General features: G+C 48.5%; 1 long non-coding RNA gene and 1 pseudogene across 1 annotated transcript; one reads left to right on the top strand and one right to left on the bottom strand.

Moving 5' to 3' along the window:
- The first annotated feature begins 14,666 nt into the window (after positions 1 to 14,666).
- On the top strand, positions 14,667 to 48,356 carry LOC129025299 (uncharacterized). The gene is made up of 3 exons (XR_008497203.2): positions 14,667 to 14,882; positions 47,929 to 48,158; positions 48,261 to 48,356. It is a non-coding gene; the product is annotated as an uncharacterized LOC129025299 (long non-coding RNA).
- Positions 27,048 to 28,262, bottom strand: LOC129025298 (glyceraldehyde-3-phosphate dehydrogenase-like; annotated as a pseudogene).
- Positions 48,357 to 71,912: the final 23,556 nt, after the last annotated feature.

Consider the following 71,912-nt stretch of genomic DNA (forward strand, 5'->3'; position numbering starts at 1 on the left):
GCCCAGGACCACTCCCAATGCCCTGAAAGCTGACTGTGTTCAGTAGGGGAGAGGGGCCCCTTCTCTAAATATTTTCTCTCCAGGTTTGGCTGGAGACAGTCACAGCCAGTCAGGGGGCTCAAAGAGGCGCCAGGCCTGCCAAGAACCACCTGAGGACAGCGTTTGTGAGGAAAACCCAGGGAGCAGGGCTGGCCCACTCCCAGGCAGCAAAAGGACGGGGCCACCCTCCCCTTCCTGGGTTGGAGCCAGGGCACCCACTGTGGCTGGAAGGGAGAAAGGGAGTTGTGGGCCCAGGCAGACCCCAGAAAACAGCCCGCAGCCCTCCAGTCAGCTGCCGCGTGTTTGTTTTCACAGCTGCTCCTCCAGCTCGGCTGTTCCAGTGAGCAAAGGAATCTGTTTGTCTGAGAAAAAGAATGTGGCAGAGAGGCGGGAGGCAGCCCCAGGCAGCCCCGGCAGCCTCCTCAGCTTCAGAGCTCACCAAAACCAGCCAGCCACCTCGGGGAGTCACCCAAGAGCCTAGATGGTAAGGTCACGGACTCAGAGACACCTTCACCTCCCCCAGCACCCTCCAGACGGCCCCGCTCCTCTGTGGACCAGGGCTTTGCCCAGAGACCTCGGGCAGGTGCCAGGCTGGCAGCCTGGGCACACAGGACAGAGACCCACCCGCCTGAGGTATTTTATTTACTTCTTTCTCATTCACAGACAACCCCCCACCACCCACACCACACCACACACACACACACACACACACACACACACACACACTCTGAGAAGAAAATCAGTCAGCTGTGTGTATGAGGAAAAAGCTCACAGGACTGAAAGCAAACAAGTCTGCAGCCAGGCCTGCCGTGAGCGCGAAGACAAGCAAGCAGAGGAGGGGCTTTCTGCCTCTCTGCAAGGACACCCTAGGCCCCCTACCCTCGCCCCAGCCCCCAGGCCAGCTTAGTCCCATCCTAGCCAGAAGAGGCAGAGCTGGGTCCAGGTAGGGTGAAGGCATTTGCCAAACCAGAGGACCAGCCACAGCCCCCTCAGGCCTGTCATCTTAGTTCTGGAGCATTCTGGGCTGTCAAGCAGGAGCCTAGGCAGAGCCAGTCCAAAGGGCATTCTCCTTTGGGCGGTTTTGCCCATGGGGAGACCTGGGATCCTAAAAGAAGGACTCTGCACTCTTTTGGCTGGAATGCAGTGGTGCGATCTCGGCTCACTGCAACCTCTGCCTCCTGGGCTCAAGCAATTTTCCCACCTCAACCTTCCGAGTAGCTGGGACCACAGGCGCATACCCATGCCCAACTAATTTTTGGGTGTTTTTTGGTTTTGTTTTTTTTGTTTTGTTTTGTTTGTAGAGACAGGGTTTCGCCCTGTTGCCCAGGCTAATCTCAAACTCTTGGGCTCAAGTGATCCGCTCTCCTTGGCCTCCCAAAGTGCTGGGATTACAGTTGTGAGCCATTACACTCGGCCACACCAGGCACTCTTGATACCTACTTCCACCCATACCCCTCACCAACCCCCTGCGCTGACCAAGAAGTTGCCCTGTGGGCTGGAACAGGGTTGGAAGGGAGGTGAAGCTTCTGCTGAAATTTTCTAGATTACATCAGGCTGCCACCCCTAAGTGGTCAGATTTGGTTTGGAAAGTTCCCCACTGCAATTGCAATCTGGCATGTGTTGAATCCCTCAGGTGTGTGGGAGTGGAATATATAATAACTAGTCCTCCCTCAATCTTTCTTAGTCAGATTACTCATCGAGATGCTGTTCAGCACCTCCCCTGGGTCAGCCTCTTCACATACAACACCCCTGAAAGGCTCTGGGAGGTTCAAGAACTTGCCCGAGGTCAGAAAGCAAAAGTGACCAAGAGAAGGTGTCTTCAGCTGGGCTCTCCCAGAAGCAGCCCCTGAAGCAAGGATTTGGGGCCAAGGGATTTATCTGAGGGCCGGGAAGTGGGCAGGGAAGGGAAGCAACTAGGAGAGGAGGTCACCAGACCAGAGCAAGTCACCAGAGTGAGACACTGGAGGCCAACCCCACTGAGCTTCTCAGAGAGACTCCATAAAAGATACCTCAATGTTACCCCACTTGGGGAGTGAGGGAGCTGGGGTATTTATCCTCTAGTTCCCATATATCATTGCCTGGGACATGTTCCCAAGGGCATTGCTGCTAAGCCCTCAGGTGGGGTTCTCATACCCTCAGAGAATGTTCTGGACTGTTGAGTGTCAAAGGAATTGGGGCAGGCCACCAAGAACATCTGCTGCAGAAACTGACCACCATTTGATGTGAAACCAGAGTCTTGCTGGGTTCCCTGCACCAGGCTGCCTTTTACCTGGTACCTGAGACTGGGATGTCCAAAGCCCTCCACCTAGTCTGTGGAGTCAGCCTGCCAGTAGCTGCGGTAGTAGGTGTGGGGAAAGCTGATAAGAGTGGGAGGAGGCAGAGGTACAAACAGCCTCCCCGTAGGAACCAGTGTGTACCACTTGAATGGGGTTGGGCTTTGGTGTTGGCCTCCCAGTGGGGATTCCCTTGAGACCTGTGCACTGCAACCCTATAGGTAGGTGGGACTCTCTCAGAAGGGCCCCACATCTTGGGAGTGAAGACCTGAATCCAATTCCCAAATTTATCACTGTGCAACATTGGTCAAGGGACAGGTTGTGGATTGCCCCAGTGTCAGTAAAATGAGGTTAGTACTATCTCAATCCTCTAAGATTTGTTCTAAGAGTTAGAAGTCATCCTTCCGACCATAGTATCTGGTCCAGGGCGGGAGTAGTTGGCCATATTTTTTTTTATTGAGGTAAAATTTACATATTATAAAATTCACCATTGTAAATACTTTAAAGTATACAACTCGGTGGCATTAAGTACATTTACAATATTGTGCAACCATCACCACTCTCTAATTCCAGAACATTTTTTCATCCAAAAAGAAACCCTATATCCCTTAAGCAACCACTCTCTACTCTCCCTTCCCCCAGCCCCTGGCAACCACCAGTCTACTTTCTGTCTCTGTGGATTTTCCCATTCTGGACATTTCATATCAATGGACTCATGACTCATACAATATGTGGCCTTTTGTGTCTGACTTCTTTCACTCAGCATGATGTTTTCCAGTTCATCTGCATGGTAGCATGTGTCAGTACCTCATTCCCTCTTATGGCTGAATCATATTCCATTGTATGGATAGGCCACATTTTGCTTAGCCATTGATGGACATTAGTTTCCACGTTTTGGCTATTATGAATAGTGCTGCTATGTGTGTTTGTATAAAGTTTTGTTTGGACGTATGTTTTCTTTTCTTTTCTTTTTTTTTTTTTTTCTGAGACAGGGCCTCACTCTGCCGCCCAGGCAGGAATGCAGTGGCATGGTCATGGCTCATTGCAGCCTCAACATCCTGGGCTCAAGTGATCCTCCCACCTCAGCCTCCCAAGTAGCTGTGACTACAGGTGTGTGCCACCACGCCTGGCTATATATATATAACATATATTAAAAATATACATAAATATATATTAATATCTAATATAATATGTAATATACAACATACATAAATAAATATATAATATGTAAATCTATAATATACATAGATATATAAATATATAACATAATATGCGATATATAACATACATACATAAATATAACATATAAATACATAATATACATAAATAAAACATACATAAATATTGTATATAATATACAGAAATATATATATACACATATATTTTTTTTTTGAGATGGAGTTTTGCTCTTGTTGCCCAGGTTGGAATGCAATGGCACAATCTCAGTTCACTGCAACCTCTACCTCCCGGGTTCAAGCGATTCTCTTGCCTCAGCCTCCCAAGTACCTGGGATTACAGGCATGTGCCACCACGCCCGGCTAATTTTTTATATTTAGTAGAGACGGGTTTCACCATGTTGGTCAGGCTGGTCTTGAATTCCTGACCTCAGGTGATCCACTTGCCTCGGCCTCCCAAAGTGCTGGGATTACAGGTGTCAACCACTGCACCCAGCCCAATGTACATAAATATGTATTTTATAATATATATACGTATATATACATATACGTATATATATATATTTTAGACAGGGTCTCACTCTGTTGCCCAGGCTGGAGTGCAGTGGCATGATCTCGGCTCACTGCAGCCTCAGCCTCCTGGGCTCAAGTGATGCTCCCTCCTCAGCCTCCTGAGTAGCTGGAACTACAGGCATGCACCACCATGCCTGACTAATTTTTGTATTTTTAATAGAGACGGGGTTTCCCATGTTGTCCAGGCTGGTCTCGAACTCCAGGCCTCAGGCAACCTGCCTGCCTCAGCCTCCCAAAGTGCTGGGATTACAGTTGTGAGCCACCGCGCCTGGCCCCCAACCATACTGTTGTCCTCAGTCTGGTTCTCTTTATAATTTGGTTGGAGTGTGGTTCGATTTTTTTTCCTCTGTATTAGGCATTTTTTATTATCTGTACGGTTAACCTTTATTTTCTATTTTCTGATTCCTTTCATCACGACCAAACTTTACAAGTCCTTCCCTGGGGGCAGAACATGGATTTAAGATGCAATTCTTCAGAGGAAAATATTCCAGCTCCTAAGAAATCACAGAATCCCTCTGATGGGTTAGGAGAGAGGTCATTTAGTGTCACTGTTAAGAACATGGGCTCTGGAGCCAGACTCCTAGGTTTCTATCCCAGCTCTGTCACATGGGCAAGTCATTTAATTCTCTGTCTCAACTTCCTCACCTGTAAAATGGAGATAATAATAGTCCCCACTTGGTCGGGTTGTTGAGAAGGTTAAATGGTCGCCTAAGTATATCTGAGTTTATCTAAGCTCTTATAGTGAAGCAGGAAGATGAGATGGGTATCTCTCTGCTCTTGCCCAAAGCGGGCTACAAACGGGTTGGTTCCTGGTTCTGCTCTAAGGACTGGCCTGCTGGACTCACTGGGTTTCTCTGCCAGCTGTTCCCTCTTCCGCCTTCTGTTTGCTTTGATCTGAGGTTGACAGACCACCTGGCCTGCTAAACTGGGAAGGTAAGCTCATCCCATCTGCCTGCTCACCTGCCAAGAGTCCATCATCGTGGTCTTTGTGTTTATACGCCGAAGGGGGCAGCTGGGGGTGAAAACAGCCCGGCTTGTTTTGTCACTTGGTCTCCCCTGCCATGACTGCTGCCCTGTAATCCCCCTCCCCCAGGGCAGCTCAGACCCAGGAATTTTAATCAACCTGGAATTAGAAACTTTGTTAACACCAGTGGCTGGAGAAAGGCCTGGGGGGGATTCAAAAGCCTGTGACTTTCAGGTGGGGGAGTCAAGCCCTCAGGAAGCCAGTCTGTGGGGGGTGATGACATCATCTCAGCCACGCAAGCCCTGCAGAGAGACGAGGGAGTCTCCCAGCTGTGGAGACCAGAAAACAATGATCTCCACACGCCCCCCGGCCAGAGTGGAGTTCAAGTCCCTCAGCTTAAAATCAAATCTCCCCTTTGTTCCTAACTCTCCCCCACCACCCACAAATGTCCTGCAACTGCCATGGAGTGGCTACTACTAATAATCACTGGCCTTGTGTTGGGCTTCGCAAACTGTTCTCACATTCACTGCTCCAGTGAATCAAGCAATCCTCTGTGAGGCCAGGGAGACAGGCATTATCGCTCCCATTTTACAGAGGAAGTGACTGAGGCTGCAAAAGGTGAACATATGGGTACAGGCGTGGTAAAGTTGGGTCTCAAGCCAAGGGTTCTATGTCTTAGCCTAAAGTGGTGGTTCTCGAGCTTTAGCACACTGGAATCCCCTGGAGGGCTTGGTTAAAAGAATTTGCTTTTCTAACAAATGTCCAAGTGATGCTGATGCTGTGGGGTGGGGGTCCACGCTCTGAGAATCTGTGGCCTAAAACTTTTGCCACTACATCGTACCTCCTCATTGTGTTAATAAAGAAGCGTTTCCAGCAGCTATGGATGGACAGATTTGGGTCTTTTCCAAAGAATCTGTTAATAGCAGCATATATCTGAAACATAAGGCAGGAGCAGCAGCCTCCAGCTGCTGGGTATTTCCCACAGAAGGGAAGGAAGCCTGGACGAGAGAGGCTGGGGTAACCCAGGGTTTTAGCTTGAGCGCATGGGGTTAATTCTGAATCCCTTCCTGGCAGCCCATGTGACTGGGAAGGAGGAAGGTGGAATGATTGCTTATATACAGAATCATCAAGGTCTTGACTGTGTTAAAACCCAATCATTACTTCCAGGTAGTGATGCATTTTAGGCAATGTCTTCTGCTTATGCTCAGCAATGCATGAGTCTCAGAGCGGTGGCCAGAGAAATGGCGAATCGTCATATATTGAGCGAGTGATAATGGAATCCAGGAGGTGGAAATTACAAGTTGAAAAGTAAAATCGATGCCCTGACTGTGAAATGACTGAATGCCTGGTGAGGAGCTGTGTCGAGGTGCACCCCCACTCCCCTCACTCCGCACCGACCTTTAAGACGCTCACCAGTTCAGAAGTTCCTTGAGGGCAGGGAGCATATTTTAATCACGGGTAATCATATCATGTCAGGGCTGAAATGGGCCTTAGAGAGCTTCCAGCCCTGGAATGGCAAATCGGTTTCATTTTGGTGCCAGCTACAATCGTTTAGTGGTGGCTGCCTGAAGCGCTGGGCTGAGAAGTGTTCTGCGGGTCTCTGGGCTCCTTGAGGAGCCGGCCGTGATCAATTAGTGATGTTTACCATGGCCAGGGGAGTGGCAAGGAGGCAGCACTTTGCTCAGATTAGCCAACCCCGATCTAGTCCAACCTGTCCCGCTGACAGATGAGGAAAGAACTGCTAAGCAGCTCTGTGTCCCCACCCACACCCCAGCACATTCTTGTCCCCTAGCAGCCATCCCCTTCCAGGGGTCTGTGCATAGTATTCAAGGGTCTATGAACTTGGATGGGAGAAACATTTACATCTTGGTTTCACTAAACTCTGAGATCAAGCACTTCCTTCCATGATGAATGTAGGCAACAAACTGTGGTAGCAACAGCAGCACCTGTGACTGTCACCAATAGAAACCACAGCTATCTTCCTAGCACATCAGAGCTGCTGCTGCTGTCTCTAAAGATCACTTACACTCCTCGCTAGTCATTGTGGTCTTTGTGTGAAAGGATCGTAGTTATTAGACCCAACACTAAATCTTGTTACTTAATGCATTAGTAAAGAAACACACATATTACTGCATCCCAAAGTTGCTTCTTAATATTTGCATAACTGCATTTCAATAGAGAATTGGTTTCCTCTGTCATACTATTTTATGCAATTAAATTCATCATCCTGAGAAGGGGTCCATAGGCTTCACCAGATGCCAGAGAGGTGCACAGCCCAGAAATGGTTAAAAACCCCTGCTAAAGTTTGCTGATAGCAGTGCGGTGTGCCAGGGCCCCTCCTGGCCTTGGCTTCAGTCAGAGAAGCAGGAGTAGGCAATATGGGCGGTCTTTGGTACCTTGTATTCTTTGCTGTGATTTGGCAGCAGCTGGCAGCTGAGGCAGTAAGAATTGGCTGCTCTCCACTCTGGGGAGACAGCTGACCTCGGGGGCTCCCTGGGCTCAGATGCCCAGACGGTGACAGCTCTGACCCTGCACCAGGCCTCCCCGGTTTGGCTTTCCACAGCGATGGTCAGTCCAGGTCACAGACACAGCAGCTCCATGCTTGGCTCTCGCCTTCCCTCTCCTATGGCAATCCTTCCCTTCCAGTGTGCTGGGCGTCCCCCAGGAACCTGCAAGACAGACTTGACGGATACTTGCTGCTGTGTCTGGGTGGCTGCTTTCAGCTCTGGAGGGTGGGGGCGGGATGGGGAGGAGAAGAGAGACAACCCAGAGATTTCAGTCCCGGAGCACAGGCCACATGAGCTCCATTTCCACTTCATTTTAAAAATGCATCTACCCTCCTCCTTTCAGGCATGCAGATACTGAATTATAGGCTATTAGCCCTGGAAGGCACCTTAAAAATGATCTGTTCCACACATTTCCCCTTGCCCCCCTGCACACACACACACACCCACCACACCACGGTGTTCACTTTATAAACCAAGGAACAGGCTGAGAGAGAGAACAGGACCTGCCCATGTGGCACAGACCTGGAACTAGAATTCAGGGCTCTAAACCACCAGGCCAGTCCTTTCTCCGACATTGCACAGCCTCATAAATAATGTAAGATTTTGGCATCGTAACCATCTGTCTCAGGGTAAGGACCGGTGAAAAATAAAATTGCAAATTCTTTTCTATTCCAAACCATCACTTGATTAAGTGAGGGGATTGAGGCCACCGCAGCTGCCCACTTCCAGGAGGCTTGGTTCACACTGGATTCCCTGGAACTGGCACAACCTGACGATCTGTGGCAGAATTCTTGTTTGTTTTTGTTTTCAAAGACTCCTTGAGAAATCCTAGAAGTAGTGTGGGGTAAAGAGTGGAAGCCTCCCATTTTCCATCAGCATCACAGACAATTCCTCAAAGATGCTTCCTGGATGGAGGCTGCTCCTTTGCCCAAGGAATCTCTCCCGCTGCTTTTCACGACAACAAACTGTGCTTGAGATACAAGGTCCTTCAGTTACTCGGGGCAGGCAAGGAGCTGGAAAAAACATCCCTTACATCTCCATGGCTTAATGGAATGCGCAAAAGGCTTATTTCTTGCTCACTTCACATCCCAACCAGGCATTCCAGCAACAACCTTCCATGGGGTGATTCAGGGACCCAGGCTTCAGGCTTCCTCCATCCCGTGGCAAAGAGCGCTACTAACTTCAATATGTGGCTTCCAAAGTCAAAGTAGAACAGAAACAGAAAATGGAGGATCCTGAGTGGAAGATTTTTGGTTCAGGCACATCACTTCTACCTACTTTCCATAAGCTAGAACTCAGTCACATGGCCCTCACCTAACTTCAAGGAAGGTTGGGAAATGCAGTCTAGCAGGGAACCTAGGAAGCTGGAAAAATAGATGTGGCAGGAACAGAGTAACCCTACCAGTCTTCAGTGTCTTACTATTGTCTTATTAAAAGTTCTTTTGGGCCAGGCAGGGTGGCTCACACCTGTAATCCCAGCACTTTGGGAGGCCGAGGCAGGTGGATCACAAGGTCAGTAGTTCGAGACCAGCCTGGCCAACATGGTGAAACCCCATCTCTACTAAAAATACAAAGAAAAAAAAAAAAAATTAGCCGGGCATGATGGTGAATGTCTGTAATCCCAGCTACTTGGGAGGCTGAGGCAGGAGAATTGCTTGAACCCGGGAGGCAGAGGTTACAGTAAGCCAAGATGACGCCACTGCACTCCAGCCTGGGCAACAGAGCGAGACTCTGTCTCAAAAAAAGTAAATAAATAAATAAAAATAAGTTATTTTGGTTGCATGGGACAAACTAGCTTATGTGGGGCAGGAAAATATTGGATGGAGATGACCAAAAAATGCTGGATACATCATAGAATCCAAAGGAAAGCTGACCAAGCAGATTTAGGAGGGCCGCATGAGGGAGTGGAGACCATCAATCACTTCTCATTCTATAGGACCCCATGGTTTTTTACTGTTTTCCTTTGCCTTCTTCATTCATTCAACAAATATTATTGAGCGCCTACCATATGCTAGGCCTGGCTTCACAGCAGCGAACCAAATAGACCAACTCCCAGTGCTCCTGGAGCTGACATTACGCTCAATTCTCTCTCTGCAAACTGTTTTATTTCTTCTTTGTGCCCATGGTCCTGAGGATCGCTTTGTCCTTGTGCTGGATGTAATGGTGCTGGCACTGCCAGTCCTCCTCTTGCAGGGCTGTGGAGGGGCCATGTTGTCCTGTGGCTTCTCCAGTTGCTATTTCTGCCCCTCTCCCCAGCTAGTGACCCCATCTTCTATCTACAGGATGCCTGGACAACTGGTTTATGCAGTCACTTGTGAGAGAGGGGATTCCTGTCCGTCATTCAGACCAAGTGCCTTACTTTGGGTTCCCCTAAAAGCAGACCTAGAGACAGGATTTGGGTGTCAGCGGTTTATTTGGAAGTGAGCCCAGGAAGCACCAGTAAGGAAATGAGAAAGTGAGATGGGGAGAGGACAAAGGCCAATAAAGGGTGAGTGTTTGAGCTGGTTACTACTGTGGGCAACTGGAGCACAATGCTACCGCACACTTCTGAGAGACAGCATGGAACAAATTTCTGAATTGTCCTACCAAGGGCAAAGAAGCTCACTATTTCTCCATCAACTCTTTGATGGTCATTGCTTGAGGGAGGTTAACTCCCCTACAGCTCCAGGCCTGCCCCACAGGCAGCCAATCACAGAATGCCCTCGAGCAGAAAGACTTAGGAAGCTAAGAGTGGGGAAACTAACAGTTACTGATACCCAGAGTCCAAAGCTCAGTTCCTCCAAGTGTGGTCCAGGACCCTCCACTCAGAAATCACTGGTGCATAATGCATGCATAAAGTGCATAATGCAACTCATTATGTACTTCCCCAGCTCCACAGACCTTCGGGTTCAGAGTATCTGAGGAGGGACTGTAACAGACACTTATTACACACTTTCTATGTGAGTGATGCCCATCAAAGATTGTGACTCAAGAAAAACATCCAGGCTGGGCGCAGTGGTTCATGCCTGTAATCATAGCAGTTTAGGAAGCTGAGGCAGGTGGATCGATCGCTTGAGCCTAGGAGTTCGAGACCAACCTGGGCAACATGGTGAAACCCAACCTCTACAAAAAATACAAAAATTAGCCGGGCGCGGTGGTGTGTGCCTGTAGTCCCAGCTACTTGGGAATCAGAGGCAAGAGAATCACGTGAGCCCGGGAAGCGGAGGTTGCAGTGAGCCGAGATCACGCCATTGGGCTCCAGTCTGGGGGACAGGAGTGAAACCCTGTTTCAAACAAAAACAAAAACATCCAAATTCCCCACCATGGCCCACAAGACCTTCCTGACCCGGCCCTGCCTATCAATTAGACCCTGTATCCACCTCTTCCTCTCTCCATATTTGGCACCCTTTGATCCAGCCACATTGGCCTTTTTGCTGAGCCCTCCAAGCATGGTCCAGCCTCAAGGCCCTGGCATTTGCTTTTCCCACCATCCTATGCGCCTCTCTCTTCCCCATCTGCCTCACCTTGTCTGGTTCTCTACTCAAAAGCCCTTCCCTGACTACCTTGTCTTAAATGGCCTCCCACACACTCTCCTTGTTCAATTTGACATCTCTTTATGCAAGTTATAGGAGATATTCATTCACTTATTTGTTTGTTGCCTGGCTTCCCCACTAGAGTGGAAGCATCCTGAGGACAGGGACCTTTGCTGGTTTATTCACCACTCAATCCTCTTGCCCAGAACTGAGCTTGGTACATTGTAAGATGCCCAGGAAATATCGGGGGAACAAACAGATTTCTATTAATTCTATGTGGGTGGAATACCTGAGTACCCCCACCAGCTTCACGATTTAACTTTAGGAGTAGTCACCTCCTCATACATGAGGAGGAAATTGGACACAAGGGGCAGGGGTGGTTTTTCCAAGGCAGCAGGCTCAGACTCTAAAAAAGAAAGCCTTTAAAACTACTTCCAACCTCACCTCACACACCCCATCAGCCCCCCAAGAACCCACACCTAACTATCCACTGACCTCTGGGACTCTCAGGTCAGGCCCACGAAGAGAGACAACGTGAAAACCAGGAACCTAGGATCTTGAGCTGGGAAATTGGGCGTGGCGGGGGAGAAGGGGTGGAAGAAGCACACTGATTTAACTCTGTATCCCCAGTCCAAAGCACCCACAATCAGGAGTCCATAAATTAGAATGAACCCATTCTAACCCCAGCTCAGCCTCTGTTTCCTCATCTGTAAAATGGGTACAGTACTTACCTGTGAACGTTGTTGCAAGAAGTAAGGGAGTTCGTTAAATTCACATGGAAATACTTAGCATAGTACTTGATGCATGGTAAGTGCTCAATAAATGCTATCTTAGGATTCTTTTTCCTCTTACTAGAATGCACATGGCACAGAGGAGGCCCCGGAAAAGGAAAGGTGGTTTTGACCTGGTCCCTGGGGTCTCTCAGGTTTGGAAGAACGCAACAGTGAAGTGGTAGTTACCACCTAAGATGAGCACAGCGAGAGGGGTGGGGAGACCCTGCCCCAGAACTCCAAGGAAAGAATCAGTGCTAACTTTACTGCTCGGGCCTTTGGGAGGATGAATGCAAGTTGGCCAAGCCACTATTCTGGCATGCTCGCACTGCAGTTCCCAAGGAGAAGGCTTGGAAAGGCTCTTACACAATTGCCATCACCCAGCAGGGCGATTTCTTACATGTACTTCACCAAGTCCGCACTTAGAAACTCTATGAAAAAGGAAGACAATTCTCACAACCTCCATCATTTCCATCTGCAACCTTAGAACCTCATACTCACTCATTTTTATGAACATTGCTCTTTGACCCAGACCCCTCGATGGGAAATTTGGGGCCAAGACATGGCCCAACTTTGTCTTTTATTTTCCCCTTTTCTGGGACCTGCCACTTTGTCGTGGTGGTCAGCTAAAAGTGGGATTTGGCAAGATCTCACAGGGGAAAGATTATAAGATTTCAGTTGCTTCTTGTGTTTCAACCTCCTTTCTGATCTGGGAGGGGGAGAAAAAGCCAGCCCACGTGGGCGACTCAGAAAACAAGCCGAGATAAGAGCTTATTGACAGGCTGGGCTAGCAGGCCCTTCATTCACACCGCTTCAAAGACAAACACTTTCCGTTTGTCGATTTGTTTTAGGCCTTGCAGAATCTGCAACTCTGTGGCCTTGACTCTAAAAATAAATCTCCTGCTATAATGACGAGGCTGTTGCAAAGAGGAAGGCATGCAGAGAAAGGAAGACGGAGGGAGGCAAAGCTGAGAGCAGGCGGGAGAGAAACCGAATACCCAAACAGGAAGAAGGGACATAGGGAAATGGCCCTGGCTGCTTCCTCCCAACCAACAGCCGGCCCCGTTGCAAAAGCCAGCAGCACAGGGAGGATGCAGCCACCAGGGCCTGGGGTTTATTAGAACCCAACCCTGCAGGAGGACTGCAGGCCTATCTAGCCATTTTGCCCTCTGTGACCCTGCTACTAACTGTGGTCTGTAGACTGGGCTGATCAGCTGCCTCAGTGTTGCCTGGGGGCTTGTTAGAAATGCAAATTCTCCAGCCCCACCCTCGACCTGCGGAACCCGAATCTGCATCTTAACAAGATCCCTGGGTGATTCGTATGCGCATTAGTTCGAGAAGCCGGGGCTGGATCCCTGGTGTTTCACCGAATGCAGCATAGATGAGTCAAACAGCCTCTTAATACTTCTCTCTGCAAACAAGAGGTGAGCTCCTCCCCCACTGAGGGCCTTACTTCGAGAACTTTGGATAGAGGAAGCTAGAGGCATCAGTTAGGTCTCTTGTGGAGCGCAGTTCATTTTGTGAGAATATTGCATTCCCCACCCACCCCCAGGATCATTAGGAACTTCTGACCCATCTTCTGATCATCCAACATTCACACGGATGCGGGGTGCAAACTCATTAAAGGACTTGTTACTCCAAGGGGTCTCTCTGGGAATTGTCCTTTGGGTTCTTCCCTCCCACCCTCATTGCTTTGTTTCTCCTTTGCGGTCTGAAATGTCTCCCATCTCCTCATCTTTATGAAACTCGATTTCATGGCCCTGATGCTGAGATTTTGATACATGCTGACACCCCCTCCCTCTTCATTCTCCCCTGCCTTTACATCTCACTGACATATTTCAACTCCCTCCTACTGTTCTCATCAGTTCTCTGAAGAGACCATCTTTTCCTCCTCTCTGCCTTGGTGGTCATAAACTCGGTTATTTAGTGTGGATTCTGGTTCCCCTCGCTCCTGCCGAGGCCAGGCAGGTGAACAATCAGGCCATTGTTTAGATGCGGAGCAGGTGACAAATAGTTATGGTTGCTCTTTGCTGGAATTCTAAATAGTGGCTGTCACTCTTCATTGACTATAAAATGTACAAATGTGAATGATAAGAAAGAACATAACTGTGCCCCATCTTATCAAATTTATTTTAGCTGTGCTTTAAAATCAATTTAATTTGTAAATTATTCATGGCATGTAGCAACTATTACAGACTTGCACTACCAAAACCTATGCTTTAAAGATTGTACTAACTTTTTCAAGGCATTCTATAAATGCTTTTTATTACTTTTTATTATGGAAGTAATGCGTATCTATTTCAGAAAATGTGGATACTACAGATAAGCAAAAATAATTATTTTATTATTGTCACCTTTAATCCTATGACCAAGAAAATCACTGTTAACATTTTAGTATATATCATTTCAGTCTTTTTTCACTCTATACATATACACACTTACATGGACAGCTCTCTCTCTTTTTTGGTGTCGTCGTATGTGCCAGGTTGTCACCCAAAGTGGCCGCCATCAGTTCCTTCCCCCATTGTACTGGAGGCCTTCCCACCCACCGCGTTCTGGAGCAGCATCGGGTCTGCCCTCCAGAGCCAACTGTATGCATTCTTTCCAACTCTGCATTTGGTGACATCCTGTTGGTAGCTTGAGATCAGCCATGCTAGAAAATGCTACCAATCAGGGTTTTGTTTTTGCTTCGTTTTTTTTTCCAAGTCATGCGGTTGTTAAACATTTACCAGCATACTGCTTTGTCAATAGATGCCCAAGGCCACCTTCGTGGGCACACGATCCGAGCAGTCACACAGGACCCTGTGATCAGAATGGCCTCACTTGGGTTTAATGCTCTGCTGTCTTCATCTTAAAATTCTTAATAATTTAATGTTTGAGCCCGTGCTTTGTAAGTGAAGTCTGATGGAACAACGGAGCATGCACATGAGTAGAGGAGATACAGACGATACGTGTGTCTGAGTTGTTTGTGGCTCCATTAGCGTATGGTGTTGATGATGCCCCCTGAGCACAGAATTCTGGTGAACCCACAATGCATGGGAGTTCAGCGAGATTCAATGCCAGTACAAGGTAAGCATTTTATATCTATGGAGGAAGTGGGGAGCTGACAGCCCTGAGAGGCCACACTTTCCATTTGAAACAGTACTTGATTCAGATGCAAAAAAAACAGAAGGCGATGGTGGCATTTGAAAAAAACACAAATGACCGAGGCACCCTCTCATATTTTTTCTTGTGTTACTTCCATGTCTTAGCCAACCACTTACACTAAAAACAGTGACATGGAAGGAAAGGGAAAGATAAAGTAGCCCATAATCTCTTTTCCTTCCAGTCCTTTCTGACTCATCGGTAAGCTGAAGGCACAGTCTTGGTAGAATGCAAGCATAGCAAGAAGTCAAATAAAACAGTTTCCACTGTTCGGGTAAGAACAAAATACATATGCATATATGAGCTCCGAAACACAAATTGTGTAATTTCAGTGATTCTGCATACTAGTTAAATGCTCTTATATTTGCATTTAAAACTGACATTGCACAATATATAGATAAATGGTACATTCATGTTAATAATTTACAATTTTAATTTTTCTTTACTTAGAAGCACATTAAATAGCAAATAAACACCATAAGTCAAGAGAGAGCACATGGGAGAAAGGAAAAAGCTTTATATTCCAGTGCCTGCTGTGGTTCGAATGTTTTTGTCTCCTCCAAAATTCATGTTGAAACTTAACCCCCAATGCAACATTATTGGGGGGTGGGGCCTTTGGGAGGTGATTGAGTCATGAGGGCTCTGCCCTCATGAATGGGATCAAGTGCCCTTATAAAAGGGCTTGCGGATCACATGAGGCCAGGAGTTTGAGACCAGCCTGGCCAACCTGGTGAAACCCTGTCTCTACTAAAAAATAGCCAGGTGTGTGCCTGTAATCCCAGCTACTCGGGAGGCTGAGGCATGAGAATCCCCTGTACCCAGGAGGCAGAGGTTGCAGTGAGCGGAGATCCCGCCACTGCATTTTTTGAGACTCCATCTTAAAAAAAAGCCGGGGGGGGCGGGGGTGGGCCTTGATGGAGGGAGTTTGTCCATTTTCACCCCTTCTGTCCCTTCTACCATGTGAGGACACAGCATGAGGATGCAGCAATAAGGCATCATTTTGGAAGAAGAGACAGGGCTATCACCAGACATCAAACTTGCCAGCACCTTGATCTTTAACTTCTCAGCCTCCAGAACTGTGAGAAATAAATTTCTGTTCTTTTTTTTTTTCTTTTTTTTTGAGGCGGAGTCTTGCTCTGTCACCCAGGCTGGAGTGCAGTGGTGTGATCTCAGATCTCGGCTCACTGCAACCTCCGTCTCCCGGGTTCAAGTGACCCTCATGCCTCAGCCTCCCGAGTAGCTGGGACTACAGGCGTACACCACCACATCTGGCTAATTTTTGTATTTTTAATAGAGATGTTGGCCAGGCTGGTCTCGAACTCCAGACTTAAGGTGATCCACCCACCTCGGCCTCCCAAAGTGCTGGGATTACAGGCATAAGCCACTGCACCTGGCCAAATTTCTATTCTTTAAAAATGACCCAGTCTCAGATATTTTGTTATAGCAGCAAAAACGAAGATGGTACCTTGAATGGCATTTATTCCTGTTTGGTTTTGGTTTTGTTTTTATCATGGGACCCTTCATTTTTATTTCGCAGTGGGCCTCTCAAATTGTGAAGCCAGCTGTGACCATGCCACTTCCCCTACTGAGGGATGGAGTCTATTCCTCTGCCTCTTGAATCTAGTCTGGCCTATGACTACTTTAACCAGTAGAATTCCATAGAAAAGGGCTATGTCAGTTGCACACCTCACCTTGAAGAGGACTGGAGGTTTTCACTTCCTGCCTCTTGGAGCCCTGAGCCAGCATGAATAAAGTCTAGGCTACTCTGCTGGAGAGAGGGACATAAGGGTGTCAGACGTGTGAGGGAAGTAGCCACCTCACACACCTCAGCCCTAGCTGCCTTCTAACTGCAACCACCTGAGAGACCCCAGGCAAAAACCACCCAGCCAAGCTCTGTTGACCAACAGAATCATGAGAGATAATAAGAAATAACAATTATGTAATGCCACTAAGCTTCAAGATGACTTGTTCAGCAGTAAGAGATAACTAGAACAGTGTCCCTCACCTTTTATAACCTGTGTTTTTAGATTTCAAAAAGGAAATTCTAGATTTATTTCTTCCAGGAAATCATAATGCTAAGTAGCAAATATTATGACATAGTAAGAGTAGATCTCAAAGTGTAGTGTGCCTGAGATTTATTGGGCTGGGGCGGGGGGATGGGGGGGATGCATTAAAAGTGCAGCTCCAGCCAGGCTAAGTGGTTCATGCCTATAATCCCAGCATTTTGGGAGGCCAAGGCGGGCAGATCATTTGAGGTTAGGAGTTCAAGACCAGCCTGGCCAACATGGTGAAACCCCATCTCTACTCATAATACAAAAATTAGCCGGGCGTGGTGGTGGGCACCTGTAGTCCCAGCTACTCAGGAGGCTGAGGCAGGAGAATCGCTTGAACCCAGGAGGCGGAGGTTGCAGTGAGCCGAGATCACACCACTGCACTCCAGCCTGGATGACAGAGAGAGATCCCGTCTCAAAAAAAAAAACAAAACAAAATGCACCTCCTCTGACTTCAGACCCCCAGATTCAGAGTCAGTAAATCTAGGGGTATGGCCAAGGAATCTGTATGTTTACAAGCCCCCACATGATCCTAAGGCAGGCCTTTGGTGAACCACAGTTTTCAGAACACTGTTTCAGGGAGTACTAGTCCATGGTGGCAATGGGATATTGTTTTCAGTGTCAGAAGATTCCTATAGCTGCCCCACATCGAATTTTAGTATTTGATGATGGCCCGGGTGGGTTAACTGAAATAAAGGTGGCCTGCCCATCACAGAACTTTCCTCATCAGACATTTGAAAAACAACAGAGAAAGCAAAAGACAGACTATTGTTCTCACATGTTGAACAGAAACTTATTCGGTCAGAGTAAGTGTACTACTCATAGAAGCATACATGGGAGTTGAGAGAAAGAGAGACTACCCATTTTCCGCCTGCACCAGTCTCTTCCTTTCTGTCATCATTGCCAAAAGAGACATGGGTGGCCCCAAAATGTCACTGGGTTTCAGTTCTTCAGAGGGAAATGCTTCTGCTAGCAATGACAGAAGTGCAAAAGGGCAAGCCCAACCACGCAACCACATTTCAAGCTAGAAGGACAAAAGGAGGAGATGGCAGAAATACAACCCAGAAGCTGAGGCCACCTGGCAAAAGCTGGCACCACAGAAGAGCCCCAGCTGCTGCACGGATGCCACTCAGTGCAGAGAATGGGGAAGAGTTACCCTGGCGTCCTCCTGCATCTGGCCCCTGATTTCCATCAGTGTCTCCCATTGGCCAGGCATACCAGGAAAGCAGAGGACATGGGTGCTGGGGAAATGGAGTTCTCTGTCGAGACAAAGCAGGGTGCGAAAGGGCAGGCATGGATCTGGGAGCAAACAGGTGACCGCAACAGCATTCACTTGGCCCACACCTGTCTGCATATCCAGGCAAGGCACTGCCCAAGCACTTTAGCGGTCACTGTCAGTGCCCCACCCCTATCCCCTTGGCACTGACTGAGCCCAGGAAGAAGCATCTTACTGGAGACGCTTGCAGCTCTGCCTGAGGGTGTTTCCTGGCCACAGAAGCCTGCTCGGGCTGCACTGGGCAGGCCGAAGGCCTGGGGAGTTGGCGTTCTGGGAGTAACCCTTCATCAACAGTGTACGGGAGTTGGTGGCTACTTACTGCAGCTTTCTCACCCCTCCAGGTCCTCAGTGAGACTAGGTCCCAGCTGCTCACAGTTCTATCTGCTCATTAGTCAACATCTGCGTTGACTTCCTCTCCTTCCTTTTCATACCCACTCCCATTCCAAATAAACTCCTTGCATGGGTTTGTCCAGGACCTAACCCTAAGAGAAGCCAGTCTAAGACAAACACCCCAACTCAACTCACAGCCAGCATTTGTGCCTTGTTGCCAGCATGCCCCGCAGCAGCCCAGAACCAGAGTGGTGGCAGTAAACCAGCCCCCAAGGCCAGAGAAGGCAGGCCAGGGCTGGGCCTCCCTGTATCCCTCCCTGGGATTTACAACCCTCCAGCCCTATTTGGCTCCTCCCACCCACCACAGAACATCTTCCCTTTCTTTCCTTCCAAGAGAGGAAGAGCAGGATGAGAGAAGCTCAGGGACCCCCAACAGTAGAAGTCAAGGGCAGACTTGGGCATGGAACATTCTCCCACAATCTCTATCCCATTCCCACTACCACACCCCATGATCTGCCCCCAGCACCCCACAAGAAGCCGCTCCTCCTCAGAGGGGAGTGAGTTAAGTGTCGCGTTACCAAGGAACTGCCACAGTAGCCACCAAAGTGACTGCTCGTTATTTGAACACTTTCTTCTATTTGACTGAATACAGGAAAAATGTCACAAATAGAATATTCATCATCCCCCTCGAGCGCCTTTTCTTCCCTGCTTATCTCCCTGCTGTCATGTATGAATCCCAGCTTCAGGTTCATTTGGTATGTTGAGTGCGTGCCCGGGGAGAGGATGCACTGAAAGGCTTGCCCACATGCTCCGTGCCGCGCGACAGCCCTCCCTCCCCACTGGTGACACCCACCAGACAAACGCCACTCACAGTGACCCTCAAGGGTAGGACACCGTCTGCCTAAGTGGAGGGGCCTTCTGCTCCATGCAGAGGGAACATAAAGGACCTGAGGAGCCTTCACAGCCATTTAGTGATTCTCGGCATGTCACTTTTACAGACACCTCAGCTTCCAGAGCTTTTATCCTCAGGTGCGTCTTAGAAGATGCAGGATGGCATCCCCACCCCACTTCAAACACCGTCTGTTTCAAGATCCTCAGAGGGGCTAACGCCGCCTGCCAATTTCTCAGCTAGAGTCATCAGCGTGCAGCATCTCTCTGCCTCCTTTCCATCAGTGCCAGAGACTTCCCCAGCCCGCTCCTCCTCCAGCCAGGCCCCATCCTGCACATTGCCATGTCAGGCTGCAGGGAACACGTTTCTAGGACTGGAAAATCAAAGTACTTATTGCCCTGACAATTAGATATTATGTTCAACTGCAGTAACACAAACCTGAAAACCAATGGCTTAAACAAGGGAGGGTTTTTTTTTTCTTTTTCTCCAGTAATATCATTCCAGAAGTGGGCCAGCAAGGGCTGATATGGCCAATCTATGAGGCCACCAAAGACCCAGCCTTTTTCTCCTTCATTCTTGGATATGACCATCACCCCATGCTCTTATTAATAAGATGGCCACTGAAACTCCAGCTATCACATCCGAATTCCTCACAGGATAAAAAAAGAAGGGCAGAATGGAGGTCCCAAGCTGAATGAGCCTCTCTTATAAAGAGCTTTCCCAGAAATCCCACCCAAGAACTCCAGCCATACCTTGTTGGCAGGTCTGTGTCACATGACCATCCCTAGCTGCAAGGGAGGCTAGGAAATCTAAGCTTTTAGCTGAGCACACTGTCATCATGCATGCAATTTCAGTTCTGCTGGTGTTATGGGCTAAGTTGCATTCCCTCCAAATTCATACGTTAAACTCTTAACCACCCATACCTCAAAATGTGACTGTATTTGGAGATAGGGCCTTTACAGAGGTGATTAAGGTAAAATGAGGTCATTAGGTTGGGCCCGAATTCACTATGAGTGGTGTCGTTATGAAAAGAGGAAATTAGGACACAGACACGTGCATACAGGAAATACCATGTGAAGACACAGCGAGAAGACGGCCATGTGCAAGTCAAGGAGAGAGGCCTCAGAAGGAATCAACCCTGCCGAGACCTTGATCTCAGATTTCCAGCCTCCAGACTGTGAGAAAATCCATCTCTGTTGTTTAAGCCCCCCGGTGTGTGGTCCTTTGTTATGGCAGCCAGAGCAGACTAATCCAGATAGTAAGGAAGGAGAGAAGACCGGCTGTGGGTGGGCAATTAGCAAGACCTGGCGCATTTGGGGAGGCCAGGTCTTTATTACCTGGCCTTTTAAAGATATCTTTAAAGAACCTCAGCATACTTTTTCAAAGATCCCTTTTAAGATATTGTTTATCAGGTGGTGTCCTGAGGGCCTGCACCATCCCCACCCTTCCCGGCTCTCCCCAGCCTGCATTTCTCTCTTCCCTAGAAACGCTTGTGTAAAAATTGCGGCCTCTCTGGAATGATTTGAGAAGTACTGAAATAGCCCTCCCTCCCTTCCACTGGCCATAAATAGCCTGAAAGTCTAAAGTTGGTGCTTCATTCCTTTGGTTAATCCATTATCCGTATGAAAGTGCAAATTAACTGGCAAATGATCTAGGTCTCATGAGCCCAGAGCAGGTTTGGATGGAGGGAGAGAGCACGGGACAGGGTCAGGGGTGGGAAGGGAGAACCAAAAAGTCAGAGGCCAGGAGGGCACAGAAGGCCCAGGTGGGGCTGCTACCAGCAGAGGAGTCTCTCAAACACTGTGGGCCTGTCCTACTTTGCTAAAAGGGAGCATGGGAAGGTGCTGGGGTCAGGATCCAAATTTTCCCAGGGAAGACCCTGTACCTCTGCCCCATCCTAATGAAACTACATTTAGACACCACCTTTCTACACCTTCACTCCCCTGCGTTCCCTCACTTGCCCTCCAAGCTTCTCCACAGGAAATCCCTAGAGAGTTGGATTGGGATATCCTGCCTCCCCTTGGGTGCCCGTGACACTGGTTCCCTCATGTGGGATGTCACAGACATGAGCCTCTGTCTTTGCTGAGTATGACAGAATATATTGAAGAATTCTTTCAGAAAAATGTTAAACTTCCCAAGTCTTTTTTTTTTTTTTTTTAATATAGAGACGGGGTCTCACTATGTTGCCCAGGCTGGTCTCTAACTCCTGGGCTCAAGTGATCCTCTGGGATTGCAGGCCACCACACCCGGCCCCAAGTCTTTTATTTACTCATTTATTTATTTTCTTTTTTGAAACAGGCTCTGTCACCCAGGCTGGAGTGCAGTGGCACTATCACTTCTCACTTGCAGCATCGACCTCCCATGCTCAGGTGATCCTCCCACCTCAGCTCCCACCTCACCTCCCACCTCAGCTCCCACCTCACCTTCCACCTCCCACATGAGTAGCTGGGACTACAAATACACACCACCACGCCCGGCTAATTTTCGTATTTTTTTGTAGAGACAGGGTCTCTCTGTGTTGCCCAGGCTGCTCTTGAACTCCTGGCCTCAAGGGATCCATCTGCCTCGGCTTCCCAAAGTGCTGGGATTACAGGTGTGAGCCACTGTGCCTGGCTCCAAGTCTTGTCTTTTCTTTTTTTTTTTTTTTGATGGAGTCTTGCTCTGTCGCCCAGGCTGGAGTGCAATGGCATGATCTCGGCTCACCGCAACCCCTGCATCCTGGGTGCAAGCGATTCTCCTGCCTCAGCCTCCTGTGTAGCTGGGATTACAGGTGCGCACCACCAAGCCCAGCTAATTTTTTTTTTTTTTTTTTTTTTTTTTGTATTTTTAGTAGAGACGGGGTTTTGCCATGTTGTCCAGGCTGGTCTCATACTCCCGACCTTCTTGGCCTCCCAAAGTGCTGAGATTACAGGCATGTGCCACCACGCCTGGCCCCAAGTCTTTTCATGTCCAAAAATATATTTAATTTGCCCTCCCACTTGAATATTAATTGGCCAGTGTGTTGGCATTTAGTCGTTATCACTCCACACTATACCTGCCCTTTTAAACTCAGCTCCATAGCGCTGGGGCTAGGAGCCTGCTAACTACATTTCCTAGCTGCCTTCCTGTTAGAGTCAGCCAAGAGGGGGCACTGGGAGGAGATGGAAAAGCAGGAGGAATGGAAAAGCTTCCAGCTTCTGGTTCCAACAGGGTGTCGTTGCTCAAATCTCAAGACGATTGTCCTCAAAAGTTTGAAGACCTCACTCCATTGTCTTCTAGCATTCCCGCTGAGGTCTTTAACACCCAGTTACTACATTTCATCTTTCTGGAGGATTTAGACTTTTTTTTTTCCATTACCCTTGGAGTTCAGAAATCTTGATGCCTTTAGGGATGGGCCTTTTATAATTCTTCTTGTTTGGCATTTTGTCTGTTCTTTAAATCTAAAGATGGAAGTTTTTCCCCAGCTCAGGGAAATTGTTTGTTCTGTCACTACTTAGATTATCTCCTCTCATACAGACTCTCTGTTCTTGGCTTCTGAGAATTACTATTAGATAGACAGTTAAATTTCAGGTCCTGCCCCATGTCTCTTAATTTTTCTCTTACACTTAAAAAAAATCTTTTTATCTGTTTTGCATTCTTTGAGAGAATCTCTCAGCCCTGTCATCTATTCAGTCTTCAGCCATGGTCACTTGGCTACTCAGTCTTTCCAATGAGCTTATTATGTTAGCAATTGCACTTTTTGTAATTTCAAGAACTCTGACATATTCTTTTGACAGCAGTCAGCTCTCTATTTATGGATAGTACTTTTATTTCATTTAAATATCTCTCTAGATCCTGGGAGAATTCTGTAGGGATTAGTTCTTTTGTTTGTTTAGTTTGGTACCTCTCTCACGATGTTGGTTTTCCTCAAATATGTTTGATAACTCTTTACTCTCTGTTCCTGTTATAGATGAAGGTCCAGGCTTATCTATAGTGGAGGCTGCTGTGTATCTTCTACACTCCAGTGAAAAATGCCTGTTCTCATGACAGCAAAAGCAAGCGATGGTTATGAAAGCCCAAACTCATTGCTGTTTTGGTGAAGAAGGGCTTGGATCAAGCCACTTTTCCTTTTAAAATGTTTAGGTACTGTCTTATTTTGAGCTGCTATGACAAAATACTATAGACTAGATGGCTTATTAAATAATAGCAGATTTCTTAAATAATTGATTAAATAATAAAAAATAAATTATAAATAAAAAATAAGGCCAAGCGTGGTGGCTCATGCCTGTAATCCCAGTGCTTTAGGAGGCTAAGAGGGGAGGATCACTTAAGATTAAGAGTTCCAGACCAGCCTGGACAACACAGCGAGACCCTGTCTCTACAAAAAACTTAAAAATTTGCTGGGTGTAGGGGTAGACACCCTATGGTCTCAGCTACTCAGGAGGCTGAGGTGGGAGGATCACCTGAGCTCAGGAGGTCGAGGCTGTAGTGAGCTGTGACTATGCCATTGTACTCCAGCCTGGGCAAAAGAGCGAGACCCTGTCTCTAAAAAGAAAAGAAAAGAAAGTGGATAAACTGTGGTACATTCACACAACAGAATACTACTTAGCAAATAAACTAAATGAACTACTGGCTGCACACACAACCTAAATGAATCTCACCAATACAGTGTTGCACATGAGAAGCCAGATTTGAGAGTCCGTACTGTATGATTCCATTTAGAGAAAGGTCAAAAACAGGCAAAATTCATCTGTGATGTTAGAAGTCTGTGTAGTGGTCAACCTTGGGGGAGGGGGAGAATAGTAACTGGGAAGGGGCATGAGGTGGAGTTCTGGGGACCTGATTATATTCAATTCCTTGTCCTGAGTGCTGGTTAAACAGGTGTGCCCAATGTGTAAAAATATACTCACTGTCTGCTTATATGTATGCATTTATGTATGTATATTTTGCTTTGATTTAAAAATTAAGCTGGGTGCAGTGGCTCACACCTGTAATCCCAGCACTTTGGGAGCCTGGGAGTTTAAGACCAATCTGGGCAATATAGTGAGACCTTGTCTCTACAATTTTCTTTTTTTTTTAAGTTAGCCGGGTGTGGTGGTGCGTGCCTGTAGTCACAGCTACTCGAGAGGGTGAAGTGGGACCATCACTTGAGCCCAGGAGGCAGAGGTTGCAGTGAGCCCTGATCATGCCACTGCACTTCAGCCTGGGTGACAGAGCGATACATTGTCACACACACAAAAAAAATGACAATATATAGGCAAGATTGGCTGTGGGTTCATGGTTACTAGGGCTGGATGAAGGGTACATGGGGGCTTATTACAGTGTTTAGTCTACTTTCAGGTGTTTTAAAAATTCTCCATAATAAAAGAAATTTTCTTAGGTGACCTTATTTTAAAAATACATATTTTCCCCATGGAGGTGGGGGAGGATTGTGATTATTGTTTTTAGTTGGAAGATGGGGGGATAATATCCAAATGCATTGCCCTATACTTTTTTCTATACTAGCAAGGGTAGATTCCCCAGCTAGGCCCACTTCTCCATTTAAAGACCCTTCAATCTTTCTGTCACCTCTCTCCTCAGTTACCCTCCACATCCCCAGGAAACTGGCCTATACATTCAGGGACAATTATTTTCACAAGAAGAAAGCTGTCCAGAGCTTCCATTAGCTCCTATGCATTTTTATTGATTTATACCTGCCTTGTTCCAAAGATGTATTTAAGGTTTACAAAGATGCATACAATAAAACAGCATAAAATAAATTAGCAGTAAATAAGAACAAATGACGTAAAGGGAAAACAAGGAGAGGAAAATAAGATGGAGCCAAGAGTGAGGTGATTACACAAAACACCTGCCACGAAACCTGCTGCACTCACTGGAGACAGAACACAAGTTTGAGACTGAGTTCCCCAGCAGCCCAGGGGAAAAAGGAAGCTGGGTTGCACTGTGACTTATATCGCTGAGCCGAGTCAGTGATATAAAAACAAAGCACAGTTGGGAGAAGCACAGTTATTCCTAACATGGAGATCAGGGAGGCAAGTTTTTGCCATAGATTATCATAAATATCGTATCACAAACAACATCCTCACATTACACAGGGCAAAAGAACACACAAGACTGTCTTAACCTCACACCACCATATTAGTATACTGCAACAAAAGCAATGATGCTGTTCAGGGAAAACTATGCCGCAGTGACTAACAGGGGTCTTACACTAAGGTGGCTTCACAAGGGACAGACTCTGGAATATCTCATGCAAAATTTCTTAGCCTGGAAACCATGCACCAGGATTCAGGGGTTCAGGAATCCTTGGCACAGTAAGCAAAAGTGTGTGCATCCGTGCACTTTTTCCAGGACTGGGTCCATAGGTTTCATTGCATTCTCAAAGGTGTCAGTGAGTCCAAGAAAAGTGAAGAATTACCCACATGGAGGAAAAGCAGCAGCACACACTTCCAAACTTCTCCATAAACTGCTTCTCCCTCACTGCTGGCACATGACTTCTTACAGTTACCAATGAGGCGTGGAAATGAAGGTTTGACATTCAATGAAGCTGGGGTAGGAGTCTCCTCCTGTGAGGATGAGCTGATTCAGAGCCAGGCTCCAAGTAGAAGGCCCCCTACCCCTGCTCAGAGAGTTGCCTGGGAGCCCCCAGGGGCTGGGTAACTTTGCGGCAACAGAGTGATGGAGGTGCCCCCGTGGTTCCAAGCCATCAAGCAGGGTTACAATAATCTCTACTGGGGAATTTTTCTTCTAATTTGAGACAATGATAACTAAACACCCACCTAAATCATTTTTTAAAAGTCATTAATCTTTGATCGTGTGACTTCCTAATGAATTCTCCAAGCTCAACTAGTATAAAATGTGTTCCAAGGTGACCCAGGTGATTAGCTGCTGGGGTTATAAGCCAAGCACCAGGTACAAACTGGGGAATCTCTACCACCAACAATGGCTTCCGATCCAAAACAACTAAACTGTAGTTCTCCTTTCTGCCAATAATTAGATGGAAGTTGTTTATTAAAGTCATTGCTGGATGTCATTACTGATAATAACAACGGCTAGTATTTATTAAGCATGTATTACATACCAGGCACTATATTTTCTTATGTGATCTTCAGAACAGTGCTCTGACTGGGCAGCTGACTAGCCCATCATTCCCATTTTTTTAAAATCTTTTTTTTCTTTTTAAGAGATGGGGGTCTCACTATGTTGCCCAGGCTGGAGCACAGTGACTATTCACAGGCAAGATCCCACTACTGATCAGCATGGGAGTTTTGACCTGCTCCGTTTCCGACCTGGGCCAGTTCACCCTTTCTTAGGCAACCTCGTGGTCCCCCGCCCCTGGGAGGTCACCATATTGATGCTGAACTTAGTGTGGACACTTGATCAGCATAGTGTGCTACAGCCCAGAAGTCCTTGGCTCAATTGATCCTCCCACCTCAGCCTCCGGAGTAGCCAGGACCACAAGCATGCACCACTGTGCCTGACCCATCATTGTCATTTTACAGATGGGCAATTCTAGGTTTAGAGAGGTAAAGTAATTTGCAGAAAGTCAAAATGTAGCCAAGATTTTTCTCTCTCTCTCTTTTTTATTTTTTTGGCTGAGCACAGGGTACTTTATTGATGGTATATGACAAAGTGGGGCTCCCTAGGCCCCTCCCCTCTTCAAAGGGTCTACATGGAAACTGTGAGGAAGGGAGATTCAGTGTGGTGGGGGACTGAGTGTGGCAGGGACTTCCCAGCAGTGAGGGTCTCTCTCTTCCTCTTGTACTCTCGCTGGGGCTGGTGGTCCAGGGGTCTTACTCCTTGGAGGCCATGTGGGCCATGAGGTCCACCACCCTGTTGCTGTAGCCAAATTCATTGTCATACCAGGAAATGAGCTTGACAAAGTGGTTGTTGAGGGCAATGACAGCCCCAGCATTGAAGGTGGAAGAGTGGGTGCCACTGTTGAAGTCAGAGGAGACCACCTGGTGCTCAGTGTAGCCCAGAATGCCCTTGAGGGGGCCCTCCAATGCCTGCTTCACCACCTTCTTGATGTCATCATATTTGGCAGGTTTTTCCAGATGGCAGGTCAGGTCCACCACTGACACATTGGCAGTGGGGACATGGAAGGCCATGCCAGTGAGCTTCCCGTTCAGCTCAGGGATGAACATGCCCATAGCCTTGGCAGCACCAGTAGAGGCAGGGATGATGTTCTAGAGAGCCCCGTGGCCATCACGCCACAGTTTCCCAGAGGGGCAATCCACAGTCTTCTGGGTGGCAGTGATGGCGTGGACTGTGGTCATGAGTCCTTCCACGATACCAAAGTTGTCATGGATGACCTTGGCCAGGGGTGCTAAGCAGTTGGCGGTGCAGGAGGCATTGCCGACAATCTTGAGGTTGTTGTCATACTTCTCATGGTTCACACCCATGACGAACATTGGGGCGTCAGCAGAGGGGGCAGAGATGATGACCCTTTTGGCTCCCCCCTGCAAATGAGCCCCAGCCTTCTCCATGGTGGTGAAGATGCCAGTGGACTCCATGACGCACTCAGAGCCAGCATCGCCCCACTTGATTTTGGAGGGATCTCACTCCTGGAAGATGGTGATGGGATTTCCATTGATGACAAGCTTCCCATTCTCAGCCTTGATGGTGCCATGGAATTTGCTATGGGTGGAATCATATTGGAACACGTAAACCATGTAGTTCAGGTCAATGAAGGGGTCATTGATGGCAACAATATCCACTTTACCAGAGTTAAAAGCAGCCCTGGTGACCAGGCACCCAGTACGACCAAATCTGTTGACCCTAACCTTCACCTTCCCCATGGTGTCTCAGGGATACGGTTCAGCTGGTGATGCAAAAGAAGATGCGGCTGACTGTAGAACAGGAGGAGAAGAGAGCCAAGCCAAGATTTTTCTGACTTACCTGTCTTTGCCCTTAACCACTACACTGTGACATTTATGAATATGAAACTTTCAGCTCACCAGCAGTGGTATCAAAAGGTTAAGAAATGAGTTTAAAAGGTGGGGAGAGGCAGTGGTAGGGGAGAAGAAAGTCTTGCTTTATGCCCCTGAAAATACTTGTCATATCCATTAGAAGGCCGTTCTCCCTGTTTCAATGGTCTCTTGCTGTATAGCAAACCACCCTAAAACGTGGAGGCATATGTAGGGGAGAAAAGATTTATTTTCTCATTCATCACTGGGTTCATGGATGAGGCACCTAAAGCAAGATAGATTAACAAGAGAAAAGCATACAAATGTATTTCATATACGTTTTACGTGACATGAGAATACTCAGAAATGAAAACCCAAAGAAATGGGTAAACTTGCATATTTTTATGCTTAGGTTTGATGACGAAGTGGCTGGTCGTGGAGAAGTATGATTGCACAAAGAATGTATGATCCAATGGTAGTAAACTGGGGTGGGGAGAGGAACTTCGCAAGCCTGTTTATTCAGGTTCCTCTCTGCGTCCCTGTGTCTTCAGACATAAAGAAGTTCCTTTCTGTTGGCTATTGAAAGGGTACCTCTCACATGAGGGTCTTATGACCTGCTTCAGGGAAAAGTCAAAAAATTATTTTCCAGGTTTTATGGACTGCTTCAGGGGAAAAGGGTGGGAGAAGATCAGAAAGTCCTACCTGCTTTTGTGGTTTTCTCAAATGCCAAGGTGCCATATTTTGGAGTAGTGGGTCCTGAACCCCATCCCATAAAACAACAATTTATGATAGCCTCTCATAGTTCTGTGGATTGACTGGGCTCAGGTTGGTGGCTCTTGCTTGGGGTCTCTCACGCAGTTGCAGTCAGGAACTGGCCGGGGCTGGATTCCTCTGGAGATTCAACTGGGCTGGACATCCAAGATGGTGCCTGCACAGGCGCTGGCAGTTGACAACAGCTGTCATCTGGGAAGTCAGCTGTCTACCAGAGTGCCAACACCTGGACTTTCCATGTGACTTGGGCTGTGAAATTTGAATTTCAGATAAACAATTAATAATTTTTTTAGTATAAATTTGTCCTGGCTATGCACGGTGGCTCACACCAGCAATCACAGCACTGTAGGAGGCTGAGGTGGGTGGATTTCTTGAGCTCAGGAATTTGAGACCAGCCTGGGCAACAAGAGGAAACCTCATTTCTACAAAAAATACAAAAATTAGCTGGGTGTGGTGACACATACCTGGAGTCCCAGTCACTGGGGAGGCTGCGGTGGGAGGATTGCTTGAGCCCACAAGGTTGAAGCTGCAGTGAGCTGGGGCCGTATCACTGCACCCCATCCTGGGTGACAAAATGAGACCCTCTCTCAAAAAAAAAAAAAGAAAAAAGAAAAAAAAGTTTGTCCCCAATATTGCACAGGACATACTCATACTTAAAAAAAAAAATCATTGTTTATCTGCAATTCAAACTGGGGAACTGGGGACATATTTACACTTAAAAAATCTATAATGTATCTGAAATTCAAATTTAACTAAGAGTCTTGTATTTTTCTTTATCTGGTAACCCTACCTAGGAGACCATTTTTCTACCATTCTCAACTATTCGTGGTTTGCGTGGAGTCAGCCTTAACATCTGTATTCGTCTTCTCTTGCTATGTAACAAATTAACAGAAACAGTGGCCAGCTCACAGTTTCATGGGTCAGAAGTGGCTCAGCCGGATTCTCTGCTTAGAGTACATTAGGCTAAAATCCAGGTGTCAACAGGGCTGTGTTCCTTTCTGGAAAATCTGGGAAAGAATGCACTTCAAAACTCACTCAGGTTGTTGAGAGAATGCAGTTTCTCCTCACATTTTCCACGTGGACTCCTCCATCTTAAAGTCAACAAGGGCACTTGGAGTCATTCTTGTGCTTTTATTTTTTTATGATTTTTTCTTCTCTTTTCTCTTCTGCCACCAGCCAGAGAAAGTTCTCTGCTTTTAAGGGTTCGTGTGATTAGATTAGCCCACTCAGATAATCTCCCTTTTTAAAGATCAGCTGTGCTATATAACATAATACAACCATAGGAGTGAAATCTCATCACATTTACAGTTTCCAAGGAGTAAGGGGTGTCTTCGTTCTTTTGCATTGCCGTAAAGGGATTCCTGAAGCTGGGTAGTTTATAAAGAAAAGAGGTTGGTTTGGCTCACAGTTCTGCAGGCTGTACAAGAAGCATGGCTCCAACAGCTGCTTCTGATGAAGCCTCAGGCTGCTTCCACTCATGGCTGAAGATGAAGGGGAGCCAAGGTATGCCAAGACCATGCGACGAAAGAGGAAGCAAGGGGGGCGAGGTAGAGGTGCCAGGCTTTATTTAACAACCAGCTTTCGTGGGAACTCAGACAGCAAGAACTCACTCATTACAGTGAGGACAACACCAACACCAAGCCATTCATGAGGGATCCAGCCCCATGACCCAGACACCCCCCACCAGGCCCCACCTCCAGCACTGGGGGTCACATTTCCACATGAGATTTAGAGGGGCCAAATAAACTATATCTATATCCAAAATATATCCATATCCAAACTATAACATGGGACATGGGATCTTGGGGGCCATTCTTAGAAATTCTGCCTGCCATACCCCCAGACCTAGGGGTAGGCCCTGAGAGTCTCAAGCCGATGGATGCTTCTGATGTCCACCTGAAGCCAATGGTGACTGGTGTAGGGATTGGCATGTAATCCAATCAGAGCCAATGAGATGGAAGAACATGTTTGCCCAGGATTGAGGGAAAGAATGTTTTCTCTTCCACAGGATTGGGCGCTACCTGGATATAGGTCTGGAGGCACCACCATCTGAAGACCATGATGGGTGGGCTGGAAGCTAGCAGGGACAGCCACAGAGAGCTTGACAGGGAGCCTGCCCAAGGGAGCAAAGCCGAAAACTGGGTTGGTAATGTCATCACGGGGCTAACTCAGGCCACTCCAGGACCCTACTCTACCTGTTTACTTGTAATTCACGGGGGACAGAATGAGGGTGGAAAGGGTGTTGTACAATCTCCTTCATGCCTAAGAAGCTTTAGTAGGTTTTTCCTATCATCTGCACATCTGCAACTGAAACACTCATATATATATTTGTTTTATTATAAGTGTGTGAAGATCTTTATGCATTGGGCAAAATAGACACTTCTTTATGAGAATAGTTCCTCAAACTCACTCTTGCAACAAAATAAACCACTATCCATCAAGACACAGGAAAAAGGAATGCAGGGATTTAGGAATGCTATACCTGCTTCTCTTCAACTTCAGCAGCAAAAGTAGGAACGTTCTCAAGGTGCTTCTGACAATAATTATGTTGTCCTAAGCAATAGGATGTTGGAGAGTATGGGGGCCTGATGCACAGGTCTTCAAGTTCTCAAGGTGTTTCATCTTCTCAGTTCAGGCACAATGTTCTCGGTGAAACCATGCCAGGCACAGGAGCATCCCCTTCACCCGATTGGGCACACAGGGCCGACCAAAAACGGTGATTTCCACTAGGTTCCCAGAGTCCACTATGCCCACTGTCAGCAGGGCCTGGATCATCCACTCCATTTTTGGAATTATGGCTCCATCTGGGCCAAAGATCTCATCCGCCAGCCATGCCTCCAGGTAGAACACCAAAGGGTCTCTCAGTTCCTGCACCGGAAACCACCCGAAACATTCTTAACTGATACAAGAGTGATGTCACTAACCTGTGTGCAGCATTTCTGGCTCTTGGTAGACAATTTCAAACTTGGTAGACGATATCAAACAAGTGCCAGATGAGTCTCTCAGTTACAAAAATGCAGGTGTGAACCTGTGCTAGATTACTGGTAATCCAACAGCAGGAAAATTTCTCCCAAATAACTCCCAGAGAGCATCAGGTCTCCAACAGTTTTGTGAAGACTGATCCCCTAATTTTTCTAACCTCTTCAGGTGAGCAGCCAGGCTGACTCAAAGGTTAACAAGAGAAAAAGCAATGTGCTTGGCCTAACTCATTGTCACCTGCCCTTTCTGGAACTTTCTCATGTCTTTCAATTACCTGCCCATTCACTTTTCCAGGACTTTGTCAGGAAAAAAGTTCTTGTGGAACTTTAGCCTGGTGCTACAGCTCTGCCAGTACCTATGGGCATTGACAGCTCTAGGGGAGAGGTGTGTCTTTAAACAACATGAAACAGCAGGGACTCTTGGAGTCCTGAAACCTCATCTCTAAATAACTAGGTTCTCTATCTCCCCAAGATAGGAAGGACTTTGGTTAGTGGAATTCACTTTCATTGAGCAGCTAGTAGGTGTCAGAGACTACATGATAGTGATGACACAAACACACAAAATACTATATACACATAAGGCCGGGTGTGGTGGCTCTCACCTATAATCCTAGCACTTTGGGAGGCCAAGGCAGGAGGATCACTTGAGCCCAGGAGATAGAGACTAGCCTGGGCAATACAGGAAGACTCCGTCTTTACCAACAGTAAAAATTTAAAAATACTATATACACGTGCACATTTTGAATCCTACAGCATCTGAGTGAGGAAGGGGTATGTTTTCACTTCTTTTAAAGATGAGAAAATTGAGATTCAGATAGGTAACTTAACTTGCCCCAGGACCCAAAGCAAGTGGGGAAAAGAGGCAGGATTCACACAGGTGGCCACCTAACTTCAGGCAGTACACTTCAGTACCTGGCCCTGAGCTAGGCGAATGAAAACTGCCTGGGGCAAGAACCTCAAATTGTGTTTTGTTTTGTTTTGTTTTGGTTTGGTTTGGTTTGGTTTTTTTTGTGGGGGGGAGTCTCGCTCTGTCGTCCAGGCTGGAGTGCAGTGGCACAATCTCGGCTCACTGCAACCTCCATCTCCTGGGTTCAAGAGATTCTCCTGCCTCAACCTCCTGAGTAGCTGGGATTACAGACATGTGCCACCACACCCAGCTCATTTTTGTATTTTTAGTAGAGACGGAGTTTCACCATGTTGGCCAGGCTAGTCTCGAACCCCTGACCTCAGGTGATCTGCCTGCCTCAGCTTCCCAAAGTGGTAGGATCACAGGTGTGAGCCACCATGCCTGGCCAATTGTGTGGTTTTAATCCTTCCAATAATCCTGAAAAACTAGGTATCATTAACATTGGCCCCATTTTACAGATGAGGAAACTGCTTACAGAGTAGCTTTTTCAATGTCACAAAATGAGTACAGAGTTAGAGTTTGAGCCTAGGGCTTGTAGATGCGAGGAGAGAGGCTCAGAGCAGAACTGGGCAGAAACTTGGAGCCAGAGATCTGATAATACTCTGGTGTCATTCACTCACCCATTTATCAATTCACTCATCTGTGCATCCAGTTATTTATTGAGCACCCCTTGTGTGTTATGCTGTGAGAAAGGCTTATACCACTGAACTTTGCCCTCAAGAGATTTATAATCTATCAAGAGAGATGATTTTTTTTGTGCGTGCCCAAAAAGTACATTCTAGCAGGGGGTGTGGCAGGAGCAGAATCCAGAAACAGAGCAATGGCAGAGTTCATTGCAGGGAACCGAACCGACCCCACTTTCGGTATTTCAACAGAAAGCAATTTAATACAGAGAATTGAATGTTAACCACATCATTGAAAGCGCTGTGGAGAAGACACTTAGGCTGGCCCTCCAGGAATGACCCCCAGGACTGACCCTCCAGGGGAGCCACTCCCTCAGCCACAATCAGAAAACTGGGAATCAGAAGTTGCCAGTGGGACTAAGGAGTTCAAGAACATAGCCAGAGCCATAATCTAAGGATCAAAAAGCTGCTGGTATCCAGTTCGGGAAACTGGAGTGCAGAGCCTGGCTGCTGCCACCACGTCTCACCACCTACAAAGCTGGACATTGGACTACTACCACAGAAAATTCCACATCTCTACAACCTTGCTTGCATTCAAAAGGCCAGCCAAAGGTACAGAAATATGACCTCCACCTCACTTCCATCTCCTGAATCAGTCACAGCACACACCTCTGCTTGGTAGAAACTATTCTGCATCCTGAACCCTAGTTGCGAGGGAGTCTGGGGAAAGTGGTGTTTTAGCTTCTGCTCTTCAGGAAGGCACACAGATGGAGGTGGGAGCCAAGCACTGACAGTCGATAGTGGGCTGGTGAACCGCCCCCACCCCTCAAAAAGAAAAAAAACCCGATGTGTAGCAGTTGCCAATTTCAATGGTGTAAATACTCTCATGGTGGCTAATTTTAAGCTACCAATGTGATGTCACTGAACTGAGAGTTGGAAAGAGGTATGTAAAATTGGCTTTCACAATTCGGTACAAACCGGCTCCAGCACACCACCGCTAACAGATCATATCCAGTTTAAGTCTGAGGCAATGGGGAGAGGAGACGGAATGAGAGAAGGATTTAGGATGCTTTGTTTGTTCCAATTTAAGTGAAGTCGAATTTCCCACTCTTGTTCCACATTGCCCCGTTGACGGCTGCCTTACCACCTTACTCTGTGGGTTATGCTGGCTTCTTTCTCAGTGCTAAGAAACTGATCTGTGTGAGACCTGGCGCAGTGGCTCACGCCTGTAATCCCAGCACTTTGGGAGGCCGAGGTGGGTGGATCGCAAGGTAGGGAGATTGAGACCATCCTGGCTAACACTGTGAAACCGTGTCTTTACTAAAAATACAAAAAATGAGCCTGGGCGTGGTGGCACGCGCCTGTAGTCCCAGCTACTCGGGAGGCTGAGGCAGGAGAATTGCTTGAACCTGGGAGGCAGAGGCTGCAGTGAGCCAAGATCGCTCCACTCCACTCCAGCCTGGGTGACAGAGCGAGACTCTGTCTCCAAAAAAAAGAAAAACAAAGAAAAGAAAAAGAAACTGATCTGTGTAGGTTGCAGCCCTGACTGATGGAAGGAACACAGCCAGTGAAATTAGAGCTTCCCCACAGATGGGAGACCGACTCCAACGCTGCACTCCCAAGGTGCTGGCAGATTAAGTTTCATCATTCTCCATTTTCCCCCAAATGTTTGCAAGATGGCAACACCAGGGAAGTGGAGGACACCAAGTGACAAGAGCCAATAAAGAGGCCACTTGCTGATCAGTGTGAAGGAGAGAATCTTTCGGGCCCTTCCTTTTTTTGCAGGGGAGGGGAGTTTTGTTTATATTTAGTTAGAGAAAAATCCTCAAGCTCAACCACTGTGAATTATTGAACCAAAGATAAACTTCAAGAGGAGCCAGCCCCCTTCAAAAAGGAGCGTGAAAGACACTGGGAAAGAGAAAAAAAATGATAACAAAAAAATAAGGATCTCAATTTAAATTGGTTCTGTGCATACAGGGGAAAAAGGGGGTGGCTCTATTTTTTAACTAAAAAAAAAACAAACACTTGGTGGCTGGAGCAAGAGTTAACTCAGGACCAGATGGGACATGGCTGGGGCCTCCCAGCGGAGCTCGAGCTAAGAGATATGGCCTGGCCTCCTTAGAAAGTTCTAATTGGCTTAGGCCAACAGTAGTGTGGGAACACGAAGGGGTGGGGGGTGAGGGTGCCATATATAAAAAGTTACAGGACAGTTCATCTACCTCAAGTGTCTTACAAGAGCATACCTCTTGAATTTTAACGACTGGAGTTACGACTGGGCAATTAACCCCATGCACAGTCGCCCTCCACCCAAGACAGCCAGAGACAAAAGGCAGAGATGCTAACAGGCTCTCTGGGGTCAATAGAGTCAGGCTTTCACCCTCCTCCTGGGCAGAAGGAAACGGCTTTTCTTTTCATACCAGGGTCTCCAAAAAAGAAAGCACACACTCAAAAGAACTGCTGTATAACTTATTGTTTTATAAAAACCCATTCTCTTTCTTTCAAATGTACTGTAATTTTAAATGTTTAGAGAACAAGTGGTAAAAATCCTTTTAAAAATCTGAAAGACCTGAAGCAGGCTTTAAGCTGCTAGGAGCATTGGCTATTTACCCAATAATAATTAGCCATTCAAGGCAAAAATCACTTTTCTACCCAGGCCAGGAAACAGTGGGGGAATGAGTTACCGAATGAAGTTTAGAGCATAATTTCCTAGGAACTGCTGTCTCGAGTTTATGCAACATCTTGGAAATGAGTAGCATTTTGCTATTTGGCCCCCACTCCAATCCAGCCCCGTTCCTTTCTGACCAAGGCAGAAAAAAATACAGTGGGGACAGCCTGCACCTGAGAAAGCCCCTAGGTGCTGGGGACAGCTATTGCTCTTTGTAAAAAAAAAAGGGTGACAAAGGTGTGAGTGGATCACTAGGGTGGAATTAAGGATGCCCTAATTTCAAATAGAGTGGCTTCCGATGTCCAAGCTGCCAGGAAAGCAGTTGCAGAGACAGAAGGGATAGGAGCATGTATAATCCCAAAGCTTGAGAGAGAGAGAGAGAGAGAGAGAGATTTATTAAGTTAAGTTGTGACCCTAAAGCTCTCAAGTCATGTGGCACAAGATATGGGCTCTCTAGTCCCTTTTCAAAGGCTTACTTGAGCTTGTCTCTCTTGGTTATATACAGCCATAGACGGCTATGTGGGGTTTAGTTAAATAATTTATGTGATTGTTTTAATAGAAAGTTCACTCCTTATAGGAAAATCAATAATGGCTACATCGTGTCCTACTTTTGTGCAGGCGTGAGTTGAATCTATTCCCCTGGACCCCTGCTGCCCATGATGGATGTTCAGCTAGGAGGGTTGGCACTCCACGCTGGAGGACAAATACTGAGGAGAAATAGGCAGAGGAGAGAGACTTGTTCCCAGCCAGGAGCAAGTCTTGCGAAACTAAACCTTTTGAGCATTAGCCATATGACCATGCAGGACCAGCTCTGTGGGCAGGCCAATAGTGCAGTCACAGAGCTCCCATGCTCAGAAAGGTCTGGTACTTGGGGTTTCATGGCCTGTGGTGAGTCATTCTCTCTTTTGTAAGTGAAGTCCAGTGGGGCAATGGAGCATGATCTGGGAGCTTGGAGCCTTGGCTCATACAGGGTCCCACCTCTCGCACTTCCCAGCCTCCTTAGGATAGGTTTTTGGCAGCCTGCTCCCCATCCTCTGGTGTCCCCACCCAGCCCGGCCTCTGCCTCCCTTCCTACCCACCTAGCAACCACTGGGGCTCTCTTCCCCTGGGGGAGGATCAGGGTGGCACCCCAGAATTGGCATCCAGCAGGCCACTTGGCCTGGAGCAAGCCCTTCACCTGCTCCTATCCTAGCCATGAGGTTGCCATCCCTTAGGGGTCACCCCTCCCTTATGGGTGGGGGCAGCTTTCCTCTGGGAAGGGAAAATTGACTTTCCTGCCCCGAGCCATGACATCAAGGCCTGCAGGTCTGGCTGGAGAAAGGAGGGACCCGGCAAGTGGCAGGGTGAGTGTAGAATCTTGAGGCAGGACCCCCAGGCACTTTTGAGGGTCCTCACTTGCACCAGGAGTATCCCATACCCAAAGGAATATGACATTAGGTAGCAAGTACTGGTTAAGAGACAGAGAGACCACAGAAGAAAGGAAAATGTTTTATATTTTAGTACCTTTAATGGCACGTTTTCCCCCTACATTTTGAGCAGGGGTCCCTGAATTTTCATTTTGTACTGGGTCCCCCAAATTATATAGCTAGCCCCATCACCATATTTTACTCATATTTTGCTTCTGAGGACTAACCTGAACTCATCATTTGCATCACTTACACATCTCTCATTTGTATTAGGCCCCCTGGCCTGGGGAGTAAGTGTTGCCCAGCCTAAGCCCTGACTTAGGCTGAGCAACCCAAGCAGGTTACCTGCCCTGTGGTGAGCTGGTGAACAACTGACAAAACGTTCTCCAGGGTCTAATAGCTCTGACTGGTAGCATTTGCCCATTTCTGTGGTGTAAAGATTCCCACCACAGCTGACTTCAAGCCACTAATACCACATTGCTGAGATGCACACCATCTGCTCTGGTGTGCAGGTAGAAGCTGATTCCAACATGAAACATGGGCTCCAAATCTTCGAAGCATTAAACCAGGACCATAGGAACAGAGGGGGAACCTCAGAGGTTAGGAGACTTTGGTAGAGAGATAATAAGGCAAAAACATCTTCTCCTAGATGGAAGGCTTTCCATCTTGGCAAACCTTGATTCCACGTTGGTATCACCTTGGGAGCTTTAAAAACCCACATACCAGCCAGGTGCAGTGGCTCATACCTGTAATTCTAGCACTTTGGGAGGCCAACGCAGGAGGATTGCCTGAACTCACGAGTTCGAGACCAGCCTGGCCAATATGGTGAAACCCCGTCTCTGAAAAAAATACACAAATTAGCCAGACATGGTGGTGCACGCCTGTAGTCCCAGCTACTCAGGAGGCTGAGGTGGGAGGATCACTTGAGCCCGGGAGGTCAAGACTGCAGTAAGCTATATGATCATACCACTGCACTCCAGCCTGGATAACAGAGTGAGATTCTGTCTCAAAATAAATAAATAAGTAAATAAATAAAATAAAAATCTACATACCCAGACCAATTACATCAGCACCTCTAGGGTAGACCAGGCAGAAGTTGTTTTTTTCTTTTTTTAATCCCCAAATGATTCCAATGCGAAGACAGGTTGTAAACCAGAGTGGCTTGGTGGTTGTCTAACTTTGATGTGCATCAGAATCCTCCAGGAGTGGGGGGAGGCTTGTTAAAACACTCATTGCTAGGCTCCACCCCACAACTTCTGATTCTGAGGCCTGGGGTGGGGCCCGGGAATGGACATTTCTGACCAGTTCCCAGGTGATGCTGATGCTGCTCTTCCAGGCACTGCACTTGGAGAGCCACAGCTCCAGAAAAACCTGCCTGGCACCAACTGTCCTGATTAAGAAGGTGCCAGGTATAAAGCTTTTACTTAATTGGAGGCCCTAGGGTTGGAGTTTACATTAAAAGGCAAGTGAGCTGTGAGTGCCACCTGCTTAATTAAAAACGCATACAGGGAGAGGGAGGCCAGGTTGATCAGCCCTAGGTGGTCACCTTCAGGGACTTGCTGCTGGGCAGGGCAGTCTGAGAAGGGAACAGACCAAGGGGAGCCAGTCTGTCTCCCTCTCCAAGGACTGCCAGCTGCTTGGGCTTGGTCTAATCCTGTCCTAAATCATCTCGGCAGCCCATGCCTGGCCTCTGAACCCTTTTAGGAGGATCTTTCCTATGTTCATTTTTCTTCTAATTCACCCTCATCCACTTCTGCAGTGAAGCCTCTTTCTCTGACCAAAATAGCAGCCATGATTGGCAAACAAAATCTAGTTAATAATAATAATATTTTTTAAAAAACCCAACCACCTTGGTGTTTAGTTGGGTGCAGTGGCATGCACCTGTAATAGCAGCTACTTGGGAGGTTAAGGCAGGAGAATCGCTTGAGCCCAGGAGCTTGAGGCCAGCCTGGGCAATATAGTGAGACACCCATCTCAAAAAAAAATTCTTCAGTGTTGGGATTCCTGCTGCCTTGGAAGGCAAGTTTGGGAGAACTCTTGTTCATGGAGCAACTGTTTCACATACTGCTCTATCTAAGGCCTCATTCTTTACAGAATAAATCTTTTTTTTTTTTTTTTTTTTGGTACAGAGTCGCTCTCTGCCACCCAGGCTGGAGTACAGTGGCATGACCTCGGCTCATGCAGCCTCTGCCTCCGAGGCTCAAAAGATTCTCATGCCTCAGCCTCCCAAGTAGCTGGGATTACAGGTGAGCACCACCTTACCCAGCTAATTTTTATATTTTTAGTAGAGACGGGGTTTCACCACTTTGGCCAGGCTGGTCTCAAACTCCTGATCTCAAGTGATCTGCCCGCCTTGGCCTCCAAAAGTGCTGGGAATACAGGTGTGAGCCACTGGGCCCAGCCCTGAATAAATCTTTTTAAATGTAATTGAAACTAAAATTAAACATGTACAAATGTTCTAACCCAGGAATTCCTCTCCCAGGAATACCCAAGAGAAATGAGTTCATATGGCCACATGGAGACATGTACATAAACATTTGCAGCAACGTTATTCATAAGAGCCAAAAAAAAAAAAAAAAAAGGAAACAACACAAATTTCCATCACAGGTAGAATGGATAAGTAAATTGTGGTGTATTTATACAATGGAATACTACCTAGCAATGAGAAAAAAAAAAAAGAACTACTGATACACGCAACAATGTAGATGTACTCCACAGATATACTGACTGAAAAAAAGGCCAGGCATATATGAGTACGTATGTTCTGATTGAATTTACATGAAGTTCTAGAGCAGACAGAACCAATCAATGATGACAGAACTCAGCATCGTGGTTAAGGAGGCAGGAGGTAGTATTGACTCAGAAAGGGCAAGAGGGAACCTTCTAGATGGCTGGAAATGTTCTATGTTTTGATCTGGGGCTGATTGCATGAATCTAGACATATGTAAAATTTTATTGAGTTGTACACTTAAGACTAGTGCACTTTATGATATATAAGTTACACTTCAATTTTTAAAAAATATTTTAATATAATTGAAAACATCATTTTAGGCCATCTGGTCTCAGACAATCGTTTTTGATACCTGGGAACTGAGGTTTGAAAATGTTTGACAAGTTAGCAAAGATTTTTTTTTCTTCTTTTTGAATTGGACAAATAAATGGTTCTTGCCAACTAGTACCCCAAGAAATTGGCATGTGACCGCTACCACTGGTATGGATTGAACTTGTACCCTTGGCCAAGCCTTGGAACAAACCTTGTATGTGCATTCTCATCCTCACAACTCTGAAATGTAGGGACTATTATTATCCCTATTTTATGAACAAGGAAGCTGAGTTCGGAGAGGTTGAGTAACAACTGAGAAGGGAACTCAGCCCTGGTGTCACCCAGGCTGAGCTCTAACCATCCATCATGCTGAGGCTATAGCAGAAGATGTCCTGCGTGTTTTATGGAAACCAGTCCTTAAGAAGGGGTTGTAGGGGCGGAATGTGTGATACCTTTTCTCAGTCATCATAAATGTCACAGCCAACACTCCTATGACAAAAGACAGGTTAGCAAGAGAAAAGCATAACAAATCTATTTAATCAAAGTTTGTTTGTTTGTTTGTTTGTTTGTTTGTTTGTTTGTTTCAGATGGAGTCTCGCTCTGTCGCCCAGGCTGGAATGCAGTGGCATGATCTCAGCTCACTGCAAACTCCACCTTCCAGGTACAAGTGATTCTCCTGCCTCAGCCTCCCAAGTAACTGGAATTACAGGTGTGCACCACCACGCTTGGCTAATTTTTGTATTTTTAGTAAAGATGGGTTTTCACCATGTTAGCCAGGCTGGCCTCAAACTCCTGACCTCAGGTGATCCTCCTGCCTCAGCCACCCAAAGTGCTGGGATTACAGGCCTGAGCCACCCCGCCCAGCCAAAACTGTCTATTTTTATGCTTACATTCCATGAAGAATGGGCAGCCTTGTAGAAATGTGACCAGACAAAAGGGTATGATCTCATGGTAATAGACTTGAGGAGGAATCCCAGCAAGCCCTGTCCAGATTCTTGGCCTGTCTGTATAGCATTCCTTCCTTTCAGGTATGAGGCAGGACCCCTCTGAAATGAGGGTCTTCAAGAGAGAAGGGAAAAGGGAGAGAGTGACCTTTCTAGATTGTATGGCTTGCTTTGGGAGAGAAGGGTTCTAGTTTCCACGACTCGCCTTTGGGAAGAGGAATTTTGGTTTCTATGACTTCCTTTGTAAGGGAAAAAGAAGTCAGAGACAGGAGAGTAGGAAAGGTTCAGAGAGACTTTGCTTCTGAGGCCCTCCAGTCTCTTTTGGTTTAAAGCACTCAGCATGCCAAAGTGCCATACTTTGGGGTATTGTGTTCCGAGCCCAATAGGGTTGTAATTGTTTTTGCACTGTGGCCCCTTTGGAGCCTTCTCAGAATAATACTTTAAGTGCATACGATAAAATACCATGGAATTGCAAAGCAAACCAATTATATTGAAATAAGCATGAAAATATTTGGTGATGTAGTCATATACGTACTTATTTAATGCATTAAATAACTAGGTAAAATAACTGCTGTAATTTCAAAACAATGATGAGTGTAATTGGTATTTGAGATACCTGCAGTAACTGTAATATAATATGGAAATATCTGTGATTTCTGTTGGCGACAAAGTCACAGCTCCTGCCAATATCACTGTGGTTTGTTTCCTACATCTATTAAAGGATTTCAGTGAGAGGTTAGCGAAAATGAAGATGTAATTTTTCTTCCCATCCAAGTTCATGGACCTCCTGCCGTCTATCAATTTAGTAATCCTGCCTTCCAGGAAGCAGCCAGAGGTCGTGGAAGGAGACGGGGCAGCTGGGCTGAGTTCGGCTGCTTTTTGGGGCTGGCTCTAGCAGGAGCTCACTGGGTGGCCTTCCAGAGCTCACTTCCTCTCTCTGGCTTTGGTCTCCTCCTCTGTAAAAGGAGGTCCGAAATAAGCACTCTTCACAGTACCCGGCTGTGCACTTGTCCCCAGAAGTTTCTCTACCGGCTCCAAGGCTGTCTTCAGCCAATCAACAAATGTTTCTTATGGTTCACCGTGTGCAGGGAACTTGGAAACCCCTGACGGGAATCCCCGTGCTTCCCAAATGCAGAGGGGCCTCCCCTCCCAAATGTGAAGGCCAGCAAAAACCCCAAGAGAAACTACTAGGAATATCTTCTATCTCTCAACTCCCTTCATTCTGGAGCCAGGGCATTTGCACTTTGAAATTCTTTCTCATTGATTCTGTACCCAATGGAACCCGGGTTAAGTAAGAGGAGGGAGTATATAATCCAAGTTGAGTGAAGGCAGTAAACACCAGAGAAGATAAATAACAATGCGAGGGGCAGAGAATGGGCCCTGGAAGGAGTGATTAATTACCAAACACCCGGTTCCGAAAACAAGCGGGCTGCAGCAAGAGGGAGAGATCCGAGGAGTCAGGCCCCGTGTCCAGAAGGCTTTTTGCAAATGAAAGCGCTGGTGACAAGCCCTGAAAGCCGGCAAGGCATGAGCTGGCCAAGGGGAGGGTACCAGATGGCAAAGGTCAGTAGATCAGGTTCCAGGGCACATCTCTCAACCAGCACCACCGCAGGCCTCAGACCTGGCTGCACAACGGAATCACCAGGTGGTGGTTGTTGTTGTTGTTGTTGTTGTTGTTGTTGTTTTCAAACGGAGTTTCGCTCTGTTGCCCAGGCTGGAGTGCAATGGCTCAATCTGGGCTCACTGCAACCTCCACCTCCCGGGTTCAAGTGATTCTCTCGCCTCAGCCTCCTGAGTAGCTGGGATTACAGGCGCCCGCCACCAAACCTAGCTAATTTTTGTGTTTTTAGTAGAGATGGGTTTCACCATATTGGCCAGGATGGTCTCGAACTCCTGACCTCAAGTCATCCACCCGCCTCAGCCTCCCAAAGTGCTGGGATTTAAGGCATGAGCCACCATGCCCAGCCTGTTGTTGTGGTTTTTGAAGCTAGCAATGCCTGGGTTCCATCCTCAGAGATTTGGATTCAATTTAAGTGAGTGGGAGCCCAGGTATGAAGGATTTTTTAAAAGCTCCCAGAGGATTCTAAAGCTGAGCTAGGACTACAGACCACTGCAGGCGGTAAAGTCCCCAAAGCAGCCAGCCGGGAAAACAACTTTTCTTTTCCACCCTGCAGGCTGTGGGCAGGGCACTCCCTGGGCAAGGTGGCTGTCAAAGGCAGAAACCTGCAGGGGAGCCCTGGGGTCAAAAAGGGGAGGGCTAGGGGAGATGAGAAGCTGGATCTGTGGACTCTCTGAAGTAAGAATGCCCTTCCCCGCCCTCGCTGGCGTTGGCCAGTGTAGACACCTGCTGCTGCGTCTTTTTCCCTTTCACTCCACAAAAACATATATAAAACATCTGCGAGGGCCAGAGCATCTGGTCCCAGGGCTGTGGCAGATATAAAAGGGTCTGCATAGTCTAGCCTCACCTGCCAGTATGCAGGAGCAAAATGCCACAAAGGCATTACTCCACCCCTCAGTTGCGCCGCTGGTCAAAGGTTCCCATACTTGAAATCCCAGAGAGGCCCCCCAGGTGCCCAACCTTGAGCCCTCCAACCATGCACTGGTGATTGGGGGAGGCCTCCTGAGACCTCTGTTTATGGAGTACTCAGAGCCTTCAGGGTGGCAAGGCCTTGGTCAGAGACAGCATGAGTTTCAGGGCTGGGGCACGTGAGGAGAATCATTGCTTTTCCTGCTCTGTCTCCACTTTATTATCAAGGTACGATTCCAGCATTTGCCCCAAGCCCCACGCATTCACGTTTTCAACAAATATTGAGGTTCCACTGAGTGCCGGGCACTGAACTAAAAGCATGACAAGAAACAAAATGACTTTTGGCAGGGCACAGTGGTTCATGCCTGTAATCCCAGCACTTTGGGAGGCTGAGGCAGGCGGATCACTTGAGGTCAGGAGTTCTAGACCAGCCTGGCCAACATGGTGAAACCCAGTCTCTACTAAAAATACAAAAATTAGCCGGGCGTGGTGGCATGCGCCTGTAGTCCCAGCTGCTCAGGAGGCTGAGGCAGGAGAATCACTTGAACCCAGGAGATGGGAGGTTGCAGTGAGCCGAGATCACGCCACTGCACTCCAGCATGGGTGAAAGGGCGAATCAAAAAAAAAAAAACAAACAAACAAAAGAAAGAAAGAAACTAACAAACAAACAAAACAGATTTAAAAATCCCTGCCCTCGTGGCAGCTGCCATTCTGGTGGGAGAAAAAAAGCCAGAAGCAAGATAACCAAGTAAACTATATAGCATGTCAGATGGTAATGAGTGCCAAGGTGTATAAGTAAACAGGAGTGGAGGATAGGGAGTATATAGTTGGGGAAAGGCAGAGAAAAGGAAGTCCTCCCCAGAAGCTGACATCTGCATAAAGACCTGAAGGGAGGAACTGAAGGCATTACCTGCGAGGAGGAGCTTTCTAGGCAGAGGGAGGAGCATTCCAGGCAGGGGAGGAACAAGTGCAAAGGCCCTGAGGCAGGAGCAGGCAGAGGCAGGCCTGCCAAGTTCCAGGCAGTGTGGCTGGAGGGGAGGGAGCAAGGAGGAGGGAATAGAGGGTGAAGTCAGACAGGCGATGGGAACTAAGTCGTGTAGGCCTTACAGGACACTGTGTTTCAGTCAGTGCTGCTTTTACTCTGAATGAGCTGGGAAATTTCAAGGGTTTTGAGCTGAGGAATGATAACATGACAGGGGCACAGTGGCTTCACTGAAACTCAACTTCAGGGGGCAGAAGTGAAGCAGAGAGGCCAGAAAGAAGTCATTAGCAGAGAGAGCTGGTGGCAGGTACCCATGAAAAAAGCCTGGGAGTGGGATTTTTGGTTTTGCTTTGTTTTGTTTTGTACAAAAATAGTGACAGGGTCTCACTATGTTGCCGAGGCTGGTCTGAAACTCCTGGGCTCGAGGGATCCTCTTGTCTCAGCCTCCCAAAGTGCTAGGATTACAGGCGTGAGCCAACAACCCCAGCCTAGGAGTGTTTTGACGGTAAGACCAACAGGCATTACTAACAACTAGATGTCGATTATGAAAGAGGGGAGAGGCCAGGCGCAGTGGTTCATGCCTGTAATCCCAGCATTTTGGGAGGCCGAGGTGGGCAGATAGCTTGATCTCAGGAGTTCAATACCAGCCTGGGCAACATGGTGAAACCTCAGGATATGGTTTGGCTGTGTCCCCACCTAAATCTCATCTTGAGCTGTAGTTCCTATAATCCCCACATGCTGTGGGAGGGACCAGGTAGAGATCACTGAATCATGGGGGCAGTTACCTCCATGCTGTTCTCCTGATAGAGAGTTAGTTCTCACAAGATCTGATGGTTTTATAAAGGGCTTCCCCCTTCGCTGGGCACTTATTCTCTCCCCTGCCACTCTGTGAAGAGGTGCTTTCTGCCATGATTGTAAGTTTCCTGAGGCCTCCCCAGCCACGCAGAACTGTGAGTCAATTAAACCTCTTTCCTTTGTCAATTACCCAGTCTCGGGTATTTCTTCAGAGCAGTGTGAGAACGGACTAATACACCCTGTCTCCACCAAAAAATACAAAATTTAGCTGGGCGTGGTGGCGCACTCCTGTAGTCCCAGCTACTTGGGGGGCTGAGGAGGGAGGATCACTTGAGCCCAGGAGGTCGAGACTGCAGTGACCCATGAACGTGCCACTGCACTCCAGCCTGGGTGACAGCGCAAGACCCTGTCTCAAAAAAAAAGAAGAAAAGAAAAAGAAAGAGGGGAGAGTGATGGGGGATTTCGAGGGCAAGGGTTTGGGCCTTCAAATCAGGAGGAAGAAGTAGCTGCATACTGAGATGGAGAGGGGGCTATGGATTGGAGAGATGCTACAGGGAGGGAGACGGTGGGAAACATTTGAGGAACTTCTCCAGCATTTGGTATGGGAGATGTGAAGGAAGTTGAACAGGCAGTTGGGCAGTTTTACATGTACTGTTTCTGAGCCTCCAACCCTAAATGCTACCCCCCTATCCTGCGTGGGGCAACAGCCGGCCCATGCCACTCCATCCTCTGGAGCCTTTATCCTCTCCCTCCACCAAAGAGAAACAAAGTCACCAAGCTTGCCAGCTCCTGGAAATGCTGGAGACCCTTGTCACCTGAGGTCAACCCACATGGGGAAAGCCCACTTATAGTGAACCAATTGAAATAGAGACCAAAGTTTCCAAGTAAATACAGGGGAAAAAAATTGAACTGGGACTTAATCTCAAAAATGACACTTGAATCATAAAAATAAGTTATTTTTGGTCTCATTTATATGTGGAATCTAAAAAAGTCGAACTGATAGAAACAGAGTGGGCCAGACACAGTGGCTCACGCCTATAATCCCAGCACTCTGGGTGGCCAGGATGGGCAGATCACCTGAGGTCAAAAGTTTGAGACCTGCCTGGCCAACATGGTGAAACCCCATCTCTCCCATCTCTACTAAAAAAAAAAAAAAAAAAAAAAAAATTAGCTGGGCCTGGTGGTGGGTGCCTGTAATCCTAGCTACTTGGGAGGCTGAGGCAAGAGAATTGCTTGAACCCAGGAGGCAGAGGTTGCAGTGAGCCAAGATTGCACCACTGCACTCCAGCCTCAGCAACAGAGCAAGACTCCATCTCAAAAAGAAACAGAGTAGAATGGTGGCTGCCAAGGGCTGGGGCATGGGGTAAATGGGATGTTGGTCAAAGGGTACAGTTTCAGTTATGAAGGATGAATAAGTTCTGGAGATCTAATATACAGAATGATGACTGTAGTTAATAATACTGTACTGTATACATTTGCTAAGAGAATAAATATCAAGTGTTCTCACCACACACAAAATGGTAACTATGTGAGGTGATGGATATGTCAATTAGCTTGATTGTCCTAATTATTTCACAATGTATACATACATCAAACATTGTATAGCTCAAATATATACAATTTTTGTGTTGAACTATACTTCAATGAAGCTGGGGAAAAAATAAGTCATTTCATATTTAAGAAAATGGAGTTTCTAAGTGCAACTGTGCACCACTCTTAGCAGTAACAAAGTGCTGACAAGTTTGGTTGGGAGTTCAAAGCTTTTCTTTTCCCCGACCAAATCATCTAGAGACACAACAGCCTCCAATTCACCCTTGACTTTCACACACCATCATAAAGAGGGTCATTTTGGCAAAAAGGTTCAAGGCCTTCATCAGCTATCCCAAGGGTCTCTCTTGATTCTTTGTTCTTCAAAAGGTCCACTTTTGGAAACTCCCATCATGCCTCCTGCCTATGGATGGTCTCTTTGGCTGAGAACCGAGCTAACTCACTCAAGATCCCAATTAGTGACTCCTCATGAGATGGAAGTAATTCTCCGGCATCATCCTCATTTGACTTCAGAAAATCCAGCAGTTCTGGACTTCACAGTTGCACCGCACGGTATTGGGCTGTGGTCTGCTTCCTGGCAACCGAAGGGCAGGACATAGGTAGCTGATAAGGAAGGAGGGAAGGATGTCTGTGTGGGGGCAAATTTCATGCAAAATTCATTACTGAATATTTCTGTAATATGACAATTTCTGCTTTCCTAGCCAACCATACAACTGCAGAGATCCACAGAGCTACCTGTACATAGCCAAGGGCATTCTAAAATCCCCAAACTTGAATCCTACTTCCGACTCTGCTAGGACACCGCAGGAATTACCATCTAAGAAGGAAAAAGATGCACAGAAGTTTCCCATTCGACAGCTACGAGTCTACAACCCCATAGTCTTTCTAAACCACAGGCTGCATTTTCCATTTTGTTTTGCTGTGTTTTCCTTCATGCGCCTAACTCCGGAGGCAGAGTTCTGCCCCTACAAAGCCACATTCATGTCATCATTCCAAAACTCACAACTCCTGAAAACTTTGAGGAATGTTATTAGGCCCTGTAGGCCAGAAGGGCCGTTTCCAGGGTAACAGCAACTCCACACTAAGAAAGAAAGGCATTTCCCTTCCTATGCTCCTCTCGGAGTTCAGGCCACTGCAGAGAAACCCATGCCCCGAGCCTGAGGGACACTTCCTGTGGCCCTTATGCAACCAGCCCAGCACCCACCCCAAGGACACACAGCCAGCCCCTGTGCACTGGAAGGCCACACTTCCTGCCTTCGATATCTCATGTTGATCTCCTGCCATAAATCTACCCATGCCTGTCCGTCAGCACGTCCCAATCTGTGGTCTGGAAAAGTCAGCATAGATGTGAGAGGAACTCCTGCACAGGCGTTTGTTTTTCCAGCCGCCTGGCTTTTGTTTTGAGCAAGGTGGAAATGAAAACTGTCTCTAAGGGAGAGAACGCTCCTCCCAGGTGCTTGAGTGACTCCGGGCCCAGAGAACTTAACCGTGCCCCTTTCACCTTGGCCTGGGTCCTTCTTGACTGAATAAGACACATTTCCGCCATCTAATAAGGAAACTTGGAAATGAGGAAGGAGGCCCGCAGGGGATATCTGGGATGCCCTGTCCATGTAAGGCTTTCTCCCCAGTGTTCGTCAGCTTTCCTGATTGCCTAATCCAGACAGGCTCCGGCAGGGACCCCTGAAGGCGAACCACATTGAGCTGGGTGAGAGATCCCCCTGTGAAACTCAAGACATATCGAGTTCAAGAACAGGGCTCAAAAGCTCGTGGGGCTAAGGCAGGTCATGGCCACAGGGTCTCTCTACTAGATCCCCCTCCCCCATCTCTGTGCGCCCCACCACTCCTGCACCCATCCACATACAAATAAGCCTTGCATTTACTTGCAAGTTTCTTGAGACATGGCTGAAAAAAAAAAAAAAAAAAAGCTGTTTTTGCCAATGAATGACACTGATCTTCCCTGATTCATAATGGAGTGAAACCTTTGAATTCCTCCTGGGGACAGAAGGAGAGTAACTAACAGGAAGCCCTTGGGATTGTGAGACTTACCGTTGAGAATGGAAGAGCACGGTGGAGAAAAAAATGAACACTTGTAACAAAATCAGCGGCAAGTGCAAGGCTGGGCAGTGCTATTGAAGCTCAGTAGCAATTCAGGGAAGGGAACTACCAGGGTAGGCTGACTTGAGGCAGACAGGGTGTTCTTGGGGGTGGCGCGAGGTGGGGAAGTGCTGAGGCTAAAGGTACGTCTTTTTTTTTTTTTTTTTTTTAAGAGTCAGGGTCTCATTCTATTAACATCACCCAGGCTGGACTGCAGTGGCACGATCATAGCTCACTGCCACCTCAAACTTCTGGGCTCAAGAAATCCTTCTGCCACAGCCTCCCTAGTAGCTGGAACTACAGGCACATACTACCATGCCCAGCTAATTTTTAAAATTTCTTGTAGAGACTGGGTCTCACCATGTTATCTACCCAGGCTGGTCTCCTGGCCTCAAGCAATCTCCCCGCCTTAGCCTCCCAAGTCCCTGGGATTACAGCCATGAGCCACCGTGCCTGGCTAAAGCTAAGTCTTACAGATTTCCATAGGAGAGGACCAGGCAGGGGGTGGCAGGGCTAAAGCACAGAAGTGGGAATGGCCCTGACATATGCAGGCAGAGAGAACAATCCACAGAAAAACAGGATTTGCTTATATTTCATTTAGAGGATTTTCTAATACAGATTCAAGTCATTCAACATTTACTGGTACCTACTATGAGGTACCTGCTATGGGCCAGGCACCATGTTGGGACCTACAGGGGATCTGGGGCTAGTCCAGCAGGACGAAGGAACAGAACAAACAAAGTGACATGTCTGCATTTGGGTTCCTCAGTAGCCGACCCTGAGACAAGTGTTTAAGTAAAAGTGGTATATCTGGAAGGAGGCAGGGAAAGGAAGGTAGCCAATGAGCAGGTTACTGCTGTGGGCAACTGGGGCACAGTCCCACTGGGGATCTGAGAGCTGGCACAGAACAATTACTTGGGAATATTCCATCCATGTAGTGAGGGAGCTGGGGTATTTATCCACCAGCTCCCATCAGTCATTGGTTGAGGGCTGCTCCCAGGGAGCATTAATCCGCTGGCACCTTCTGCTTGACAGAGAAGGCTCAAGTGGTCAGAGACAAGCTCCAGGCACAGGGATACAGGTGCTGGCAGCTGTGTGCACAGAAATGGTAAGCACAAGGTGACATGGGCGAGGCATCAATAGTGTCTACTGCACATGTGACTGAAGGGGAACAAAGAGGATATGGACCTGTGGCCTCCATAAAGACACCAGGACAAAGTTTCCAAAACACTCGTCGGAAGATCCTTGGGGTTCAAAATGCTGAGAGCCGGGGCTGGGGAAGTAGTACATAATTTCAAATAAAAGGAACGTTGTGAACAAAGACAGCTGAGCAAGGGTCATGTCTGGGAGCTGAAAAGTGTGATTTGGCTAAAGTATAGTGACAAGGAAGGTCAGAGGCAGGGACCTGAGCCACACTGTGGAGAACTCGAATGCCAGGCAACAGCTTTAATCTTCATTCCACAGGCAATGAGGAGCCATTGATGGTGGTTGAGCAGGGGTGGCATGGAGTAGTGTTGTAGGAACACTAACCTAGCCGAAAAGCAAGAGGATAACTTGGAGGTAGGGAGACTAGGTTAAAAAAAAAAAAATTCCCCAAATGAATGTTAGCCACAGTGGAGGTTATTTCAGAAGGGAGAGAGATGAAAGGGGCTTCCTGCGGCTCTGGCCCCAAGAGAAAGGCCCCTGAAAAGAATTGCGTGGGAGCTGCTAAAAGGGGGACCAGCCCCTCGGATGCCTGGCCAGATTGTTCCTTCTAGCAAAGATGTGGGCCCACTCATTTCTCTCCTATTTTCTTTCCTCCAAAAATGCTTTTGGCCTCTGGTTTCCGAAAGCTTTGCTCAGTGAGTTTAAACAGCATCTCACAGCATGGCCGAGCAATAACAAATGGCGCCTGGTGGCTCGCCTGCTGGTGGCTTAAAAAACAATTGATGACTTTTAATCAGCTGAATGAGCATGGGACAAATGACAGCATGGCCTGAATGCAGCCCAGACGTCATCGGCTGACATCAGTGGGGAGGAGGGAGGTGCTCTTCTGGTGAGCTTGGGAACAAACAGGAGCAGGGGCTGGCGCTTGAGGCTCCAGGAGGCAGCTCTGCTCTCACCCCAAAGCAGTTGCCTTCTTCTCTCCCTTCTGGGGAGACCGGGTGGGCCAAGGGCTGGGGCACTGGAAGACTGGGGCTCAGGGTCTCCAGATGTCACTTGGTAACTGTAGGCATCAGTTCCCCTCCAGACCTCAGTTTCCCCCTCTGATAAATGGAGGAGATGAAGGCAAGTTTGTGTCTTCTGTTAGGCTGCCCCATATGTGGGATAGCTTTAGACTGAATCTCTAAAGCACTCAAGTGAAGGTCTGTTTATATATCCTGCTCCTATCAAAACTATCAAAACCATCAACTCTCCCACTGTGCGGCCACTTTCCCCCACCTCCCCCTATCCACACACCAAATGGATACTCACCAAGCATTCTTTTTTTTTTTTTTTTTTTTTTTTTTTTGAGACGGACTCTTGCTCTGTTGCCCAGGCTGGAGTGCAGCAGCGTGATCTCACTGCAACCTCCGCCTCCCAGGTTCAAGTGATTCTCCTGCCTCAGCCTCCTGAGTAGCTGGGATTACAGGTGCGTGCCACCACACCCAGCTAATTTTTGTATTTTTCATAGAGATGGGGTTTTGCCATGTTGGCCAGGTTGGTCTCCAACTCCTAAGCCCAAGTGATCCACCCGCCTCAGCCTCCCAAAGTCCTGGGATTACAGGTGTGAGCCACTGCACCCGGCCTCACCAAGCATCTCTGACAAAGGAGTGCAAATTTGAGCAAAGGAAGCAAAAATGGCAGGAATGAAAATAAAGGTATCTGTTGAGTGCTTACTACATGCCTGGCCCCGTGCTAAGTGTTTATAGGCATTATCTCATTATCCCCATCTCACATAAGGTGAGATGGGGAGGAAACAGGCTCGGAAGGGTAAAGGAATCTGCCCATAGTTCTACCACTAGTAAGTGAGAGACACAAACACATGCCTACCTGCTTCCAAAGCGCTTGCCCTTCCTCACTTTTCCAGCCCAAACTGGGGCACAGGAGCAACTTAAGAAAGTAAGCTGGGGGAAAACTTGACCTGATGCAGGAACATATAAATTATATTAAGAAATGCCATAGGTCACACCTCAGTCACAATCACAGGAACGCAAGACCTTTATGCCATGAATCTTCCCTGACCACCAAAATTTAGGAATTAAGAATCTGCTTCTCAGGATGATTTTTTTTTTTAATCCTGTGCTTGGTCCACAGGAATGGACACTCCCTCCTGGCCAGCTTGCCCACCCTCCAGGCCACAGTTTGCACACTGTTTGTCTCCCCGAGAAGAGCTAGCCCTCCCTCCCTGGCTTATGCCGGGTTTTGTGTGAGATGGACCCTGAGATGGTGACTGGTGTATAGGATCCTGATTGGAGGCTGCTGTCAGGAACAATGCCTGTGAGGGAGAAAGGGCCGCAGGATGGGGCAGAGGGAGAAGCTGAACTACAGTGCAGTTGCAACAGAGGCCTCAGTCAACTCCAAGGAAAGTTCTGGGGCTGGGATGGCCCTTCAAAGATGTCCTGAATTGAGGCAAGGGGGTAAGTCCTTGCATAGTCTCCCCCGCCTATAAACCAGTCATTGAATGAGTTGCCCTCCTGGAAGGTGGCAGGGTGCTCCCTTGGACAAGGCAGCTCAGCCAGCTTCTGTCAGCTAAGGACAATTCCAAGTGGGCAGCGGTCCCCACCCAAACCTTTGAAGGGGGTAGTTATGTAGTGTGCTCCTGAATCCACCATACCGTCCAACAAAACTCCTGCTCATCCTTCAGCTGGCAAATCAAGCCTGACCCATTCTTTCTGAACTCCTAGCCACTCCCTGAACCCCTAGACTCGCCACTATTTCCATCCGCAATGATGGCCCTGCTTCAGAAATGTCAGATAACTCCTTACCCTCCATCTCTAGACAGTGAGAAATGGAGATCACCTTTACCACCTGTTCCTGGCACAAAGAAGCCTCCCCTAGGTGCTGAGTAGATGGATGTTGCATGAGAGGTGCCAGCAGGCCCACGGGAATGTTCCAGCTTCCACAATTTCCTCTCTATCAGTGCCTCAAAGTGTCTATGTTGTTTCTGCCGATGACATACAAGCACAGAGAAAGCTTGCTCCCACAGCCAACCTGGCAACCTCTCTTGGGCTCAGGCCAAGAAAGTCCTGTCCTTGCTCCCTTCCCTGTCCAGTGTTCTGCTGTAAGTCCACTTCCTAGCTAAGAGGGCCAAGCACATTTAGAAGCCTCCGTGCCAGGGAAAGCCCAATGCCATTGCCAACTGCACTACATCGCCGTTCTTCTGAAGGAAATTACTATTGATCCCACAGCTCTCCTCCCCATGCTGTTTGCCGGGGACAGCCAAGGATTCCCGTGCCAGCTGGGCTCCCACACGGCTCGACTGTTCCTGCACCAGATGGCCAGACCAACACCCTCTGGCTGCCGCACGCTCCCTGGGAGACGAGGCTCTGACGTCTATCAGCCTGGCTTTTTGTGCACAGGGACGATGGGGTCAGGGATTACAGGGCCAATCACATTACACTAAAAATCTCTGCACAGGGTAAAGATTTCCAAATCCCAGTGGTTATCAGTGTAACCAACAAGGCAGGGAAACTGTTTCTATAGCCTTAACTTTCACTGCTCTTTTCACAAATATCAGTCGAATGCCTCACTGGTCTGAGGGATGCAATGGTAAACAAGACAGTCCCTACCCTCAAGCTAGTTATAATCTACTGGGGTATAGGTTAGGTAACCATATCATTTATTGTTCAAACTAGGACACTTTTGAGAAAGTAAAAGGGGTGTTTTTATTGTTAAACCAGGGTAGTAGGCATAAATAAGGAGGTGTTCCAGGCAAACCAGGATGTTTGGGCACCCCAGATAGAGATACAGCATGACCAAAATGGGGGGAATTCAGGTCATGGGGGCATAGTACTGTTAGGTGGCGCCACAAGGTGGCGCAATTGAAATACTCGTAGCTTTTCTTTGTTTTTGTTTCTCTCTTGAAAACTAATTTTTCTTTCCATTGCCACAGAGCCAGTAGAACCCTTCCATGGTGTGCTGGAGCCAAAGGGTACTGGTTTGTGAGATCAGATCATCAAATTTTCAGGAATTTTTGCCAATTGGTTACTAAGCATAGCCATTAATAAAAATTAAAAGAAGTAAAATAAAAAATAGAATTATAATTAAAATAATTAAAATTTAAAATGGAGTAAGTCATATTAAAAACAAAGGTAATAAATACTGAAAACTCACACCTTCCTAACTGCTTTGCTACAGTTTACTATTATTTACTCTCATGAGGTTATTTACCCTTTCATGACTGTGTGGTAGAAATACTATGTAAAAGGCAGGGCATGGTGGCTCACGCCTGTAATCACAGCACTTTCGAAGGCTGAGGCAGGTGGATCACGAGGTCAGGAGTTCGAGACCAGCCTGGCCAACATAATGAAACCCTGTCTCTACTAAAAATACAAAAATTAGCCGGGTGTGGTGGTGGCACCTGTACTCCCAGCTACTCTGGAGGCTGAGGCAGGAGAATCGCTTGAACCCAGGAGGCGGAGGTTGTAGTGAGCCGAGACCACACCATTGCACTCCAGCCTGGGTGAGAGAGTGAGACTCTGTGTCAAAAAAAAAGAAAGAAAGAAAGAAAGAAATACTATGTAATGGTGTGTCTGTGTCTTTTCAACTCCATGGTCAGCACCATCACGTGGGCAGCTTGAGACTGGCTGTGGTGGGAGTATTTGCATCATGGAAATCAGCAGATACTACAAGTCAGGGCTTGGGGGGCAGGGAGCCAGTTGTTAAACATTTACTAGCACATCACCGGAACCATCATTTAAGTTCAATAATTTATGTGGCTGATTTCATGTACTCTGGGCAGTTCTATCACATTCCCCAAAATTATAATGTCCGCTCTCACCCAAAACAACACAGAAAGTTGGGGGAGGAAGGGGTTATGTTCTTCCCATAACCTAATCTGAACACTGAGGAAGGAGGAGCCCACACAGTTTAGTGCTAAGTGCCACAGTGCAGATGGGTGAATCAGGGAGTCCACCACCAGGCTCTAGACTGCTGTTGAAAGCTTACCCCCAGGGACAGATGCCTAACATTTGCATATTCAAATTGACCAGTGGGGAACTCAGGATATCTTGTCTGTGATTGGTGGGATGACTTAGGGACTGCCCATGGGTACCACTTGTGCTGTGAGTCAGGGCACCGGTAGCAATGGATGGCAGACTCAGTAAGAGGGTTAATTGACAAGAGTTTGTAAAGGGACTATTTACAGAGTTGTGGGCAGATTACAGAAACCACAAGGGATAGGGAAGTACCCTGGGACTAGCAACAATGGGAAGCTGCCACTACTCCCTGAACTGAGGGGGCCAGGGGTGGGGGCTGTTAGCAGAACCTGGAAAGAGCTGTAGGTGAGGGCTGCTATGGGACGAGGAATGCAGCCACCACCAAAAGGGCAGCCCAGCTGCAGAAATAAATACCCAACCTCTGACTCCTCCTACCTGCCTCCCATTGGCCAAGCCAACCAGAAGCCAGTGGTCAAGGCAGCCCAAGGGATCCAGTCCCCAAGGATCAAGGATCAGCCTCCTGGGCACAGAAAGTGGATGGGGTGAGGGGAGGGCAAATAGATCTGCCCAGCCAATATGGTGCTGCCCCTACCAGTCTGCTGGCTTGAAGAGGATATGCCAGAGACCACTCACCTGCATAGCTGGCCCAGTAGAACAAACCACAGGCTGACTGTGGGCCTAGAGGCAGGCAGGCCAGCCGGAGCCTGGCAGAGATATACCAGAGTCAAAGGAGGGCCATCCAAGACTGTCCACTTGACCTAAACATGATGTGGAGAGGGATGTGTCTTAGCTACACCTATGTCCAGAATTAAGCCTCTGCACAGGTGTGGATTTGACCTCGAGGCTAATAAAGCTTGAAGTTCAGGGCCTTGACTCTCACAGTCCCCTTCCAAAGCCCTGGTAGGGTCCTAGCAGTTATCATTTGTACCTCTGCACTGTTTTTCTTCAAGAAGGCCCCAAAATTCATGTAACTTTTAGGACCCCAAACTTGGATCTGACCCTGCAGCTGCATTAAGAAGAGATTGGGCTGCTACTCTGGTTTCTCCTTTCAGGGGATAAGTTTATCTGCAGGGTACAGGAGGGCAGAAGGGACTGTACCTCCCCACAAGATGGGTTTTGCCTCCGCTCTGCTTCTCTTGGAGGAGCATTTCCCAAGCTCCTCCTCCTCACCTCGTTCTGGGAGAGGGTTAATAGACGTGGGGGTAGGAGGCCTCTTGGGGCCAAATACTTCTGGAAAGATTGGCGGCCTCTCCACTGCCCCCCACCCACCAACCTCCGGAAGATTCACAATGTACATTAGCATAGTAAAGGCTCCAGATAAAGAAAACGTTTGGCTTTGTTTACTGTGGGGGTTGCCCATACTTCCTGGAGCTTAAGCTGAAAGAGAAAGGATGAGTAGGAGTCAGATAGTTTTAGGAGTCAGAGGGTTTTAGGCTTGAGGGTACAGCCTCAGCAAAAGCCTCGCAAAGCCCGGAGAACTGAAAGAAGTTGCTGCTGGAAGGCAGAGTTTGAGGTGGTGGAGCCAGGAGGGATGGACTAGAGGAGCCCCGCAAGCAGGCCTTTCATCCTGAGGACACCGGGCGACAACGCGCTCAGAGCTCTGAATCAGAGCTTCCCTGAATCACAGGCAGAGCTCCCAGCTCTCTAAAGGCTTGGCATGCTGCTGTTTGCATCTTTCCATCTGTTAGCGATGTTTCAGGCTGGGCATGCGTTGTCCTCATAGAGTTTCTCCCTCATTGTCTGCCTCTGCTCACCCCAAAGCTGGCAGAACCACAGCGCCCAGTGGCCTCCGGCTGCAGAGGGCATGAGGACTTCAGGCTGGTTTCCCAGAAACAGGAGGGTTTGTAGATAACCCTGATGCCCTATGACCAAAGGCACCGTTCCCAAAACCCCTGCCCATGGAGCTATAGCCTAGTGCTGCCAAGTAAAGTTTGGTTCTGGAAAAAACAATTAGCCTACAGGGGTAGCACTAGCTGTTTCTGAAGTTCTACAACCCAGGCCACCACTGGGTGCTGGCCTCAGTCCCATGAAGCTTCAGCCCTGCCAGTGAGAAGAATTCAGATTTATTGTCTTCTAGAAAGGTTGGGGGACACATTCCTCCATGCCACTCTCCGCTAGTTGAGGGCCTGTCCTTTCTCCCCAGCGAATAGTATCTCCCTGGCCAGAGAGGGAGCGGACCAGGCTTTGCTTTCCAGCCTCACATAACCACCCTCCAGATGTCAAATATGACACATTCTTCAAGCTAATGACCTCTGCCCCCGCCTTAAAAATAACAGCCCTCCACTTCATCCATCTTTGGGCTGATGACTGCTTTTTCTCGAGCAGGCGCGGACTCTAGCAGTTCCTTTGTTTTCCAGTGATGCTTTTTATCCTCCATCTGATTTCGTGTCATCTGTGTCTCTGACTGAGCAGGGCTCCCCAGTCTCCTGGCTTGCCCCGCCCATGCACCTTTGGACACGAGTCTGGAGAGCCTCTGATTCCATGTACAGATTTGCAGGGCTGGCATTTGCCTCTCACATTGGTGCTCAGAGTGGCCGTGTGAAAAGAGGGCGGTCTGGCCGTGGGATTGACTTCCTAGAGCAACAGGGCAAGCTGGTGGGTAAGAACCAGCCTTTTTGCTGGCAAGGGACCTGGGCAGAGATGGGCCCTAATATACCCAGGAGCAACTTGAAGAATGAATACAAGTCATGAGCAGCATTACTGCCAGAGTGTGACAGCTGGCCACCTAGCCCTAGATGGGTACAGGGGAGTGTTTAGAGCCTGGAACCTTCTGGAACGGGGTAAAGGAGTAGCTGAGGGCTCCTAGCTCCACCCTTGGCTCTTTACATGCTCCTGCACACACAAGGTCCTGCCTAAAATACCAGAGGGCATGGGAGTCTACGTGTTAGTCCCTGTGGCAATTTGAGTCCTCCAGGTAGCGGACACCAAGAAAGAATAAGTGTGAGAGATGTATTGGGGGAGACTTCTAAGAAGGATAAACGGGGAGGGAGCGGGGGTCAGGGGGACTTCGGACCGGGAGGCAGCTCTGACCCCTGCGGAAGGAGAGGGGAAGGAAGGAGGGGTGGGTAGGGAGAGCCTCAGCCAGCAGCGCAGCTCTGAGAAAGTCTCAGCCAGGCCGATGGGGAGCCCCAGAGCACAGACTGCCCATCAGAAACTTCCCGTGTCAGGTAGTAATGACCCAGCTCTAGTCCCCCTGCTATGCTCTGTCATCGGGCAGGAACAGCCTGGGGAGGGTGGCCTCAGCAAGAATGCTGCAGCAGATCCCGAAGGTGCCACAGCCAGAGGCTAGCAGACCACGACACTTCTTCCAGAAACTTTTCCGCTAAAGGGAGGTCTGGGCAGTGCCCTTGCATGGCTGCCACTGTCCTTTTGTGTGGGGGTAAGGGGGTATCAGCGAGGAGAACTCTGAACCCTGGTCTCATGACCTCAGTCAAGCTTTTCTCTGTTGTAGCTTCTTAGTGTGTGGATGAGGGGAATGAACTATATCACATCAGTCCCCATCTCTATGGGGATGCTTGACACCCTGGATTCTGGTTATTTCAGTCTTTGAGCTCCTAGAAGGTAGACGTGGAATCAAAAAAGATACCGAAGGACCTCCACCACCAGAGACAGACACATTGCAGTTGGAAAGGGTCCAGAGTCCTTTTCTACTTGCAAGTACAGAAGGGATGTGGGCCTGGCCCAAGACCACTGAGCTATCCAGTCATTGATTCCATTATTCCACAAAGACGTGGTAGCCACCTACTCCGTGCAGATGGCTACTGTGTGCCCAAGGGGGCCATGGGTCTCCTGAGGACCAGAGGGGCTTCAGCAGGAAGACCTTGCTGCCCATCTCTCCCACCCAGCCTTGGTGATTCTCAAAACCGAGGGGCAACATTCCAGATCAACCCCACTTGGTCCTGAGGAAGAGAGAAATGGTCAGGGGCGGAGGGTGGGGGGGTCTCAGGACAAAGAATATAATCCCAGTGACTCCCCCGACACTTCCCCTGCACTATCACCTCACAAATACGTGCACTCACACGTGCACACACGCACAACCACACAGCCATCTTTGGCATCATTAATAATTTATCTTTGAAGAAGCCTGTACAGTTTACAAATATTAAAGCATTATCTCACTATTTTAATCACAACGACCGCTTTGGGGTATTCTCGTTCTTTCTGATAATGAAGTTAGGCTCCGAGATCAGACTTCAACAAGGTCAAAGGGATGGCAGGTGGTTCTTAACCTTTGGGACTGTCTCAGATCCCTTTAAGAATTTTCTCCTCGGAAAAATGCATACCTACTCAGAATTTTGCCCACTCTTTCAGAGGTTTGCAGTCCCTACTTCAAGCCCTTGCAGGGCTCCGCCTCCCCACCCCAGTCCCGGTGCGGCTGAGTTGGACCGGGCAGCCGCAGGATAAAATCCAGAGAGGAGTCCGTGTGACGGCGCAGCAGGATTAAGAAATCTCCCAGACCAGGATGGGCACAGAAAGGGTTAAGGGGGTGGAGGGTTTTGTTTTTCACCTCTGAGGACTCTGTTATGGGTCATTAAGAACACAAGACCGAGCGAGCATTCCATTTGCTGGGCCGGCCTCTAGCGCACAGCTCTGCTTCCCGACAAGATAAGTCCTGTGCAGGAAGGAAATCCTGGGCCCAGGGAGGCAGATGGGAAACCACCCCAGATAAGGCGGCTGCTCCGAGTGCTGGAGTCACACAGGGCCTTTCTGCTGCAAGAATGGCACTGCCGAGAGTCTGCGTTTCTTGCCAGCTAAGGAGGAGGAGGCTCTTCGGAGGCGTCTCCTAACACATTGCTGTTCTAGGCAGCTCTGCAAGGGGAACCCCCCCAACGGGGGTGCAGCACCGTGCCTCCAAGTGAAGGAGAGGCCCTCGGGTTCCCGGAGTTTGGAGAGGGGGCCTCCAGCGGTGCCCCGGCCGCCTCCGGCTAGGCCCGCACACAGTTTACCCCCACTCAGGCCTCCTGGCACCCCCGCCCCGCATCCACCACCCAGGTGGTACCTGTGCCCGCGCAGGTGAGGAAAAAGGCCTGTGGAAAACACCATTACTGATAAATAACAGTTCCTTTCAGGTTTAATGACACGTTGCATCCATCCTAAATCTCTCAAAAAAAAAGAAGAAGAAAAGAAAAAGAAAAAAAGAAACAAAAAGAAAAAAGCCCTCTCGAGGGACTGCGCCTCGCGCCTGTAAATAGGAACCACAGGCCGGGGCGGGCGCGGAGCCGGCGTGTAAATTAACCGGGGGCCGCAGAGTGAACACATCGCACGCGGTATTTATTATGCGGCCGGACCTCCGAGGGGTTCTCCGGCTCCCGGACGTGGCAAATCTTGTCCGGAGCGCCGCTGGCCGCGCTACCAAGGGCTAGGACGAGAGGACCCGTGGCGGGGGGCTTCTCCTCCCGTGCCCGGGAGCCCCGGGGCAGCCCCCTTACAGCGGCGGCAGCGGGAAGGGTTTAGGCGAGGAGAGACGCAGCCCAGGGCGCCGCTCGGGCTAGGGGCCGGGTGGGGAGGGCGGGGGGGTGGGAGCGGGCGGCGCGCCCGGCCCCTTAGCATTCCGCCGGCGCGCCCGCCATCGCCGCGTGCGCCCCCGCGCCCCGCTGTAATTACCCCGATTACCAAATGAATCTCGCGCTTTTGTGCTCGCCGGGCGGTGGGTGCGGGGAGGCAGTTCTAATAGTTGTCATTAGGGCCGGGGGAGGCGGGGCGCCGGGGACTGAGGGTGGGAGCGCGGGGGTGGGGGAGGCCCGCCATTCCCTCGCTGGCTCGCTGGTTCGCAGGCGGTCCCAGGCGGCGCGCAGGCCGCTGCTGGCTGCTGAGTAATGATTTTTTTTCTAATTGGAGGCGAACAGCGGCCCTAATGGATGGAGCCGCTCTCGGCGCGTTCGCTGCGCCCGCCCTTCGATCAATACGGCTCGCTGAGACTGCCGGGCCGCGCTCCCCGGCCCTTTGTGGTCAGAGATGCCTCGGGGGCCCCAATCCCCGCCACCACCATCGGCCCCCCATGCTGCCTCAGCCTCGCCCGGGGAGTTCCCAGCCCCGCCACTCCGAGACACCACCCCTCCTCCGGCCTACCCCCACCCCGGACACTCCAACCCCAAGCTCCTTCTTGCACCCCCGCGCCCGAGTTCCCCTCTCGGAACACTCTTACCCCACCTCCCCCAACACCGCCCCCGCGTGTCCCCGCCGTCCCGAGCCCTCCATCCCTTCTTGTCCTCACACTATGCCCAGTAGCCTGGTCCCCGTGGCCTTTCAGCCAGGGTGGGTTAGCAGGGAGGTGTATGGGAGGGCAGACCCGGGATTGCCACCCTCACCCCTTCTCCGTGACCGCGTTTCTGCCAAGCGCCCCAGGCCGGGAGGAGAGCGGGGCACAGGCGACAGCCTCCGAGAGTTCACGCCGGCTGGTCCGGGAAAGGTTCGCTGAGTCCAATTAAATCCCCACGTTCTTTCCTTCTTGAGCCCACTCCATCTAGGACTGGGTCCAGCTGGGACCCTTCGGCTTTCTGAAGGTACAGAAACTTGCGAGCACAGACACACTCCCTGGGGGCACCAGTTTCCTAGAAGCCCTCTGGAATGTTTAGCTCAGAAACTGGACAGCATGCACAAGTCCTCCTAGGTCAGGGGTCAAATGTGCCCTCTGTTTTGCAGGCCCTTTGTGCACTGCTTCTAACTAGCTGGTGACCTTGGGCAACGACTCAGTGCCTGAGGGACTCTTTTTCTTACACCTTACAGAAGTTTATCCAGCTCTACAAGCTAGGCGGCTGGGATACAACATTAAAAAGAATGGTCAAACCTTCCCACTCCTTCCTGCAGTTTACAGACTTTCCTCCTTCCACCCTGCGGAGAGCGGCTCCTGGGAGGCCCAAGCTGCTCCACCTACCCTCCTTCCTTCATCTGCTCACTTTCTGTTGCTGGCTGTGATTCCTGCATAACATTTAGCATCACCTAACATAATAAACACTTGCTTGGTTTTTTTTGTTTGTTTGTTTTTTGAGACGGAGTTTTGCTCTTGTCGCCCAGGCTGGAGTGCAATGGCGCGATTTCAGCTCACTGCAACCTCCTCCTCCCAGATTCAAGCGATTCTCCTGCCTTGGCTGGGATTACAGGCCCCCCCCCCCCCCCCCACCACGCCAGGCTAATTTTTGTATTTGTAGTAGAGATGGGGTTTCTCCATGTTGTCCAGGCTGGTCTCAAACTCCTGACCTCAGGTGATCCACCCACCTCCGCCTCCCAAAGTGCTGAGATTACAGGCTTGAGCCACTGCACCCAGCCAACACTTGCTTGTTTATTGTGATTCTTCCCCCACTACTATGTCATCTCCACAAGGACTGGGATTTTTAGCCATCTTGTATCCTCAGTACCTAAAACAGAGCTTGGAACATAATAGGTACTCAGTAAATATTAGTTGCATGAACAAATTGAAACGATTTGAACCTGGTGAAACCTCTTCCTCTCCTGTCCTGAGAGAGGATAAGACTTTGGCTTTTCACTTCTTGGGCTCTGTGGCATATTGTGTTTTCCAAATAATGGCCACAGCAATGTTTCTGGTCCCACATGCTATTCCAGCACCGTGCCTCTACCCCCTTCAAGAGAAGTCTGTTTCCCCTCCACTTGAACCTGGGTGGGCCTTTGTGACTGTCTCCACGAATAGAATGTGGCCACATACATCCCAGTCTAAGTCATAAATGATTACATGGCTTCCTTCTCTCTTTTTCTCTTGGGACTGTCACCCTTGCAACCCATCCACCATGTTGTAAGGAAGCCCAGACCACATGAAGAGGTCAAGTGTAGGTGTTCCAGCCAATAGCCCTAGCTAATGTCCTAGCCACCACCTAGCACCAGCCACCAGATAGGTGAAAGAGCAAGCCTTCAAATGATTCCAATCCCGGCCTTTGAGCCACCCCAGTTGATGCCAAGTTGCATCACCATTCAAGCTACCCAGCTGACACTGAGTGAAGCACAAATTATCCCTGCTGAGTACAGCCAAGTAGCAGATTCATGAACAAACTAAATGTTGATATAAGTCACTAAGTTTTGGGGTAGTTTGCTACCCAATAGATAGCTGAATCCCCCATTCCACTGACTTCTCTTCAGTCCTCTATTACCTAGGCACACCACAAACCTCCTTGTCACAGTACACAGAGTGAACTCTCTTCTGAGGCCCTAAGCTCTGTGCTCCATCCCTGCAGCCACCTTTTTGAGGATCCTCAGCTCCCCTGTCCCAGTAGCACAGCCTGGATAAACATCAGCCCACTATAAATCCAACAGGCCCTCCTGCCCTCCTCTAGGCTTGCTCCCAGGAGGCCCAGCCCAGCAGGGGGAAATCACTCAGCCTTGCTAAGCAGTAGCACCACCACCAGCCCTGCGAATCCTGCATCTTCCTGCTCAGCTCTCGACACACAGTTACTTCCCTCATTCTCCACTCAGGTGACTTCAGCCCCACACTCCACTTTGCAGAGACCATGACCTCCCCCACCCCAGCATGTTGCCAACACACGTCTGTCCACAGCATCCTGTCTGCCTACCCTCTGGTTCCAGGTGTCTTTCCACCCATCTTGAGGCCAATCCCACTCTTGGGCTCTGGGTGCTAGCTGCTCCAACTTTAGGGCAGCGCTGCACAACAGTTGCAGTGATGGAACTGTTCCATCTCTGTGCTGTCCAATAGAGTAGCCACTAGCCACCTGTGACTACTGAGCACTTAAAATGTGGCCGGTACCACCAAGGAGATAAATTATTTTATCTTAGTTCATTTAGGTAGCTGAACGCGGCTAGTGGCTACTGTATTGTATAGTGCAACTCCAGAGATTAGTCCTGCCCTCTCCCAGGTCCTCGGCTTCACCCTCCCCATCAGCCATTTACAAGTCCTTCTCTCTCATCTCCTGCTACCTCCCACTCCACCCCCACCCACCCCCACTGCATTTTTCTCTGGTCCTTACAGCCAAACTTCTTCATGGATTTGTCGCCACTGCCTCTTCTCCCACACCCGCACCTTGTCCACACCCTAGGTCTTTGCGAATGTCGTTTTCTTCCCCACCTTCCCAGCCCCTCCCCACGAAATGAACTCCCCACGTAATGAAATCACCTTGGAAGCTTCAAGGTAAAAAGTTACTTTTTCCAGGAAGCCCTACCGGACACCCCCATCCCAGAAGAGATTGGTTGTCTTTGCCATGTGTCCCCGTGGTGCTCTAAACAATCTCTGGGACTGTACATGTCAGTTTCTTGCCACTGCCTATTTAATTACCAGGCTTCCCTGCAGATTGGTTGTCCCATGAGGGTAGAAGCCAAGCTCCCATGCCCATCATCACATCCCTGTGCTTGTGCCAGGCACATGATGGGTGGTCAGTAAATATTTGTTGAAGAAATGCCCTAAGGGGGAAACTGTAGCTAAACAAGTAAGTGACAGATGCTTCAGTGGAGGACCCAGTGGGTGGGTGGGAGCACACAGGGGAGCTCGAGGTTGGTAAAGGCCTCACAAAGAAGGTGACATCTCCAGGGGATCTGAAAAGACAAAATGAGTTTGCCAGGTGAGCAAGTCGGGAGATTATTCCGGGGAGAAAGATATCATGAGCAAAAACCCAGACATGCAGTGGCAATGAGCAGGAAGAAATGCAGACTGGGCGGAAGGGGTGAGAGAAGGAGGGCTGTGAAGAACCAGGCTGGGGGCAGAGTGAGGCCCAGAGGAAAGGGGCTTGCCTTGGGGGCCGTACATTTTATCTTCAACCTGTTGAAGTTGAACCTGTTCAGCTTTGAGGCTTTTTGTTTACCCATTTGCATGAGAAGGGAACTCTACAAGGAAGCTTGGAAGGGACCACGGTGATCTTGGAGATCCATTGCTCAGATCTCTCTTGCACACAGAACTTTCTGCAAGTGCAATTAGTTGACAACCTCCAGCCGTGGGTGCCTTCAGGCTCTGCCTTTTAGGGCAAGACCATGCACTTCCAGTGACTGAGTATGGCCAATCCAGGCTAGATCACTTCTCTAGGTGATCTTGACGCTAGAACTTCCCCATCGACCTGGCTGAGACTCTCTGAGCTGCACTGAGGGGTGAGGCTTTCCCTACCAGCCCCTCCTTCCTTCCCCTCTCCCTTCATAGGAGTCAGACCTGCTTCCTGGCCTGAAGGCCCTCCCCACCTCCTGCTGCTCCCTCCTCACTTCATCTTCCATAAGCATTTCCCCCAGTAAACCTCTTGCATGTCTAATTCCATCTTAGCATTTGCTTCCTGGAGGACCCAACTGACACAGTGCAGAATTACTGACACATACACTTTCCCTTTACTGAGTCCCCTGTTAATTACTTGCCATACATTGTCTCACTAACCCTCCCAGCAGTCCCATAAGGCAGGCACCATTATTATCTTCACTTGACAGATGAGAACAGGGGCTCAGAGAGGACAAATTACTTGCACAAGGTCATACCATCAGGGTTTGATGGAATTCAAATTCAGGCCTAGGCATGCCTGACTCCAAAACTCAGCTGCTCAACTCCTGCACTGTGACCCTTTAGGGGCTGGTTGGAACAAAGTTGTCCTGGAGACAGTGGCCAAGCAAATGAGATGGACTGGAGCACGTCATCTCAAGAGTCCTCCAGGCCTTATTTTTTCCATCTCTGTGGCTTTGGGACATGTAGGCACACACTGGTGCCAGGATTTACCTGTGCCGAGGAACCTGTCTGCCACACTGTGACCAGGCAAGCATTGGATTGAGGGTAAACAGATTAGGATTCCAAAATGGGGGCTTTGGTCAGCACCTGAGTGATCTTAGGCAAATGACGTGGATTCACCAGGAAACTTCATTTCCACAGCTACTGTGATCATCTGATTCCCGTGATGATCTGGTGCCCCTGATGTTTGATGCCCTTCTTTGCCACAGCCTGACTTCCTGTCCAAGATGCCCAAGGCAAAAAGTAGACTTTTTCTCTGGCTTGCAAAGTGATTTGTGGTCTCAGCTCAAAAGCCTGAAAACTAATGTTTGCAGGTTGGAATACCTGAGGACTGCTTAGGTAAATAATCCTACCAGACTGCCTCTGGAGAAGGTTTTTGGTGGTGAGCAGAGGGGCCCACTCGAGGTCTGCTTGACCTGTGCCTGTACCTGCACCTGTTCACGATGAAGGTGCAGTCTCAGCCCCCTTGGGGAGAGGATGCAGTCATTGGCAGTGCCCCCTCAGCTGCATGCTATGGGATCTAACCAGTGGTATGCTGGTAAATGTTTAACTGGCTCTCTGGGGGAAAGTCCTAATTTCTAGTCTTTGCCAATTTCCATAGAGTAAACTCTCCTACTCTAGCCAATTCCAAGCTTCAGACTTGTCATCACTGAACACAGAGGTAGGAAGAGCTGTGCACAGTTGGCTGGGCTCTTGTGCACTGGAGCCGGCCCCAAAACACCCCTCACTGGGTCTAACCCTGTGGCTGACTGAGGAATGGCTCCTCATGTATGGCCAGAGACTCCTGAGTACACAGGGCCAGGCCAGGGAGCAGAGGAATCCAAAGGACGGGGCAGGGGTTAGGGGCTTCGACTGGCTGGGTTGGGGGCCTGGGAAGAACATGTCACGCCAGATGCCACATCACAGCTCAGCATGTTGCTGCACAGTCTGGCCCAGCGTGTGTTCATGCATTTGCTCTGTCTCTTTCTAGAGACATTCTAGAACTCAGTGCTTACATCCGGCAGATGCTCACTACATTTCTCATTGAGAAGTGTGTGCATGCTTAGATCCAGGCCTTTCCCCCGGAGACAACAGAGACAGAGATACCCAGAGAGACTGACTGTAAAGACTGGGCCACAGCCTCGGCCGCTCTGAGCTGTGGCAGGGATTGCAGCATGGGAGCTGGAGGAGTAGAATCGCTCGGGGAAGAAAGACAAGGTTCCTGTTGAGTTAGGATGAGAGGTTCACAAACCAAAAGTGGTTATAGGGGCTCCCCTTCTATAGAGACTCCTTGGAGCAGGACTGAGGCCCCTGGAAGCTAAAGGCCATTGCCTGGCTGCTTGACCCCAGGCGACCTTCCCCAAACCTGCCCCCTCCCCACCTCTGCCTGACTGACCCTAGATCCTTTTTCTTTTTTCTTCCTTTCCTTTGTACAAAAAGGGAAGAGCAAGTCCGGCTCAAACGTGCTACTCTCCGGGAATTGCCGAAACTTACACTGAATGACACCCAAATCCCTTCATGGGCACCTCTGATAACCACCTTGGTGGCCGTTTTTCATACCCGTGGCTCATTAGGGTTTCTGGGGCCAGGCCAAGAACTTGCCAAAGACAAGACAAGCAACGCCTGCCTGGAAATTCCGCAGAGCCCACTTCCCTCAGAGGCCCTTCCTGCAGCGTGAGTGAGGGGGTGAGTTGCGCTGAGCTAGAGCCGCGCCTGACAAGTGACACGCCTGATGAGAGACGCGATGACGAGTCCCTGGGGAGGCTGTGGAGTCTGGTTCCTGCAGACACTGTCTCCCCTGAGGCAGACTCCGCGCTTGAGTGCTGAGTGTGTGGTATGTGTGTGTGTATGCACACACATCTTGCTTCTCCAAGGAAGATTCTCTGAGCTCCACAGCAAGCTTGACAGAGGCCCCCCTGAACACTCCTGGGGTCCACGGACATCAAGAACAGGCACGGCAGGCCGAGTGCGGTGGCTCACGCCTGTAATCCCAGCACTTTGGGAGGCCGAGGCGAGCAGATCACTTGAGGTCAGGAGTTCGAGACCAGCCTGGCCAACATGGTGAAACCTGGTCTGTACTAAAAATACAAAAATTAGCTGGGCGTGGTGGCGGATGCCTGTAATCCCAGCTACTTGGGAGGCTGAGACACAAGAATCACTTGAACCAGGGAGGCAGAGGTTGCAGTGATCCGAGATTGCGCAACTGCACTCTGGCCTGGGCGATAGAGCGAAACTCCATCTCAAAAAAAAAAAAAAAAGAAAAAGAAAGAAGGAAAGAACAGGTATGACAAGCCAGCCACAGCCTGCTGAGTTCAGGAGGTCCCTCATGGAGTTGCCCTATCCTCACCTCCCTGTTCCAAGCACATACAGGGATGGATTGATCCCCTTGGGAGCGGCTGAGCCCTGCCTGGTACAGCAAGGGAGGTAAGATCCAGCCTGCAGGTGTGTGATTCGTCTGACTCAGCCCAAACCCAGATCATGCCTGGACCATCAGCCCTGTGCTGGGTACTGGGCCATACAGAAGTGAATAAAATAGTCTCTCTTTTCAGAGTGCTTGCAATCTAGGTACTGCAGACTATGTAAGGGTCATATGTTCCAAAGAAGCCAAGGTCACAAGAAAAAATTTTTTTTCCTAGCCCTCCTCTGATATTCCTACCCCTAAAAGCTTTCTGAAGGATGTGGCATGTGATTTTGAAAAATGCCTAAGCTGACAAAAGCCCACAGAGATGGAACAAGAGGAGGAATGTCTTCCAGCAGGGTCTTGTGGTTAAAGTGAAGAGTTCCCTTTGGGGGAAGTGGATGTAATGAATGTGGAAGATGACAAAGAACCAAAGAAGCTCAAGGCAGGACTATATGTCAAGTATTTGGTCCCCCGGGGTCCCCTCCAGACACCAACAAGCAGCCACCATCTTTTTCTTCATGCCCTGCAGGGAGTGTTACAAAGTCATACATGGTCCCCTTCTTAGATGGATCTGAATGTCTTAGAGTTCCTACCTGTACTGAGCCAAAAGGTACAGCTCTCTTGCTATTCACCCTGGGGCCTGCAAAAACAAGGCTCATTTCTCTTCCACCAATGACCCTTCAAATATTTGAAATAACTGTGTTTTGCCTTTCTACTCCTGCCTAAGAAGTACCACCAAAACTTAATGGTTTAAAACAACCGTGTCATTATAGCTCACTGCAGCCTCCAACTCCTGTGCTCAAGTGGTCCTCCCACCTCAGCCTCCCAAGTAGATGGGACTACAGGCATGAGCCACCACACTCAGCTTAACAACTGATTCTTTTTCTCACAATTCTACAGGGTCAGTTTGGCTCAGCTGGGTGGTTCTTCTGTTCCACATGGCAGCTGTAGCCATGCAACTGCAGTCAGCTAGGAGTTTGACAGAGTATGGGACATCCCAGATGGCCTCATTCCCATTTTTGGCAGTTGGTGTTACCTATTGACTGAGCTGCTCCTGTTCTCTTCCCCTAGGCCTCTCTCTTCAGTAGCGTAGCCCAGGCTTTTTACATGGCAGTTCTATTCAAGAAAGCAAAGACAGATGCTGCCAGGTCTCTTAAGCCCTAGACTCAGAAGTCACATGGGAACACTTCCATTGCATTCTGTTGGCCAGACCAAGTTACAAGGCCAGCCTGGACTCAAGGGGAGGGGAAACAGATTCTTGCTTCCTTTTGATGAGGAGAGTGGCATGCATACACAGGGATGGGAGAAATTGCTGGCAACCAGTTTTGCAGACAGTCTGCCAGGAGCTTCCAACAGGTCCAAAGTCCTTTCTTCCAAGCCATCCCTTCCCTCTGAACGCACACTGGTTTGGGTATACCTCTCTTAGGCTTGCTGTAGAGCCTCCTTCAGTATAGTGAGGGGAATCATTTGAGCAGTATGGAATATTGAGGGCTTTCAGAGGAGACTTGGGGATATGGGCTGAGGCCAGAGCAAGCTCTAACCTCTAAGGCAGCCCCCAAATTGACTAGGGCCAGAGGAGTGGGGGTAAGGGAGAGAGGCCTCCTGATAGAGGCTGTTTAGAGCTCCCCCTTGTCCAAAAAGCCCCTAGGAAAGAAAGCTTTCTGGCTGGTAAAGACCCCAGAAAACCTGTCACACAGCAGAACAAAGTGTTCTTTAAAAACCCTAAAGACTCTCCATGTCCCAGCTGGTCACTTGGAGCAAACACTGCTGGTTAGGGAACTTGTAGTGCTTAGTTGGCAATTAATCACTTGGAGCTCTGTGACGTCCCTCATATTGTCCCGGGTTGTTATTTAACTCTAGCTGTGTTTACGCTGCCAGGCACTGAGTAGAGCCTCTAAGACAGACTGCAGACCAGTCTAGAACACCCTCTTCCTGGTGAGAGAGTCTCTCCTCTCTCTCTTTCTGATCATTTTAATGTTCTTCTTTATATTCTTCTGTATTTTTCAAGTTTTTTTCTATAATGACTACATTATACTTTCATAACAAGAAAAAAAGGTTAAGGGAACCCCTGACAAATATGTTCATTGCAATATTATTTATATTAACAGAAATTTGAGGACAGAATCAATGTCCAGCAATAAGAACATTGCTAAATAAATTATGATGAATCTATGGGGTGCAAAATTCTGAAGCCGTTTAAAGCAAGGCTCTATAAGAGCATTTAATGATACAGGAAAATGCTCATGGTAGAACATTAGTGAGGAAACAAGCTAGCTTCCAAATTTTTAAAGGGTTTGGTCTAAATTGTGATATATGGTAATATGAAAATAAGAGCTAGTATTTCTTTCTTTCTTTTTTTTTCTTTTTTCTTCTTGGGACAGAGTATTGCTCTGTTGTCCAGGCTGGAATGCTGTGGCACTATCTCAGCTCACTGCAACCTCCATCCCCCAGGCTCAAGCGATTCTCTTGCCTCAGCCTACTGAGTAGCTGGGACTATAGGCACATGCTACCACACCCGGCTGATTTTTTGTGTTTTTAGTAGAGACAGGGTTTCATCATGTGGGCCAGGCTGGTCTTAAACTCTTGACCTCAAGTTATCCACCTGCCTCAGCCTCCCAAAGTGTTGGGATTACAGGTGTGAGCCACCATGCCCGGCTACTTTTTGTATTTTTAGTAGAGATAGGGTTTCATCATGTTGTCCAGACTTGTCTCAAACTCCTGACCTCAAGTGATCTGCCCACCTTGGCCTCCCAAAGTGCTGGGATTACAGGCGTGAGCCACCGTGCCTGGCCAAGAGCTAGTATTTATTGAGCACTTACTATGTGCTGTCACTAACAAGAATCATCTCATTCAGTCAGCACAAAATCCCCATAAGCTACATACAGTCATCCCTCGCTACCCATGGAAGGATTGGTTCCAGGACCCCCCCCCCACCCCCACCCCTTGGATAACAAAATCCGGGATGCTCAAGTCTCTCGTATAAAATAGTATAGTATTTGCATATAACCCATGCACATTCTCCCATACACTTTAAATCATCTCTAGATTACTTATACCTAATACAGGCCGGGCACGATGGTTCACACCTGTAATCCCAGCCAAGGCG

Source organism: Pongo pygmaeus, chromosome X (assembly GCF_028885625.2).
Source record: "Pongo pygmaeus isolate AG05252 chromosome X, NHGRI_mPonPyg2-v2.0_pri, whole genome shotgun sequence".
NCBI lineage: Eukaryota > Metazoa > Chordata > Mammalia > Primates > Hominidae > Pongo > Pongo pygmaeus.